At 42.9% G+C, this 72,089-nt stretch overlaps 1 protein-coding gene across 2 annotated transcripts; it reads right to left on the reverse strand.

Moving 5' to 3' along the window:
• Positions 1 to 2,393: 2,393 nt before the first annotated feature.
• LOC145406306 (uncharacterized) lies at positions 2,394 to 56,267 on the reverse strand. 2 transcript variants are annotated; one of them, XM_080277467.1, is made up of 6 exons: positions 56,190 to 56,267; positions 54,077 to 54,203; positions 30,356 to 31,063; positions 23,720 to 23,865; positions 21,747 to 21,872; positions 2,394 to 3,118 (listed from the first exon to the last, which is right to left on the reverse strand). In XM_080277467.1, the coding sequence occupies exons 2-6, from the start codon at positions 54,201 to 54,203 to the stop codon at positions 2,759 to 2,761; spliced, it is 1,467 nt and encodes a 488-aa protein (XP_080133593.1). In that variant the 5' UTR covers positions 56,190 to 56,267; the 3' UTR covers positions 2,394 to 2,758. The 2 variants fall into 2 exon arrangements, with proteins under 2 accessions (XP_080133593.1, XP_080133595.1); XM_080277469.1 differs by lacking the exons at positions 54,077 to 54,203; positions 56,190 to 56,267 and adding an exon at positions 35,419 to 35,466.
• Between the last annotated feature and the right edge of the window lie 15,822 nt (positions 56,268 to 72,089).

The following is a 72,089-nucleotide window of genomic DNA, read 5'->3' on the forward strand; positions in this document are numbered from 1 at the left end:
AGATGTGGGAATTAGTAATCGTGAAAGTAATGGTGACTACGGTGGTAGTTGTACTAGTGGGTGATGTTATGACAGTAGCGGCTGTGACAGATATGTAGTAATTTGGTTGTGATAGTCATATGACCGTTTAGGTTTTGGTATATATGATAGTAACTATGACTGTGGCTTACGTCATGGTAACTGTGGGTGTGGTTGATGTGGTGGTAATTCTGGAAAGTGCCTTGGTATCTAAGAGTTTGGTGATGACGATGGAAGGTGCAACAGTAATTGTGGTTGGCTTAAGTGCGGCAGTGCAGATAGATCTGTTGGGTGTGTCGCTGGTTGTGACCGAAATATGTATGATAGTAACTGTGGATGAAGTAGATGTGGCGGTATATTCGATTCTGTCTTGGGCTTTGTTTTTGGCTGATGTTGTTGTATAAGTACGGCGGACGTTGTGGCTGAGGTATGTGTTGGTGTATCTGCGGATTGTCAATGAGTGGAACTTAATTCCTTCGGTCAGAAGTATATTAATTTTACTTTACAGTCACCAAGCGATTTTACTATGCTCATGAGAGAGTTTTTTTTGTTTCATAACCGGAGGAAATATTTAAAACCTTCATTATTTACTGCTAGGCGGCTGTACTAACCTGAAGAAAAGTTTGGCAGTGGCTGGAATAAAAAAAAAGTACTGAATAGATAATATGGCTGCTAGTTTTCCTAAACATGTATTTGGTAACTTTATTTGCATAAATTTCTTGAATATATAAGTTTGGCCACTTACATTTCTTGCTCCCAAACCTGCTAAACATGTCCTGAGTACATAATCAGGTTGCATAAATTTCAGAATTCAGCTGAACTCCGAAAAGACAGGTAGATATGAAATTTATTAACTGTTACACATGATTTTGCTGATGGATTTCACAGGTGGCAGTTATGTTGGGATGCCTAATGATTCTACTTGCGGGCCACAGTGAGAAACATACTTGCTGTGCGCTATTGGTATTAACTCAGTTTGGTAATAAGACTGTAATGCTTATTAGGTAGCACTGACGTGGACTCGATCATAAAAAACATTTAATTTTTCTGTATCAGAATGAAGATCAAGAGGCCACTAAACTGTGTGACTCATAGGTTATAATGTGTAAATCCATTAATTATGAAACTGATTATATTACTCAAACTGTGAAGAATATATCAAATCAGTGTTAAACCTCGCATTACTAAAAGAAAAAAAAAGCAACCTGGCCTAGGAGGGTGCTTTCGGTAAAGAGGACTGAATAAAAGGGACAAGACACAAGATTTTGAGGCAAAAGAAATACAGAGAAAAACAGTACAAAGGAAAGTGCCTTCCCTGTGTTCATCTATAACCACCAGACAGACACGGCCAGAGAAGGGGAACAGAGGCACATTGAACCAGGACTGTGGGAAGAAGCTCGGTGGGAGGAAGGGAAAACGGGTGGGAGGAGGGAAAAGTAGGAGAGAGGCAGTAAAAACAAGGGACGAAAAGTGTGGAAGATGGAAGAGGGAAGAATAAATAGGGAGGTTGGGGGGAGGAGGAAAAAAGAAGGAAGGAGGAAAAGTGGGAAGGAGAGAAAGTAGGTGAGAGGGAGGAAATTAAATAAAGGAAAGAATGAAATTTGTTTATAAGTCATCATGAGAAGGGAAGATGAATAGAAATTGGGGTGAGAAACTGTGCCAGAGTTCGATGGAGTCTGTAGTACAAGCGATGTGGGCAAAAAAGTGAGGAAAGAAAAGAGAAATATGTGGCGTGAGAACTGGGGGTCAGGAAAAGTAATAAAAGAAATTCTGGTAACTGAGAAAGTATTTTGCACGGTAATGTAGCCGGACGGAAAGTATTTAAAAAAATCCTTGAGAGAGAAAAGAATAGAAAAAAGACCATTGTAAAAGACCGAGTAAGATGTAAAGAACTGAGACTGGAAAAGGGAAACTTTATTTGGATAATAGAAGTAAGAGGGCTGAGAATTATATGTAAAAGATTAATTACCTGTAGTGTTAACCCCTTCAATCACATGACGTATATTTCATTTGTCTTGTTATCTCAAAGCGATTCTATGTATCTTAGGAGAGATTTTTTGCACTGAAGAGGTTAAATGTTGGCTTCATTTATCCCTTCCGTACGAAAGGTCTCGTCTAAGCTGAATAAAATCGTTTGGAGACAGCATGAACAAAACACGTCATCGGAAACTAGACTCTAATGGCCAAATTAGGGGAAAGAAAAGGAAAGTTTTGTGAGGACAGTGGGTAATAAAGACATGCAAGTATGGAATACGTGACTAAAGTCTATAAATATTACAGTGAATGGGCACAACATGGAGAAGAATCTACTGTTGGAGGTAAGGTCCTGCTGTGTGATGATCCTTGGCCAACACGGTATAAGAGCCATACTAACATTGAAAGGTTCTCTTTATTTGTATCACATAATTACATTTACCAATATTACAATATGCAATATGAGGCTCAGCTTAACACTAAGACAAGAAAGTGGTGATGCATTAAATAGTCTCTATGTGTCTATGGTACATTATATACAGTGGTCTCGCCATCATGGCATCATGTGCTACAGCCTTTGCTGTATCGTCGCTACACCTCCGCCGTGTGACGTGGCTGTACCTGCCGCATTACTGCTGCTGCAGGTACTCCGTTTGTACAATAATTGGGCGTGACGCGACGCCCTGGTGTGGCCCGGGCTGGGGGCTACATGTGGGATACAGGCCAGTAGTCCTGATTTTTCTCAGTGGCGTTCTGGTGGCGTGACCTACGCGGCCACGGTGCAGAAGCCAGAGGAGAGGCCAAGGGAAGCAGCGGAGGCTGCCGCGGCCGAGGAAAGTCCAAGGCTTCCAAGGCCACCTGACATGGCCGACATGCCATGCATGGGTGGCGCCGACATGAAGCCGCTGGCCATGGAGGAGCCGTGCATCTGGCCTCCGTACATGTAGTGCGACATGGATCCGAATCCAGACCCGCCAGTCCCGAAGCCTCCCAGTCCACCCTTGTCAAGTGGTTTAAGCATATCTGGGAATCCCAGCATCCCCTGCTTCTTCTTCTTGGACTTGGAGCTCAACTTGCGGTTGCGGGTCTGGATACCTTCCTTCTTCATGGACAGCGGTCGCGCCACCTGTCGGGGAAGACCAGAGAAAGTTAGTGGTGCATGAATTTACTGTGCAACGTAGGTGTAAAGCTAAAAGAAAAGTGTAAGTATAGGAATATTATAAGCTGTTGCTATCAGTATATTGTTAGTGTTACTCTACACATATAATTTATCCTTTACGGCATCACCGATCGACAGTGCCGAAGCCGCTACTGACTGACTTGAGTCTGTTTGGAAGCACTGGCGGTGTGGGCGCGCACGGGCGTGCCAGGTCAAGGCAAGATGCTCCATCAGTGTCAGGTTAGCAGCCATGGGGCGCCGCACTTGTCCCTGCTGCCCACCCCACCACGCATCCTACTCCCTCCCCCACCATCACCCCCAGATCCTACAATCCCTCCCTCATTCCCCTACACTCCCGTCTCCTCCCTTACCCCCACACTCCACACTCTTCCCTCACCCCCAACTCCTCCCACCCTCCTCTTGGCCACATCTTACGTCAAGATTAACTTTCAGTCAGCAGCAACGGCCGGAGCCACATCGACCCTCCCGCCCTGTGCACAAGGCCCATATCTGCCTGGCACAAAGCGCGGCGGGGGACCATACAGGCGTCAGGTAGAAGTGGGCATCATTTGAGAGTATTGTGGTGGTGTGTGTCAGGGTGGACCCCCTACTGTGGGGTCGCAGCCCCCCTGCTGTGCAACCATTGTGGCGTGCTAGACCCCCCTCCAGTTACCCCCCCGTCCCCACGCCCACACGCACCTGAGCAGCTACCTGTGCCCCGCCCGCCAGCCCACGCCCGCGTCCCACCCACGAACCGCAAGGTTTAAATTGCCCACACAAAAGCAGCGCGTCATTTCTCACACCGAGTTAGCACAGTCCGGCCGAGGAAGACATCAGGCCCGAGGCTCACGGCGGTGGGGTGGGAGGGAGGTGGAGCGGCAGTGTGGAGTGACTAACAGTGGGGAGACAAAGAAACGGAAGGGAAATGGAGTAACAGTGTACAGAGAGACTGACAGGAAAAGCCGGCGTGATTAGGCAGAAGGGTGGGAGGCAAGTGGTGAGAAAAAACGGGGAAAAACATTAGTAAGCGGACAGTTGGGAGGGAGTGGAGTAGCAGTTTGGGGAGAGGGATGGGAAGAACTGAATATAAGTATGCAGGACAAGATAGGAAAAGAAAAACAGAGATGGAACAAGGATTCCGAAGGTTTGACTATAATGGTGAATGAATGACTGTACTGTACCGCCTATTTCAGTGGGCGTGCTGTTGCTGCTTCCCCCACTTTCATACTTTTCTTTCCTTGGTTCTAGGTCATACTTTACGCCATCTTTGGGTGCAAGGGTCGGGTCGATGATGAGAATACTCATGATGGTGGAGAAATGAAGAAGATCAAAGAGAATGTTGGAGTATGGATTATGAAAGATCTCTCCTTAGTTGCATAAAATCGTCTGGTAGCAGCAAGAATGAAATATACAAGAGACCTCCTGGTGCTGAAGTGGTCTACCGACATTGTTTCTAGTCTCTTCAGTACGAAGTCAGAGGTCTCTCCCAGGGTGGATTATATCGTCTGGCGGCAGCAAGATATACACAAAACGGCTCCGCACTTAACAGATTGATAGGGTTTCCTTTCAATCCTTTCACTGCCACAGGTCTCCCTTAGCTGAATCAGGTCGTGTAACAGCACAACAAACAGACAATGCGTTTTGGTAGCCTAATGAAAGGGGTTTGAAAAGGGTAAAAAAAAAAAAGATTAAAGGATAAGGGACACAGAACAATAGTGACTGTCCATTAACTGTTTATAAGATAAATGCATCAGCTGAGAAACCGCCAGTGGATTTGAAAAGATGTGCAGGTGGAAAGGCAAAAGAAAAGCCAGGTAAAAAAAGAGACTCGAGTAATAATGTGAAGGACCACACTAATCCTCCCATTAACATCCCTGCGACCACTGGGCCATTTCAAGTTTTTTTTTCTCCTTCTAAAACCAAGACCCGTCCTTTCCATTCGACACTTTGGCTTGTATTCTCGTGGACTAAGAAGGCTCCCTATCACCTCTTCCTTAACAGTGCGCTTTCCTTATATTGATGTTCTCGCGTATATTTATAAACATACACTGACGAGGGACGGTTTAATGCGTTGGCAAAAATACAGCCAATCGGCTCTGCTCCCCTGTTAAATAAACGTTCGTCCTTCAACTCCCTTCCTATCTTCCGAAAGGGGGATGGTGGACTGCCGGAGAAGGGAAATTCAGCCTGTACTCTACTGGGTTCATGTACAGATGAATCTGGGACTCTAACTACTTCTACTACGACTACTACTACTACTACTATCAATAGTATCGTTTCTATAAGTAGTTTGAAGATTAATAACATCATATCCAGAAATAAACTGACATGGAAATAGTATTATCTAGTTCATTAAACCCACTAGGATACTGCACCATCACTTACATTTCCTTATCACTTTATAAGAAAACCCTTTAACCTTATCCTAATGTTTTCCTGAGCTTCTTCACTTTTCCGGTGCCTTTTCAACTTGTTGATCCCTATATAGCTCTTCCTTTATTTCCTCTTTGCTACACACTCATCTCTTGCATCCCCAGCCTCTTTCTTCCATTATTTATCGACCCTTCATTCATCTTCTCTCTCTCTCTCTCTCTCTCTCTCTCTCTGCTCTCCTTGATTGCATTTTGTTTCTTCATGTTTTATGCGTATCCTATCCTCTCCCCTCCCACAGTCCGTCTCTCTCTCTCTCTCTCTGCACTCCTTCCTCATCTGGCAATATTTTTATCTCTCCGTTTTACTTTTCTGCTCCACTCTTAACTCCCCTTTATCAGTTTTAATATACCACCCCCCACCATCTTCCCTCTCTCTTCTCTACTGCTATCGTCTCCTTCCCTACCCTCCCTATGCCACTTCTCATCATTTCCCTACCTTTCCTGGACCACTCTCCATCCGCTGTCAACCTTCTCTCTGCTGCCATCCACTTCCTTCACAACTTCCCTCTGCCACTGCCAAAATCCCTCCCTATCCTCATTTCCCTCCCTACTTTCCTTTTTCCCACCTCTCCCTACCCTTCTGCTTGTCACTCCCCCACTTCCCCTTTACCTCACCCCTTTTGACTTTCCCCTCCATCTTTCCTCACAATCCACCCTACTGTGCCCTCTCCTCACCAATTCTTTCCCCTTCCTTTGCCACTCCAAATCTCTTTCTCCGACCTTTCTTCCTCCCTTCTCTCTACCTCCTTTCCCCCCCAGTCTTTCTCTCCCCACTTCCCCTCATGCCTCCTTCCTGCTCCTTCCAATCTCCCCCCCACCTTTCCCCTCTTTAAAAATCACTTTCTCTACCTCTCCTCTTCTCATATCTCCTATTTCTCTTTTGCCATTCCCAATCTCCTCCCCTACTTTTCCACCTTCCTTACCTTACCTCTCCCCATCTCACTCCTATACTCCTCTCTCCCCACCATCCTTCATTCCTGCCCTATTTCCATTTTTCTTCCTATCTTCTCTTTCCCCATCTCTCTTTGCATTCCCCCTCCCAGTCTCTTTCCCTGGTTCCCCTCTAACACCTAATACTGAATCACCTTCCCTCTGCCACTCCGCACTTCCCACCCTGCCTTTCCTCTGCCACTCCGCACTTGCCACCCTCCCTTTCCTCTGCCATTCCGCACTTCCCACCCTGCCTTTTTTCTGCCACTCTCCACTTCCCACCCTGTCTGGCTCCTCATCCCCTTCGCCACCGCCACCCAGCCAATGCCTTGCTTGAGTCATCGAACAGGTACGCTAATTAGCTCGGTAGCCGCAACGGGGGCATTGAGTCGAGGGGGATGGGACGAAGGGGGGGTTCCTTTTCTCGTGGGTAGATGGACGGCATTGTACGGGCGTGAGGCGGTGGACGGGGATTGTATTGACCTGTCTACGTCTGTCTGTCAGGTTTACGAGCCACCACACCCCAGTTTTGTCACCCGCCATTCTCGCGTCCTCCCGCCTCTCTTCCGCGCGGCTGAGTTCCTTTTGTTGGTCGCGGCCCGAGTCAAAATGAGTCGTTACCCGGGCGCTAATCTCCGGTCGGGGCGGGGCGGGGCGGAACAGGGGAAAGAGGGGAGAGAGAAAGGAGTGAGGGATAGGGAGATGGGGAGAGAGAAAGGAGTGAGGGGGGAGGAGAGAATGAAGGAGAGAGGGAGAGAGAGTGAAGGCGTGAAGCAGTAGAAGAGTGAAAGTGAAAGAGAGAAAAAGAAATGAGTGACGGAGAAACTCAGGAAAGAAAAGATGGGAAGAGACACACACAAAAAAAGAAAAAGAAAAATGAGAGAAGTAAAAAGAGAAGGAGAGAGAAATGAGCAGGGGCAGTAAGGCGCGAGAGAGGGACGAAGGGAAGGAGAGTGCATGAGAAAATCTTGCTGAGTATGAAAGGTATGCAAACATGGAGAATGCCAAAGGAATGAGAGAAGTTCAAGAAATGGGAAAGCAGGAAGCATGAAGGTGGAAAGGTATAAGGAAGGGGAAAGTTTAAGGAAAGAAAGAATGGGAAGGGAATGAGGGAAGAGGACAGATGGAGAGAGACAAATATTGGATAAGGGTGCTAAGGAGGAAAAAAATGAAAATGATGCAATAAGAAATAAAAGGAAAAACGATGTGTGCAAAGATGGGAAGACTAGGACGGGAAGAAACAGGTATGGAGATGAAAAATGAAACAAAAATTGACGGAAAAACTGATGGTTACAGAATGGCAGAACAAAAGAGGATAAAATCTGGGCTAAGCAGCAACAGATATATATGTACAAGGGTGGGAAGACTCATGTGCAAATTCTCCCAAGATTACTTTTTCTTAAGTATCCAGTGTATTTACCAGAGAGGGAAAACAATCCAGCGAAACAAGAAGAAACACAATGGCTCACACACACACACACACACACACACACACACACACACACACACACACACACACACACACACACACGATCACCTGCAACCTTAATCCATCTCTGCAGTGAATGTAAAAATTTATTCTTGCCACCTGCAAATGATACCATTAAACACATAAAAGATCTCGTAGGTATGAGGCAAGAGAAGACTTTTTCTAACCCCTCCATATCGACATCGATCCCTAAAGCTGAATAATAATAATTAATAATAATAATAATAATAATAATAATAATAAAAACAGTAATAATGAAACGATATTGAAACTACTAACCTATTTTTACAATAACGTCATTTTCATTGTAATCAGTCTACCCAAGGCAAAATTATTAAACTTAAGAAGAGCCTTTAGTAGTGTAGGTGACAATGAAGTCTACAAACCTAACCCTTCCACAACAAAAAGTCTCTCAATAAGCTGAATAATTTTGTCTGGGTTGAACCGGAGAGGATGCTACTGTCATCAGGGAAGGTGGAGGTGAGGATGAGAGGTTTAAGGGGTTGGGGGGTCTGTGTCTAAAAATTTCACAACTTCAAATGAATTCTTAAGGTCCAATAAAAAATGTGGCGTCATGGGCAAGTTGTCACATGAAAGGGAAGAGACGAGAGAGGAAAAAATGTGGAAAGTGAGTGGCAGAATGGCAGTGTGTATGCTTAATGAGGCACGTTGTTGAGGCCTTATGTGCATATGGGGAGGGGGACAAATGATTCTTTCTACACTAATGTGGATGTTATGTATATTGTGATGAATGAAATCGTCTTGCGGAACAATAAAACAACAAAGTACGGTAGTGTTAAACAGGAAAGGAGGCAACTCTTATGAAAAGGAAAGCGGGAGAGGGGAAAAAATCTGGAAAATGAGTGGAAAAAAGGAAAGTGCGTATATTAAATGACCTACGTCGTAGAAGGTTTTTGGATCTGTGTGTGCGTGGGGGAAAAAGTTAAGTAGCTTTACTGAATTTATTATTAGGCAAACTGTAATGATGATGGCGACTATAATAGATGTGACGATGTTGACGACGATAACTAAAAGGACATGAAAATTATTTAGAAATAATAATGACACTATGACAAAAAGATACAACTTGATATAAAAAAAAATGCTTATATAGATTATCACAGCGATACATAATAATAATAATAATAATAATAATAATAATAATAATAATAATAATAATAATCCATCCATCATCCAATCTTACGTTGCCCCATGAGGAGCGTAGGAGCCCGGGGCTAGGCAGTTGGTCCTGACATTGAATAATAATAATAGTAGTAGTAGTAATAATAATAATTAGATATAATAATAATAATAAATAATAATAATGATAATTATAAAATAATAATAATGATAATTATAATAAAATAATAATTATGACAATAATAATAATAAAAATAATATGCATGCTTCCCTCCATGCTCCCCTCCCCCCCCCTCTCTCTCTCTCTCTCTCTCTCTCTCTCTCTCTCCTCCCCCTTCATCTTTGATCAGTCCTCTGGCTAATTAGAAGTGGAGGGTGAAAGGCCAGAGAAGAATGCAGGTAGGAGATGCCTCGATCCAAAGGAGAGATAAGCGAGGGGCAGAGCGAGGGTGCGGGAGGGAGCGAGACAGGGAGAGAAGAAGAGAGAAAAAGGAGTGAGGGCGACAGAGAGAGAGAGAGAGAGAGAGAGAGAGAGAGAGAGAGATTTTTTTTATAAACTCAAAAATAACCAAAAACAAACTCTCATGACAAATCTCTCACAATTATCTGATTTTTTTTTTTCTGTCTGTATAATTTCATGGCCACTCTTGTTTTTTTATTATCTAAAACCTCAGCTCACAGAAAAATAACACGAATCGTTTCTCCTCATATGTAAACCTCTGAATGCCTGTCACGAGATCCAAGCTTCTGAAGTCCAGAGAACGATAATAATCAGGCAATGTTAATTCACTGTAAAAATTGATACGTCTTCTAGATAAACTCTGGAACTGTCTCCCTCTGTCTGTATTTCCTGCTTCCTATGATCTCCAGTCTTTCAAATGCAGTGTGTCCAGGCATCTCGAAATGATCGGATCTTGAATTCGGCTCTCTCTTGTATTTTGTTTTTCTCTTGGAAGGCACAGTTTCGCGGGCTCGTTGCCTTTGGTTCCTTCTTCCTCACATAGAAAAATAAAACAACAATATTATCAGATGCAGGCATAATTCTTCCATCTGAACAATCCGAGGTGCCGTGAAATCAAGGCACAGGGTTATTTCAAGTGGATGATTACAAACCATTTAACTCATTATTCCAACCTAACAAAACCCAGAAGTATAGTTTTAATATATAACTCGGGTATTCTATACAATGTGACAGTCTAGTTGTGAATACCAAACCGCAACAGAAAAAAAAAAAATCTTTTAGTAAATGAGTCTGACCGCTCTTTTTTTTTTTTTTTTTTTTTTTTTTTTTTTTTTTTAGTGGAGGTGAGGAGTGTTCTGTGTGCAATCAAGGATGGGTTAGGGAAGGGACAGGAGAAATGTAGGGGAAAATTTGGGACGTTGGAGAGAGCTTGAAGAAAGGAAGAGGGAAAGAGCAGAAGGACTGGAGGAAAGAGGGAAGAAAGACTAGGGAAGAACATGGAAAGAATTGGGAGGAATGGACTGGCGAGAGATAGAAGATATTTGGAGATCAAGAAGGGAAATTAAACGATTAATATAATAGGAATATTCTAATGGCAGAAATGATGAAGGAATAACTAAAGGAGTTGTTCAATCACAGAAGAAAAAATGCAGAAAGACGGGGAGGAACAGACGTGAAAGGTCAAGGGGAAAGAAAATAGGCTAAATAACAAAATGAAAATTGTACCCGCTAAGTTATCGGAAGAAAAATAAGAAAGAAGATAATAAAGGAAGGAATAAACTATGCAGGTTAGGGAGGAAGGAAGAAAGGAGGAGAGGCACAGAAAAAAAAAAAGTTTCGGGAGGAAAAGGGTATCAAATCATCCGTACCTAATGTTCTCTCTCTCTCTCTCTCTCTTACTACTGGCCCCATTATGTTCATAAAATAGTCTGTCGCTCTTTAAACCAAAGAAAATCGTCTAGCGGCAGTGACAGTAAAAAAAAAAAAAGTACTGAAGGAGTTTACAGGAATCAAGCAGCTTTTCCTACATCCACCACCAACATCACCACATCGTCTCCATCTCCGAACTTGCACCACTATCACCATCAACTCCCCACGAACACTACTGCCATCACCACCACCTCCCCACGAACACCACAATTACCACCATCAACTCCCAACTAGCACCACCACAACCACCACAGCACCACTACAACCACCAGCACCACACCACTAGCACCATTACCACCACCCCAGCTGCTTCTTCCTCAGGGCTGGTCCGGAAGAACAGGCGCCGGGACAGGAAATAAGAGGATAAACAAGATACAGAGATAAAAGGCAAGACGCAACCCTTTCCCAGACTTCAACCGGGCCGACGTCAGGAAGAAACATGCTTCGTCCGGATCCACGCCTCGTTCTCGGAAGATGCACCCTCTCCTTCCCACTCCACAACGTTAGGGGATAATACAAGATGCTTTTACCGTAGGAATATGTTCAACTGTACTGATTTTCCTACATTATTAAGGGCTTATATGGCTGGATTTGAGTGGATTGTTGATATACTGTTTCGGAATAGCCGAAGTCTAAACCGTCAATGTGGGTTTGGATGTAGTAGCGCGGCGCCAGGGAAGGTGTGTCGTCGCCAGACCCTGTACAGGCATGACGGGGAAAGGGGAGGGGAAGGTAAAGAACGGACAATAATTCCTTTACACTTAAGTTGGGGGTCCCTACTTAGCCTCTTTACTACGACGGGTCTCCCCCAAAATGAATCCAATTCTCCGGTGGTAGCAAGAACAAAGATGTAGACCAGTATTTCCCTTACACTTTTGGGTTTCCGAATTAGCTTCTTCACTACAGAAGGTCACTCTCAAGCTGAAAATATCATGTGGCGGTTGCGAGAATGAAGTACAAATATTGCCATCGAAGTGACAAGATCGTGTTCAAGGATATTATTTTTAATAACGGGAGAGTCCAGCCTATCTCTGATTATTGCTGAGTAGTTTAGCAAGATCACACTAGGTTCTGACACGACTTTGAGACAGTGTAAAGGAATTACTGACCTCATCTGTACAGTAGGAGCATCACCCTTCCCCGCCAACCATGTCACACACTCCACTGCGCTGCCTTCACGCTGTCCTTCTGCCCTTCACCCTTCCCCGTCATCCTAGTTCCCTTTTTCAACCTTCTTCTCGCTGCTGTTTCCTCCTCGTCTCAGTCCCACCTCTCCAACTGTACTATTCCCCGTCACCAAAGTACCTCTCCCTACTACTTCCTTCCCTAATAGTCATGCTACTCTATCATTATTACTCCCCGTTCTCCTACTGAAGACCATTTTCCTTCTGGGGACGTACTGGTGAATGAAGAAGAACTACAGCATACTAATTACAGGTATTATCAAAACCCGATTCAGTGAGCATAAAATGCCGTCTCTGAGTCGTTTGATCATTAGCTTACTTTACTATTCGCATGTAAAAGGAGGCTTCCTACTTGTGGCTTGGTGTGTGGACCTGAGGGGCGTGGGGTCACGTGTCACCAGCTCCAGACGCGTGCCGGATTAGAGATACACATGACCCCATCTTTGTCCATTTCCTTAGTTACACCTATTAGTCCATGTCATCACACGTGTATTCAGAGCTAGCCTACACTCTCACGTTATCAAATACAGCGTTGAAGGTAAACATATAGTTCTATGGGGCCTATTTCCAAATGGCAGGGGAGATTTTGTAATTCCTCTTCCTCTTTTACAAACCCATATTAATAATCTTCTTGTAGGTTACTGATACAGACTATGTCGATATCAAACAGATATACAATAGAAATGAGAAAGTAAGGTGCAAGATGGAAAATATAATCATTAAGAAAGAGGCACTATGAGAAAACGGACATGCCACAGCTATATGCAACCACGAGGTAAACAAGGTAGCCTTCGCATAAGGCAGTCTCCACGACAACCTTTCATCAATGCCCCTTCCAACTATAGTTCATTCACTTTAACTAGGCAGAGATTTTCGTCCTTTTGCAGCTTCCTCCCTATACAGTTGCTTAATGGCAGAATGCGGCAATACTACGGCTCTGCATCTAGACCACAGCACTTCCCCGTGAGTGGCATCATATTCTAATGTTAATCTCGTGCAATAGCTCAGCATTCAGAGACGAAGAGATGGCACTTTTACGCCAGGTTAAAGTGAACGGAGTAAACACACTGAGGCCAGCAGGTGAGAATCAATTAGTGGCTCAAGATAGGTTCCTCCTCTCTGGCCACCCGGACGAGTTGGGGGGAAACCTAAGAAGTAAACAAAAGATCGGACGCGGTAGGGGGGCCTCGTCCGGACAAGCGTTTTCGAGGTGTTTTTGTGAACTGGGCAAACATTTACGTACCCGGCGGTAAGGGCTACTTGAGTTTTTCAGAGGGCCTATACAGAGATGAGAGTGGTTGGGGTAGACTTGGAGGGGGGGACTATGGGTAGATGTGGAAGTAGGGGAAAAAGGTTAAAGATATAGGGAAGGGATGAAAATGGGGGTAGTAAAGGGGACGGGAAAGTCGGAAATATATGGAAAGAATGCTGCGGAAGGGAGCAAGAAAGCAAGAACAAAAGCAGAGTACGGAAAGGGAAAGGGGGAGGGATGAAGAGAGTGGGACGAAGGGTTGAGAACTGTGGGCATAATGAACGGAACACAGGTAAATACTCGTATGTGAGAAGGATGGCGGCTAGCAAGTAGAACTCCAGGGATGTGGGAAAAGGAAAAGGTGGAACGAGAGGAGGGAGTTGAAAGGAAGAGTGTGAAGCGGGGAGGAGACAAATAGTATGTGAAAAGAGAGAAATGGGAGGGGGCAAGGAAAGGTGGGGGAATAGGAACGAGACAGAGGAAAAAAAAGGGGAAGGGAGAGTACTAGAGAGAGAAAACGGGGAGGAAATGGTAGTAAAGAAAGGAATGGGGGTAAGGGAGGGTACAGGGAGAGAGGGAAGGGAAGGTATGTGTGTGCGTGTGTAAGAGAGGGTCTTGGAGGAGTAGGGGACATGCGGGATTGGGAGTAAATTGCGCACGTCGAGGTAGAGAAGGGTGAGAGGGAGGAAGTGGGAGAAAGGCATGAAGAGGGAGAGAGAGCGGATAAGGAAGATCATGAATGAAAGGTTAAAAAGAAAACAATTTTGACAGAATATGACTAAAGTAAGAAAGGAGGAGGGAGGAACCGGAAATATTTTAAGAAGAAGAGGAGAACGAAAGTGGGGTAAACACATAACTGATAACATAGATGATGATAATACAGAAAAAGAGGAAGGTAAGGAGAAAACACAAACAGAAAAGAAAATAGAATAATAAAAGACAGGAAGGAGAGAGTGGATGACGGGGATAAATAAGGTACGAAATATCGCGAACACGAAAGAGAAAAAAATCACTAGAAAAAAAATAAATAAAATGGTCAAAAACATAGAAACAGGAAGGAAAGGAGCTGTGAGATCAAGAAGCGATAGAGATAAAGCAAGCAACGAGGAAAATATGAAAGGAAAAGAGGAAAAAATGGCAGAAAAATGGTATAGAGCGAGAAAAGTAAAGGGTAGAGCCGATGGAGAGAGTGGAGAAGAACTGAAAAGCTAGAAAGGAAAAGAGGAACGAAGAAATAAGAAGAAGGAAGGAACGACGAACAGCAAATACGGAGAACGAATAAGAGAGAGACAACGAAGACAAAAGAACATTATAGTTAAAAATGATTCAGCGAAGGGAAAAGGGAAGAAAACAAAGGTGTCAAGAGTAAAGAGAAGGGGAGAAAGAACGAAGGAACTAAAGAGCGAGAAGGAAGGAGAAAAGCAGAGGGACTGATAGACAAAAACAGGGGAAAACAAAGAAAAAAAAAAGACTAGAAAAAGAGAAGCTATCACTGAAAAAAAAGAAAAGAAGGGGTATGAAGGAAGAGCAACAGGGGAGAAGGAAAAGATGAGAATCGAGAAACAAGAGAAACTATTAATGAGAAGGAAAAATTAAGGGTACAAAGGAACATAAAAAAAAAAGGAAAGGTGAAAGGCTCAGAATAAAACAGAGGGGAAACTAAAAATGAAAGAAGAAAAGAAAGGGAATAAGGGAAGAGAAAAAGGGTAGAAAAAGAGGAAGGCCCACACAGTACACTATATCGTGTTTCCCCTCTCGGCGCCACCAGTACCCTCACTCCCCTCACTCCCTCCCCTGATCCACTCACTCCCCTCATTCCTACCCTGACCCACCTCCCTCCTTTACCCCCTGATCCACTGCCGACCAACTTTTTTTTTTTTTTTAACCCTCTCTCACTCTCGAACTCCCTCCCTCTCTCCCTCTCTCACTCCCCTCACTTCTTCCCTGTCCCTCCATCGACCAGTCCCCCTTTTGAACTAAACCTCCACTCCCTTCCTTACTCTCACACCACTTTACTCACTCTATTCCTCCCTCACTTCCTTCATTCCTTCATTCACACCCTTTCTGACTGGCCATCGGCCAATCCTATTTTCTACCCTCCTTCCCTCTTGCTCCTTCTTCATTACCTTCATTTCTTCTCTCACCCTCTCCCTGATCCTCCACCAACCAACCCCCTCATCTTTTTCACTCTCGCTCCCTCTCTTCTTCCCTCTCATATACTCCCTCCCTCCCCTCACTCCACTCCTTCCTTTCACACCCTGTCACTCCCTCCCTTTCTCCCTCACTTCTTCTCACACAGTCTCTCACCCTCACATACTTACACTCATTAACTCCCCCTCCTTCATACACCCTCACTCCCTCTCTCATAGCAGACTCCCCCTCATTCCCCTCCCTCCCTTCCCTCTCACACTCCCTCCCTCCCTCCCTTGCTCCCTGACCCGGCACCGACCAACACCATTTTTTCACCCTGGCTCCCGGCATTTTAGTTTCCCCTTTGAAGTCTTAGTCGCTTGTTTTTGTCCCGTCACTCTTCTCTGCTTCTTTCTCTTTCTTTCGCTCTCTCTTTCTTTCTTTCTTTTTTTTCTTGCCCCTCTCGGTCGCTCACTCACTCACTTGCACTCAATAACAATTTTACGAAGAGTTTGGGTGATTCTCTCTCTCTCTCTCTCTCTCTCTCTCTCTCTCTCAGTAACAATTCTGCAAAGAATCTAGAAAGAAATGTTAAAAAATGTAGTGGATTTCATCATCATGATCATTATCGTCACCATCGCCGTCATCATCATCATCATCATCCCAGCTTCCATCACCTCATATGGGAGGGGTAAGATCCTGATAAAAGAAATCAGTAAGCTTAAGAGACTATCAGTAGTGTCCAGTGAAACGAATCTTCCGTCTATTTACTCCCAATTTAATCTTTCCATAACAACACCTCAGTATGAATTGAACTCTGACCCGCCAAGTGACAGGTTAGGCATCTTCTAACGTCACCTCATGAGCCTGGGTTCAGTTTACGAGAGATATGACTACGATTTTTTACATGGAGTTGTATTACGTCCATGTGCACACTGTGTCCCCTCTATAACACCTAGAGAATAGCGCCTTTCCGTTTATTATTAACTTGCAAAAAGGGTACATCCTCTTGTACGGGGTCTTCATATCAGAAGACAAAGGAATGCTCGAGCAGCCTATGAGGGTATAGTTCTCATTTTCCTTGTAAGCTTCAAATATTCCTTTTTGTCAGTTTTTTTTTTTTTTTATTCTTTTGCCTGCTCAGTGCCAGTTCCTCGATTTTTCCTACATTCATTCACCTTATCAATACACCTTCTCGATAAGCGGCACGCCATTCTGTACGTTTATAAATACCAAACCAAAGTAAATTAACTACCCCTGATAAATCTGATGTCGACATGACTGTATAACATCTAAACACACATTCTCTGACCATCTAATCTGATGGATCTCTGACTTTCTTGCTCAATACGTTTCCGTATTTTGAATTTATTTCCGTCTATTCCACGTAGCCCACATATTTTCCTAACATATCACACCAAATCTCTTCCTGAAAACATCTAAAGCAGAGTGGAAAAAAAAAAAATACAGAGAAATGCGAGAAACTGGGAGAGGTTGAATGTAAAAAAAAAAAAAAAAATGCGGGAAACAGGGAGAAGGCGAGAGAAAAAAAGAGATGTGGTATGTAAAAACAGTTTCTACAATTCCAGGTCTCCTCACACCCGTGACTCCGGCTGGGATGAAACCCGAGGCCGAAAATGAAGGGGTTTGACGACGATAATTACAGGAGAGGAGGGTGGAAACGGAGGAACATTAGGAGAAAGGGGGAGGTGCAGGGGATGTTTTAGGAGGAGCTGAGGGGAAGAGAGGAGGAGAAGAGGAAGAGTAGAGGAGGAGGAAGAGGGACGGGTGAATAAGGAAGAGGGATAAGGGGTAGCTTGAAAGAAGAGGAGAGGATATATAAGGAAAAAAATCGAGAAGGGGTTGGGTTGGGAAATGTAGAGTATGGGAGAGGGGAGAAGGGGGGGAAATGGAAAGATAGGGACGAGGAGAGAAAAAGGATGAAAGTGAAGTAGGGAGGGGGAGGAAAGGGATGAAAGTGAAATAGGGTGGGGGAGGAAAGGGATGGAAGTGAAGTAGGGAGGCGAGAGGAAGGGGAGGGTAGATAAGGGGACAGGGACGTGAGGAGGAAAGGAAGGATATAGAGAAAAGAGGGGAATGGTACGGTGTGAGTCGACGGTGGGGTCTTGTGGTGTGTATTTGAAGAATGGGTAAAAAAGAAAGGAAATTTAAAGGCAAAATGAGAATGAGTAATAAAAACATGCAAGAAATTTAGCGAGAGAGAGAGAGAGAGAGAGAGAGAGAGAGAGAGAGAGAGAGAGAGAGAGAGAGAGAGAATGTTTTAAACTTATGCACATGTACCTATTCTTGCCAGACAAAGGGGAGTCTTTGAATACCAACAGAAATTACTCACTTAACAAAACGTCTACGAGCTGGTGTACTTTTAACAACACAGCCTCTTTGTGCAAGCTATTTTTTATCTACCGGTATATTTTTTTAGGAGAATGGGAGAGAGAATGCATGGTACACACACACGTACACACAAAAAGGGCTTATTTACAGCAGCACACAGGCCTACCACGAAGTCTGAGTGACGTGTGAGGGGAAAGGCAGCATCCAATATATACAGAGGGAACGTGGATGGCCTGTCAGTCAGCTAGGAGGTCACCGCAAACACGTGAGCCTCCCCATCCTGACACCAACCCGACCCTAACCACTCCAGAACACCAAACCGGCCCTCACTTCTCGCCTGCACCAGCCCTACCCTCACCTTCACCCACTTCAAACTGATCCTTACACCTCACCCACAGTACACCATCCATCTACCCTCTCCTATACCACCACGACCCTCGCCCCTTACCCACACTACAACGACCGTCACCCGTCGCACATACACTAGTTCAGCCCTTGCCTTTTTTCTATACCAGTTTAGCCTTTACCCATTGCAACCACCTAAAAACGTCTGACCATCACCCACTCTACTCTCACACCAAGTCTCACAGTCTGTTCTCCAGTTCACCCACATCTGGCCATATCCACATTATATATATACCGCTACACTGTTACTGAGTTCGTCTCATTCCTCTCCCACCTCAGTTACAATCCAACGCCCATTCTCTACCCACACCAAGATCCCAATCCATCTCTCCTTTCACTCACACCTGAACTCTTTCACTTACATCCTTCAGTCCACCTCCTCTGTATCTAACACTCCATTTACCTCTCCCCCTCAACCTGATTTGTCCATCAAAGACTGGTACTCCAACAACTTACCTACAACTGAGCGGGAACAATCATCCAAATAACACGTCGACTTTATACAGCACTATCTTGGTTCACCTGACTCACTAGATTATGAATAGGACTGAAAGAAAGACGCAAAAGTACTTAAGGATGTTAACATTATTCGCACCACTAATAAGAAGTAAATGAGCTCCAAACGGAAGATGTTAGATCTTCAAAATGCCAATGATGGAACCATGACCATCGGAACGACGCTTCATCCACACGAAGCGACCCTAAACACCCGAGGATGCGCGGGTGTGTAAACTGAGGTGCTGAGTGTGGACTAGGAAGGGTCGAGTCTACCCGCCGACAGATGTTTGACGGCAGACGCTATATTTTACATCGCTTTGGAATAATTATGCCTCACGCGACACCCGACCTAGTCCCGGGAAACTGAGCCTTAAGACGTGACACAAGAGAGACTGAAATAAAAGCGAGGGGTTAACGGGAGGCTTCTGGTTTTCAAGGAACATGTGTTTGAAGGGCGGTGATATATTTTCCTTTCCCGCTGAGAAATTGTGTACCAAGTGTCGCACCCCTCGGCTGCAGGATATTTTACCTAATGACAGGAGGCAGTTGTGACCAAAATGCACCAACCAAGGAGAATGATCTTACTACCTAGTGGAGGCGAGCACGCATAATTTTGCAGGGTCGGGAGGAAGAGAATCGTAACCCACAGTGCGCGGAAGGCTTAATCCGGCACCGAGGAGCAACAGCATAGCCGTACTAAGGAGCCAGAGGCAGACGGGAGCGTGGGGGCGTGGCAAGCAATCGTGACTCACTCCCTCGCACTGTGGGAGTCCGAGGCAAGATGGTGGACTGCACTGTTTTGTAACCTAGCCAGGTAGCCATTTGCTCGCCCTCTAGGCGGGTTAAACTATCACTGTGCAGGGCGTAGCCGTCTTGTTTCTAAGTATGCTTACTCGTACACGAAAATTAATGATTATCTCGACCCAGTAACTGTTACATTCGCTGACTTCCGTTGTTTATCTCATCCGTTACCCACAGGAATTATAAGTTCTACGGTGACTAGCATGTTCTCTTTGCTCTGTTTCGATTCTTACTCTTTATACTGCTTGGGAGGACAATGCCGATCACTTTCCCACACCTACACCCATACTTCAGCCCCGGGTGAGAGACGGTACCTCGTTATAACCCGCCAAGATCACCGTAATTTGTCGGTGGAGGTAAATAAACACAGTCTCACGCATGATTTAGTAGCTGGGCATCATAATCAGCCACGGGTCAATAAAGACATATTCAGATGGTGTCGATAAAGATGAACTTCCCGTGATAATGTAATGTAATTTGGGCACTTAAGCTCGTGAAGATAAAGTGAAATGATGAATGGGACGGAGAGGTGAAACACTCCATAAATCAGAGTCATGATGATGTTGGTATTCTGACGAGACTGATGGACATTTGTGTGGTTTAACTTAATGATATAATAAATTTTCCCGTTTCTTTGGTTTGGGTTAACCACGAGATTTACGACAACCGTTTTATAATAGCCACATAACACTTTTTTTTTTAATTCGGAGAACAGTTTACACTAGATCGGGATAGTTTTTCTAGAATGTATTCATACTGAAGGAAATTAATTTGTACTTATTCCTGATGTTAGAAAAATCAGTATGCAACAGAAGACACTCTCACACGTAAAATGCACCTTACATTAACACCTCACACGACCACATCTCACATTCACTGCACGCTGCCACATTACCACTACCACGACACACCTCACGTACAACGCACACTGTCACACCGCACGCTGCCCTATCTCGCAAGCTCACATCTCTTCTTCTTCTGCCGCAGCGAGATTATGTTACTGTACAGTTCCACAAGACATATTATTCATCTTATACGTATATTATATTACCATTCTGATAGCAAGAGATTTCCGCACGAATACAAGAAACAAAAAAGTTGAAAGGGAGCTGTTGAATGGGAATAAGGCAGTGCGTTTGCCAGATATATTTGGAATGCATTGAAGGAGCTGAAATCCAAGAATAAAACTGAGGTCTGGGAAACTCTCAGGTGGGGACGAGTGAACAAGGGACCGGACACAAAGAGATGGGCCGATAAAACCAACAGCTGCTTTTATTCCAGCCCTGACTAGGTTTTCAGTTTTGCACAGGCGGTTTCCTGTTATCTCTGATGTGTATTTTCCATTCACTTTACTTTTTGTGCTTCTCTACCTACGAACCCTCAATATACTCACACGGACGCACGCACACACATATACATACATACATAAATACACACATACACACACATACATACGCACACATACATAAACACACATTCATACACACACATACATACACAAAAAAAAAAAACACATACACAGCTGACTATACAACCTATAAAAAATATGTAAAGACTTCCATTCACTGTACGTCATCCACAGTTCTAGTTTTTTTGCTTCCTTCTTCTTCTCTCTGGATTCCCCACATCTAATGTATAAATGCAAATTAAGAATTATAGTGCTAATTCTGTGAAGGCAAAAGCAATGATTGGCATCTCCTCAGCACACAAATCACGAAACAGTGATATCTATTCCATTCCGCTGTCTTTCCCATCATCTCATTTTGAAGCCACCTCCATTTTTTATTTTCGTTTCTTCCTTCTTAACCCCTCCAGCCACAGGATGTCCTACATAATTCATTTTTGCTGCTCTTAAACGATATTTCTGAGTTTAGGAAAGCCCCTTAGTGGTGAAGGGCTCAGTGACGTTATATCTAACAGCTCCATTCGAAGTCTCTCCAACGTTAAATGAAACCGTCTGGGGAAAATAAAAATAAGCTTTGGAATACGTTCTCGCACTCAAGAGGTTAATTGTTCTTTCACTGGTCCTGACTTTATATGCTTTCTAATGTATGTAATAACATATAAAAAAGGGGTAGCAAAAATACTTACATTGTGCAGTTTGAAGTAAAGACCGCAGGCGTTGCAGACTGACTCTCCGTTCTGGTTGCGTCGCCACAGGGTCGTCGTCTGGGTCTTGCAGTTGACACAGGACGTACCCTCGCGGCGGTTGGCGGACTGTGAGGGGAAGATGAAGGGGGTTTTGAGCAACGCCTTTTGACTACACGAAAGACTCATTAAGGTAGACATTCAATTCCTGCCAATTTCCAATCTTCCTCCAGGCTACAAGAAAACTATTAAAGGCCAATGAAGACAAATTTCAATCTAGTGAGGCAATAATCTTTTTAATGCAATACGTCCTTACAAAATATTTACATAATTTTGCTACCTCTTCCCGACTTAGTGGGCAGTGACTGAAGCAAAAAAATAATCATTATTTTCCTTATGAGAAATTTGTCAGTGTTAAAGAGAAGCGAAATCATATTAAGAGGAAACCGAGCTCCATGGATAGGAAGACAATAAACAAAAAATAATTAACTGAGTAGAGTAAGATGCCTTTGACAGAGCAAAAATTTGGGGTTATGGAACAGTGACAATATGCTACGGGATGAACAATACATGAGTTGTGATTTTACGATATACTAGTAGCGACAGTCATAATAATAATAATAATAATAATAATAAAAAAATGAATTAATAAACAGGTATCCTACACTAAGTTCAATTCTTCAGCAGCCATGCACACTTATATGGAAAAGCATCTGGCATTTTGAGTCTCTCCCCTCCCCATTTGCTGTCTTCCCCTATCTCTTACTTGATCTTTCCCTATGTATACCGGACCCTATGTGTTTTGTGAGGGAATATAACACATGGACACCGCCAGCGCACCCCCCCACTTTCTCCTCCAAGCCAGTGGACAACGTGTGCACTTAACAAGGGTCGAGCCCCCTCCCATCCCCCATTCTCCCTCATCCTCCGTCTCTCTTTTTTTGTATACACTGTAATATACATCTCTCTCTCTCTCCCTCTCTCTCTCTCTCTCTCTCTCTCTTACTCCCCCCCCCCCACCGCGTCGCCAAGAGGTAAATCAATGGGCGACGGTGGTGGTGGTTGGTGATGGACTGATAGTAATGGTGGTCCACATGATTTGGGGAGATAAGGCATGATTGGGGACGATAGTGTAGGATTCAGGGGAGATTAGGCAGGGTGGTATTGATCGTATGTAGAGTTGCATTGATCGTGAACTACCGTCAGGACTGGGGAAGATGAAGTAGAACTGTACTGACTGCAACTCATTTTACAGAGGAAACGCTGGGTAGAGTTTCTGAGGTTTGAGAGTTGTTCTGATAGTGAGTCATTAAATATTATGAAGTGTTGTATTCATTGCGTTTCACTGTGTAAGACTGGAATATGAATCACTATAAACATGCCTTCTGGGTCATAGCTGTACTGATCGTGACTCTTAGTTGTGGGGAGAAAAAAGTAGTGCCTATTGGAGGAACAGGAGTATACTGTGCTTTCATTTGGAAAAGCGTTTGTTGTGACGATATACCAGTTTCGGTTAGACTGTGATTGTCTTCTAGTACTTGGGTATTATTCATTCCACTGAACAGTTTCACGGCACTGTGATATCAACGCGGGCAGTGTTGTACTAATTATGACTCACCATGCAGGACCGAGGAGATTAGGTAAAGTGTGAATTCAAGACTGAGAGAGATGGTGTATGTTTCAGGTAGAGTGCAGAGGGCTGGAAAAGAATAGACAGGACTACAGTTCATTGAGTTTAACTTAGCCTGGCGTATATTTTCGGCCCTCTGTAGCTTATTTCCTGTTGGTCATTGGTAGAATAAGAAAATATTATGGTCAGGCGGCCTTTCACAGCACTTTAGCGTGACTAGCACCATATTCTAGCGTTAATCTCTTGTTAGAGCTCAGTACTTAAAACTGAGAGATGGCAATTTTACGTAGTCAAAGTGAACAGAACATGGATGAAATATGAAAGAGGTATGCTGTTGGAGACTCACCGTGCGTTGCTTGGGTTTGATGAGGGGTCGGTTCTGTCCGTTCATCTTGTAGTAGAGGCCGCATGCGTTACACAGGTAGTGGCCGTTGCCGTCGCGTCGCCACAGCGGCGTTGACGTGGCGCCGCAGTTCACGCACTCACGACCCTCTGGAGGTAAACAGAGAGGAGAATATGTAAGGCTCACTGTTATCGTCATAACTGTAACCATTATTATCATCCTCATCTTTGCACACTCTGGGGACTAGACAAAAAGAATGTTGCTCATCACTATCATCATCATCATCATTAATATGCTCATCATCACCATAGCTCTCGCCTAAGTGATAGGGTCTTGCAAGATCCAGAAAAAAAAGTGGGAGAGTTATTATAAAGCATGCCCAGTGAAATGGACCACAGTCATCTACGCATCAATCAAATCTCATGGAAGTCTTGATTTGACCTAACAAGGAAAATCACCTGCACATATTTAGGCTCGTTGAAAGAAAAATATATTCTGTCTGTCTGTCTGTCTGTCTGTCTCTCTCTCTCTCTCTCTCTCTCTCTCTCTCTCTAATTATGTAGTTACGAGTTCCAGGTAGATCATACTTTCTGCTCAAGGTATCAGCAGTTTCTCCACCATCAAAAATAACTGGAACTGGAATATATGAAGGACTAACCCCTTCAGCATCATATGAAGCTTCCTCTTCATAAAATTAACAAACTAATCGCCATCATAAAGCACCAACAGTTTACAATACGAGGGAGGAGCTCACGTCATAAAAATCTGTTCCTCCTTCTTCAACAATGCTTAACAAGCTCAAGCCGTTGCCAATCAATTAAGAGTCAACAGCCTGTGAACCACTCAATCGACGAGGGGTGTGTGGGTGAGAGTGAGCGTGCCTGGCTGGCGTCCCGCGCCTCCCAGTAGGGTAGCTGTCCTGGGAATAGCGTGTGCCCAGATTCATGAACAGACTTACGATGAACTCTGACCAGTTCACATGTAGGTAATTTGGTTCGAAGGGAGACACAATTTAGACACTGAATTCTTTATTTTCTATATCGTTTCGAGCTACGCAGTCCCTCTGAAGATGGGTTCTGCATAGCCCAGAACGTTAGAAAAAAATAAGGAATTCAACCTCCATCCTGTGTCTCCCTCCCACCTACCTGACTATCAAGTTCCTCATTCAAGTCAGATTTGTGTTTGCAAGAAGAAAGAGACATGGGGAGTTTCTGTACTCTCCGCTACATGTCCTTCCTACAAAACCAAGATATTGGTTGCAATGTTTTTTTCCATACTAAGATTCATTTATTTATTTATTTATTTAACTTATTCATTCATTTACATACTGGCAGAATACAGAAGTTACGGGAAGGTTCGACTTTCCTTGATCTTTCTGCAGAAACAAACTTAGTTACGAGAGGAAGTTAATCGTAAATCTGTTCGCGAATCCCGGCCCTGGAAGGGAATCTCAGCACAGCCTCCCTCCCAGCAGTTTTGGCGGCAATAACCTAGGAGGGAGTCACACACGCCGCGGCCGTCCACCACAAACAAACACACACGCGAACAAATTGGTGGTAACAGCGGCGGCACGTGACCACAGGTGTCCCACCGACCACCACTGTCACCACTACCACCGCCAGTGTTTGCTCCACAATAACTCTTAACCCTTCCACAGGGAGTAGTTTCACTCTGCTGGATAATGTCACTCTGCGTTGGCTGAATAAACTGTCTGAATTTAACGAAACCAAAGAATGTGGTATCATGACTGGTTTTAATACTTTCTCTTGGAGAAAAAATTATTCAGTCGAGTCAGAATAAGGTTTATAAAGATGATGAATATCCATAGAGTAGCTCTGTCGATAATGAAATTAAATATTTAACTTATAGGAGATTTTTACAGAAGGTGTAATATGCCAGATATGTCGTAAAAAAAAAAAAAAAAAAAGTGGTCACGAAAATATGGCCGGACAAAGACGGATAACACCTGGGTGAGTTACGGTGAACACGGTGTTATTAATGCCATTCCCCCAGCGAGGCAACTGAAGGTAATAACGGGTGATCACGGGTGGGTTTGAGTGGTGAAGGGTGATGCACGGCTTTGTGGTTGAGTGGCTTTGGACTGCAGCGTTCTCATTTGCACTCGTATATTCCTTTTTACTAATTAAAAAAATACCATTTAAGCACAGAGTGATACGGTCGTTCTAGTGAGGCAAAGATTCGTTTCTTTAAGTTCTTTACGTTATTACTGTTTTGTAATAAAATTCGTAAATCTAATTTCAGCTGAAACTAAGTTACACGAAAAACTTTCACCCCATCGGCACACGACATGTACACCCAAGCATAATACACTTGAATGTCCAAATAGCTAACTGGTATCTGAAAAAACAACTTGGAAAAATTTCTCATAGGAATAGAGAACACAAAACATTAAAAAGATGTAAAGTATACGAAGCGCATACAAAAAGAGGGAAGAGAAAGGCTGAAAAAGCACTATTTAAATGTAAAGTCCTCTCTCCTACGATGCTCGTTAATATCATGTACAGTCCTCATCTCTTCCAGACTCAAATATAAATGGGAAACATAAAAGCTGAATCCCTGAGACATATACAAAATCGAAAAAAAGAATAATCCTCACGACACTCGCACACAAAGAGGATGCAGAGAAAAGCAGGAAAAAAAAAACACTAATAAGACAAAAGGATTTCATCCCTACGACACTCGCACTCACAAAAAGAGGAAAAGAAATTCCAGGAAAAAATTAATAACACGCAAGGTTTTCGTCCTTACAACACACAATTTTGGGAAAGGAAATTCGAAAAAAAAAAAAACTACGATGATACATAGGTGTAAAAAGTATGTTAAAAAAGGGGAGGCTAATAGGATGTTAAGATTCTCATCCCTACGACACACACACACACACACACACACACACACACACACACACACACACACACACACACACACACACAAGAGGAAAAGTGAGAGAGTGAAAAAAAACACCAATAAGACGTACTGCTCTCCCTTCTACGACATTCCCACACACACACAAAAAGGACAGTTCCAGTAGCCCATTACGTCCCCACGGCGCAGGTGTCGGGTCTATTTACATTACCCGAAGCCACCCTGTCATTACAACCCCCTAATAACACGGTCCTGCGCTCATTACGGCTTAAGCACCCCGTTTTTGTTATGCGGTAATGATAGCCTACTGTAACTCGGCCGCCAATTAAGAGTATATTGAGGTTAATGGCCACTTAAGGTGCTCTCATCCTCGCCACTTAGCCTAACCTACGCGGCGTTGGTAAATCATTGTCTCACTTTGTTGTGTCGGGGATTGCTTATCAGGTTAATTAGACTGTTGTTGCACCGCGACACTGTGTCTGTGGTGTTGTGGGTTGCATGCCTCTCTCTCTCTCTCTCTCTCTCTCTGCATTTCGATTTGTCTGTCTGCCTGTCTGTCTATCTGTTTGTGTGTCTGTCTTTGTGTCTGTCTGCCTGTCTGTCTCCCTCTCTGCATTTCGATTTGTCTGTCTGTGTGTCTCTGTCTGTCTGTCTGTCTGTCTATCTATGTCTCTGTCTCTGTCTGTCTGTCTGTCTGTCTGTCTCTCTCTCTCTCTCTCTCTCTCTCTCTCTCTCTCTCTCTCTCTCTCTCTCTCTCTCTCTCTCAACTACGAATAGCCGGAGATAAATGAGGTCCCGAGGTCCGGTGAGATTGTAGCTAATTAACCAAAATCTTTGCTGAAATAACAGAGTAAATTTTCATGACAGGAATAATCACAGAGCACAGGGGGTCAAGGGATCAACTGAGAGTCTTAACCCATGCATCTCAGCGAATTATTTTCACCTATATTTCGGACAATTCAAGACAATTTTAGCGAAGAAAAGACGGAAGCAATATTGGAAACGGTACGAGTTTTACACCTTTCTCTGGCCTCTGTCAAGACTTTTTCATTCAGCGTAGGAAAGATTTATGACACAGAAGGGGTTAAAGAGAAATGTTAATCTCTGCTGCATGAAGGTTACGCAGATTTATTAAGGGAAAACAACAGAAGTATCAAAAAAATTATTCTGGGAGACCTTCGTTGCAAATGATCGAAATAACAAAACTGAACATCACAGTGGCCACAGAGTTATAAAAGGAGAGTGAATTTCGTTGTTCATGATCTTTAAAACAGAGTGAATTTCTTTGTTCATGGCCTGTACAAAAAGTGAATTTGGTTGCTCATGACCTTTACAAGAAAATGAAGGTGGCTGTACACTGAGAGTGAATTTTTTTTGTTCATTGTCAGTACGAGAGAGTAAATTTCCTTACTCATGACCTCTACGAGGGAGGGAAATTCTTTGCTCATGACCTGCACGAGGGAGAAATTTCGTCGCCCATGACCTAATGAAGCTAAACATCACAGTGGCGGCAGAGAGTGACGTTGTTGGTGATGAAGTGTATTAACGGAGCTAAAGTCGCTCTATCCTCCATCAAGGCTAGATGACATGACTGACGACCCTTCTGAATTGATGTCACATTTGTTGACGCTAATGGCTCGAAGTTCCACGGGTGAAGCAGGATCGCGTGCCAAGTGAGACGGATGGGTGAGAAACAGGGGAGGGGAGGGAGAGAGAGTGGAAGAGAGAGAGAGGAGTGGGAAGGAGGGTGGTGGAGTAGGAGGGGGGAAGGGAGAGTAGGAGGAGGAGTGGACGGGAGAAGGGAGAGGGAGTGAACGAGAGAGGGGAGTACAAAGGAAAGTAAATAGTAACGGAGAGAGGGAGAGTGTAGGGACAGACGGAGAAAGGGAGAGTGGGAAGAGACGAGGGAGGAAAGAATGAAGAGAGAGGGAGAAAAGAATGGAAAGGGAAACAAGAAATGAAGAGAGCGCGCTCACGGAAAGAGAAAAAGATTGAAGAGAAGGAGAAAGTCGAGAAAAGAGTGCAGAAAACAGAGGAAAACATGGAAAGAGGGAGAAGGAGTGGAACAAGGGATAAGGAGAGAGAAGAGAGGGAGAATGAAAGAGGAGGATATGCCTGAGGGAGAATGATTTGTCACGGCGAGACTGTATGTGGGCCGGTGATGAAGTTGACGTATGCCTAAGCTTACACGGCGACTAACTAGAAAAACGCCAAATGAATGAACGAGGTGAGAGGAGAGCAAAGGAGGAGGCATAAAGATGACAGCAAAGAAAGAATTCAGGAGCATCAATCTTTTTACTACGATGTCCTATTAGCTTAAGTTATACTTTCTCCCTCTTAAAGAAGGACCAAAGTGAGAGGGTTAGTGAGGGCTTTATATAACTAACTCCTGAAGTTCGAAAGTCTCTCATAAGCCGGATAATACCAATAAAAATATCAATGACGTGTTCCAGTTGAAGGGGCTGAAATGATGGTGTAAGTAAGCACATGCCACAAAATACAATCTATTTCATAAGAATAAATTATATTATATCCTTAGGGCTTACTAATATCTCAACACAGTAATAGACCTCCTGCATCACACGTCTGTTGGAAGTAGTTAAGTACTATTAATAAAGTAGCCTACGTGGAAAAAGAAAATGAGAGAGGGTGGCGTGTCTTGGAGGGAGGGACCAGCGGAAAGTAGATGAAGTACATGACGCCAGGTGAAAAAGGCTGAACCATGTAATTACTACCTTCTAATGTTTTTGCACCAAGTATGTATGTAAGAATGTATTTACTTACTGAATGTATGTACGTATGTATTGTAAGCATGTATGTTTGGGGACAATAGTTCACCTAATTTTTCACGTCTTCAGCTCTTCAGTTTTCTCTGTGGCTAACATTTTTAAGTTTAGAATGCTTAGTATGCTTTTCAGCACGTAGACGATTCCCTTTGCTGCGCCAGTGAAGAGAGTGATTTTGTGTGTGTGTGTGTGTGTGTGTGTGTGTGTGTGTGTGTGTGTGTGTGTGTGTGTGTGTGTGTGTGTGTGTGTGTGTGTGTGTGTGTGTGTGTGTGTGTGTGTGTGTGTGTGTGTGTGTGTGTGTGTGTGTGTGTGTGTGTGTGTGTGTGTGTGTGTGTGTGTGTGTGTGTGTGTGTGTGTGTGTGTGTGTGTGTGTGTGTGTGTGTGTGTGTGTGTGTGTGTGTGTGTGTGTGTGTGTGTGTGTGTGTGTGTGTGTGTGTGTGTGTGTGTGTGTGTGTGTGTGTGTGTGTGTGTGTGTGTGTGTGTGTGTGTGTGTGTGTGTGTGTGTGTGTGTGTGTGTGTGTGTGTGTGTGTGTGTGTGTGTGTGTGTGTGTGTGTGTGTGTGTGTGTGTGTGTGTGTGTGTGTGTGTGTGTGTGTGTGTGTGTGTGTGTGTGTGTGTGTGTGTGTGTGTGTGTGTGTGTGTGTGTGTGTGTGTGTGTGTGTGTGTGTGTGTGTGTGTGTGTGTGTGTGTGTGTGTGTGTGTGTGTGTGTGTGTGTGTGTGTGTGTGTGTGTGTGTGTGTGTGTGTGTGTGTGTGTGTGTGTGTGTGTGTGTGTGTGTGTGTGTGTGTGTGTGTGTGTGTGTGTGTGTGTGTGTGTGTGTGTGTGTGTGTGTGTGTGTGTGTGCCACCTATCACAGAAAGCAATACCAGGCAAGAGAGAGACATAATTCAGAGAATATTTAGAGAAAGTAGGCTATATATAACATTAAATATTGAGCAGGTGGAGTGGTGCTAATGGAACAGAAATTTTACCTGTACTGGAGCGCTTTGAAGTCTTGGACTTCTCTTGCGACGGGGACATGGGGGTGGACGGCACGGAGGGGAAGGGCTTGCTGAACATGGAGGACATTCCCGACGAAGGGTAGAAGCCGGAGTAGCCTGTGTGTGCGAAGTCCATGGAGGAGTGGGTGGGGTAGCCTGTGTAGCCCGTGGGGTGGGCGGTGGAATGTGCTGGGGATAGGGAAAGGGAGGGCTTGGAGGCGAAGGAAGAACTGAAGACTGGGGTGTAGGAGGCGTCTGGTTTGATCTCGCTTACACCCGCGACTGGAGATGCTGTTAATCGATCAGGAGTCATGCGGGCGGCGGAGGTTGTGTCTTGCTGTTGCTGCTGCTGCGGCGGCTGCTGTGGTGGCTGCTGCTGCTGTGGCATGGGACTGGTGCTCATGGGCTGCTCCTGTGGCTGTGGCTGCTGTGGCTGGGGCGGACCTTGCTGTGTGGGTGTCTCTTCAGGAGGCGTGGGTGGGTAACCATAAGCTGCATATCCCTGTGCAGCTTGATGTGTCTGGTGTGCAGGTGTTGGGGTGGGCTGGTACGTCTTGGCGAAGGGTGTGTGCCATGAAGACGCTGGGGTGTTGTAGGCGGTGGGTGCTGCGGCGGCCATCTTGTCAGTGCCCAGCCAGGAGTGTAGGGGGGTGGGGAAGTGGGGGTGGGCGCGGTACATTCCCCCCTGGGCAAAGCGACCTGCACAGGCACAAGGACGGAATTAGCAACACTGCATGATAGAGGAGCAGATTAGTCACTGTAAACAAGCCTCGCTCTTGAGACTTCCTTCTTCTACTAGAGATGAGCTTGATTTTTATAGGGTTGGAAAAGATCAAGGCTGGAATTAACACTGTAACATCGCTAGGTTCCTTCTCATAATTAGGATTTTTTTTTTCTTTCAAGGAAGGGCACGGAAAGGAGAATGAAGAATTTTTTTCATGATCCTTCCTCCGCAAAAACAAATCTTAGTTGCGGGAGGAAAATCATTGTAAGATATTATACAAAAATAAACCCATGTAAACTACATGCTACAGGAGAATATAAATCTGGAGCAGGTATATTGCCCTCCCTTCTCTCACAAGCTCCAGTGATGTCGACGTACGCTATGTAGATTGCCAAAATTCTATACTGAAGATATAAATTACAGGAAGAAAACAAAAATGTTTTGCATTCTGGTTTGTGCTATAGTAGATCCAAAACATATACAGTTCTTTTCGTGAATATTATGGTATCCCTTCTAGCCCCTTCCCTCAAGAAAAAAAATAATAGAAAGAGAGAAAAACACATTTCCTTCCTACCACCCAAGTCCTGATAAACATCCACAACTCCAAAAGAACAACAGGGTCTGGATTAACGCAAACACCTCACCCTGACTCCTGAGCAATTCCACAAAGAATGGTGCTCGACAGTCGATCGACGGGATGAGTGGCATGGGGGTAAGGGAGGCTGGGTAGGTGCTACGGGGAGGGTAGGGGCAAGAGGAAAGTGACTGTGTGTGGGGGGTAGAAGGGGAGAAAAGAATTAACGTGAGACGGGAGGCAGGCAAGAAAATGTGGGGGATGGGAGGCGAAAAAATAAAAGTTGTGTGGAAATGGAGGACGGTAGGAAGAAAGTAAAAGTGCTTGTTTGTGTGTGTGTGTGTGTGTGTGTGTGTCTAACCGGGGGGGTGAGGAGGTTAAAGGAAGGAGTAATGTAGGGTGAGGGTATGAGGAAAGGGAAACATTATGTATGTGTCACCAGAAAAGTAGAACTGGGAGGTACCGAAAGGGGTAAAGAAGAAACGAACACTGAATGGTGAGGGGAAGAGGAGATTTGTAAAGGAAAAGAGCAATGTAGGAGTGGATGGTAAAGGAGAGGAAAAGAACAATTTGCATGTGTGGAGGGGGTAGGAGGTTGAAGGAAAGGAACTATGTATGTGGAGTAAGCCCAAAAAGATTATGTGGGAGTGTAGGAGGGAGGAAAGAGGAACACTGAAAGCATAAGTGATGGAATGGGAGGGAAAGTAAAGAGGATAGGGAGGAACGCAACAGTGTGAGAACTGGGGTAGAGAAAGACAGAAGGAGTGTGAGGAGTGGGGCAGGAAAGGAAGGAAGGAAGGAAGGAAGGAAGGAAGGAAGGAAGGAAGAAAGGAAGGAAGGGAAGGGAAGGGACAGGAAGGGAAGGGACGGAAGGAAAGGGAACGGAAGGGAAAAGAAGGGAAGGGAAGGGAAGGGAAGGAAAGGGAAGGAAGGGACGGAAAGAAGGAGGGATGGGTACAAGGAAAGGAACAGTGTGAGGATCGGTGGGAGGGGGGGAAGGGGGAGGCCGTGAGGCGGACGCTGCTTGGGTGGTTTAAAGAAGGTCGTATTGTTTGGCGTTGTTTGGGTAACGTGTGGTTGGTTCGGTGGCGATTATGGCTTGGGTGTTCCCCAGTGTTCTAATATTCCCTTTCTTCTGCTCGTTTTCTTTGAAGCACTTTATAGGTATTAGATTTTTTTTTTCACAGTTTCCTTGCTTATAGTTTTGCTTTTCTATGGCAATGGACTGTCCTAATTTTGCGTTACAGAATTCCAGTCTTTCTTTCATCTCTATATTGTTTTGTTCAAAGATTAAGTTTTCTTTTGTTCACTTTCGAACTTTTTAAAAAGTAGCTGTGTTCTTTTTAAATTCCTTTCCTTGAAGTCATATTGTATTCATGTATTTACTTATTTATGGTGGAATCGAACCACTCCGGTTGTCTATACATATTTATCTGCCCTTTTTCCCTTTATCTTATTGTGCTGTCCATCTGTTAGAATTTTACCCACGATTTTTATAGTAAATATCAGAACTAAGATTGTGCTTAGTACGAGCACTGTGTGTATAGGATAAAATGTGGGAAATGTGCATAGTATTAGATGACATGGATGGGAAAAACGACTTGGAGAATGAAAACAATAGGTAAGGATTATAACAGGACATACGAAAGAATTTGAGAAAAGTTCATAGGGTACGGAGGTAGAATATGTGGAAAATGATAAGTCAGAGAAAAAAAGAAAAGTGAAAAAGGGCTAAAGGGAATAGGGTTGGGTAGGGTAAACGGGTGACGAGGCACACAAAGAATTTACGTTGGGGGAAGGAGGACGAGGCAAGGCATGGGTAAGAGGCTGGTGGTGATTGGTTGAAAAGTCAGAAGAGATGGTCAGAGATAAGCCGAGTTCGTTGAGGGGAAAGATGGAAGCTGGAGGAGGGAAATATGGAGGCCGGAGGAGGGGAAAAGGAAGAAGGGAGAGAAAACAAGGGGTGAGTCAAGCTGAAACTGGGGGTACAAAGGACGCAGGAAATGGATGGAAGTTTGGGCACACTGTAACATCAGCAGTACGCAAATGATGCAACATTCCGGTTTTTGGTGTTTGAAAGGTCTCTGTACAGTAGGAAACGGGAGATGTTAGTCTGAAGTGTGACAGTGTAAAATGTGGAGGTGTGAATTACAGGAGTGTGAGGTGAGGAAGTGTGAAGTGTGGTGGCGAGAGGTACCGCTGCATGAAGTGTGGCGGTGTGAGGTGTGACTGAGTGAGGTGTGGCGGTGCGAGGTGTGACAGTATGAAGTCTGGCAATGTGAGATGCGGTAGTATGAAGTGTGGCGGTGTGAAGTGTGGCTACATGAGATGTGACGGTGCAAGTGAAGTGTGGCAACGTGAGGTGTGACGATGTACGTGAAATGTGGCAGCGTGAAGTGTGGCGATGTGAGGGGCGGCCATGTCGTTTCTTGTGTATAAATATTCAAACTGATAAGGAAATATGGGAAACAGAAGCTGAAATTGAGGGAGGGAAAAAAAAAAACGACAAGCGAAGAAAGCCTCACGCCAGAAATCCACAAGAGAATGGAAGCAGGGAGGGATGAGGTTTGTCTTTTTTAAGGTGTTGTTCTCCATTGTGTGTAGGTGAAAGGGAGGCAGAAGCCACGGGCCCTCCTCGTCACCGCCAGTCAATACCCCGACAATGGAAGGTGTTAGCCGCGGATATGTTGTGTGGACGCCAGATATGAACGGATGGGAAAATAATAAGTTTGACAGGCACTGGGAAAGGATAAAACATACACACAGAGTCTCTCTCTCTCTCTCTCTCTCTCTCTCTCTCTCTCCATACCTCCTCCTCGGTCCATCTGTCTGTCTGTCTTAGAGCTCACGTGCCTGGCCGCGACCAAACGAGGGTGTTAATGCGTGGGCACTGATGGCAGCCCATTATAGTGGGGGCAGGATGGATGGGCAGGCGGCGTGGTGGTAAGGGGCATGTGGGTGGAGGTTAGGTGGAAAAGGATGGATGGTGAGGATGGAGACGGGGGTTGTATAGAAGAGGTAAGGGGATGACGCAAGTTGATGGGAAAGATTAGAAAATGGCTGGGGTGATGGTGGATTTTGAGTGAATGGGAAGAGTGCGTAAAGGATGTGAGTGCAGGTTGTGTGGAAAGGGATGGATAATAAAGGTGGAGGTGGGGGTTATATGGAAGAGGTTCTTTAGTAAGGGTGGAGGAATGCTGAAGGGAGGGATTACAAAATGACTACACTGATGGAGGATGTTGAATGAATGAGTAGGTGACGTGGTGATAAGGGGGATGTGGGTGGAGGCTGTGTGGAGGAGGATAAGGGCAAGGATGACTACGTAAAGACAAAAGGGGTGTTGTGGGAGGTGATGGAGAGTGCATATGCAGAAATAAGAGGGCCGACAAGGGGATGTGCAAGGGTGAGAGAGAGTGCGCAGGGGAGAGGAAGAGGTGGTAAGGGAGAGAAGGGATGTGTAAGAAAAAGTGAGTATGTGTAAGGGAGAGGAGACGTGAGAGCCTAGAAAGGGAGAGAAGTTATGTGTATGCGTGAAGAAGAGTGTATAAAGTTAAGAGAAGACGTGTAGGGGTGGGGAAGGAGGAATAGGGATGAGGAGACAAACTGAATGAGGCTACGTAAGGGAGAGAAATGGTGGGGAAGTTAAGGACGGGATGACGGAGGGGTATGAGGCCACGGCTGAGTGCCCCCTGCCAGTGATTGGTGCCCTCTACCCACGTGACCCCAACACCGACCCAGGTATTAGCACAGTCTTACCGAGGACAGCTTTGGTGAATTTGATCCTCTCGCTACCACGCTTAGCTCAGCAACCTGTTCTTCCTCACCCCTCGGCTTTGGAAGTAGGTAGTCAGTAATTTAAGGGGATACTGATTGTACAGTTTGGCTGAATATTTCAAGTAGCTAACATGCATAAAGAAAGCTTCCTCTCTCCTTGTCTTTGAAAGTAGTTAGTTATTAATTAACGAGGATAATGATAACAGGAGTTGATTGATATTCTATTAGAAGCTAATCGGTACATAGTAATCCCAATGTATTTTGCCTAAAAGGCCACGGGGCAGCCAATAGATATGCACTGTGTTGTAATTTTTTTCATATAATCTGATTTTCTTTTTAAGGTATTTTAAAAAAATTCCTTTGTCTTCTAAGTCTCAGTACTCCCCTTTTCTACCTCCTCCTTCCTTTCGTTCGCTGTTTTCTCCTACTCCCATTCAGAAGACTCCTGGGTTGGCAGCCACAAAAACCACACTCCCTTGGGATGGTCCGGCCGCCTCCCGACTACCCGAAGGAATGAATGACCGCCGCCGACCCAAAACATCCGCCAAACATCCATTTTCCCCCTCAGACACATTTACTTTTTCCACGAGGGGAGAGCGAGAGAGAGAAGAGTCCGAGGGAGGTAATGGGGAATGACAGTTAACATCTGTATTTGGCAATCAGTGTGGTGGGAAGCTTTCAGGGGTAATAGGTCTAAGGTGGAGTTATGGGGCACAGACTCCAGCCAGACGTCAGAGTTTGGTGGGGAGAAGGAAGGGGGGGAAGAAGAGGGTGTTGGAAGGGAGGGAGAGAGGGTGTATGTGGGAGGAAAGAGGAGAGACGAGAGGGTGTGAGTGTAAAGGATGTTGTAGGAAGGGGTGGAGAGGGAAGGGTGAGAGAGAGAAGGGTGTGTGAAGGAAGGGTGAGGTGAGGAAGGGGGAGAGGGTGCGAAAGTTTGCATAAAAGTGATAGGGTTATAGCGAGAAGAGAGAAAGAAAATGGAGAAATAAATGAAATATACAGAGAGGAGGGAACGATGAGAGAAAAAGAGGAGTTGATAGAGGAAAGGGAAGGGAGAATGAACCGGGGAGGAGAGAGGAGTGAGGAAATAGGAGAGGAGGGCAGGGTGAGAAAGGGGGAAGAGAGTGAAGGGTGAGTGTAAAGAGAAGAAAAAATAAACCAGGCGAGAGACTGTGTGAGGTACAAAGGGGAGGAAAAGGTGGGGAAGGGGCAGAAAAAAAGGGAAGACATGATGGAGAGAAGAGGAGAGGTGCGAGGAGAGTAAAAGTTAGGGAAAAAGAAAGTGAAGGGAGAAGAAGAACAGAAGGAGAGAAGCAAATGACACGGAGAAGGGTCAGAGTGTAGGAAGGATGGGTAAGAGAGAGAGAGAAAAGAACGAAAGAAGGGAAAAGATGTGATACGTGGAAGAGATGAAGGGAAGGAGGGAATGGGGCAGAAGAGGGGAAAAAGGAGGGAGAGAAGGAAGGGGTGTGATAAGAAGTGAGGGGTGAGTGAAAGAGGGAAGACAAGGAGGAGGAAGTAAGGAGCGAAAAAGAGAAAGTGTACAAGATGGTGACGGAACGAGAAGGAAGGAAAAATAAAGAGGAAGTGAGAAGGATAGGGAAAGGAGGTATATAGAAAGGGGGGGGGTGGAAGAGGGAATCGTAAGGGAGAGGCAGAAGGGGAAAGGAAAGATGGAACAGAATGAGACAAGGGGTGAAAAAAAGAAGCGCGAGACAGGGAAAGATGGGGGAAAGGAGACAAGGAAGCGACGGGGAAAGAACACGGCACGGAAAGTAGAATGGAATGGAAAGGTTGAGGCTCAGAGTATATAGAGGGAGGAGGGGTGTGAGTGAGGAGAGGGAAATGAAAAGATTAAGAAAAGAAAAAGAAAATGAAGAAAAATGGAAGGAAAAGACGGCGAAAGATGGAAAAGGAGCAGTATGTCAGATTTAGTAGAGAGAGGATGATGCCGGAGGGAGAAAAATTAATGAAAAGAAGGAAGTGCAAATAATAATAGTAATAGTAATAATAATAATAATAATAATAATAATAATAATAATAATAATAATGAAAAGAAAAAAAATGTAAACAGCATGAGAAAAAGGAATAAGGAGGGGGTGTGGGTAGACTGAGGAAGTGGAATGCATAAAAATGAGAGAGAGAGAGAGAGAGAGAGAGAGAGAGAGAGAGAGAAGAGGAATGGGTAGTGGAGGGGAAAGAAGAGACGGAGGGGGAGAAAAAACAGAAAGCGAGAGTGGAGGGAAGGGGAGAGTCAGAGTGAGGGAGGGAGGAAGACAAGGACGAGGTGAGGCTAGGGATGGGGAGGGAGGGTGTGGCTGGGGAGAGAGGTAGGATAGGGGAGGGTGTGGCTTGGAGGGGAGGAGGAAGGGGAGGGTATGGCTAGGGGAGAGGGAATGGAGAAGAAAAAGGTATGACTTGTGGGAAAGAGATGGAAGGGTGTGGGTAGGGGAGAGATGGGTATGGCTTGGGGAGTGGGGGAGGGGAGGGAGGGTGTTGTTGTGGGGATAAGGGGTTGGAGGGGCTTGTCATGAGGGGTGGGGAAAGGGAAGGTATGGCTTGTGGGTAAGGGAGTGAGAGGTATGCATAGAAAAGGAAGGGAAAGGGAGGGAGGGTGTCGCTGAGGCAGGGAAAGGGATGGCAGTAGGGAGGAGAGCTGTGTGTTGTGGAGAAGGAGGGGGTGGATGAAGCTAAAATATCAGTGTCTAGCGAGCGTCAGTAACTTGAGTAATTAAATTATAATAAAAACTCACATTCTTATTATACTCCTGAAAATTAAATAAAATAAATATCCACACATTTTTCTCGTATCAAGGACTGTAAGAAAAAGAAGAAATATGAAAAATTACGGAGACGAATAGAATAATAATAATAATAATAATAATAATAATAATAATAATAATAATAATACCAACAATAACAAGAACAACAATAATAATAATAATAATGATAATAACAATAATAATACTATGCACGAACTACACGCATCACTTAGCGTCTAAGTTTAGTTGCATAATTCACGCATTACCCTCCTTCTGTTCCCTTCAGAGTGGTAAACGTATCTGAGGCGTGGTTTACGAGGACCTCCATTGCAAAAAGAAGTATGGAATAACAGCAGAGATTCAGAGTACAACTACATCGTGGCACTGTTGCCCTGCCCACACGAGGGTCACGTCACCGTAACAAACATGATAATCTTTTACTCTCTTGGCAATGATTTGTTTTTACATTAAGAGCTAGAGACATACGATTCTGTATTCTCCTTATTATTTCATTCGTTAGCACGTTAGGCCCCATTTTTAAATTTTTAATAAACTACCAAACAAATGATTAGATGCAGTTTCTTGGAAACCTCTTGTAGTGCAGGGTGACGGCTGCAGCCAACTCTTCCATTTCCAATCGGATCGTCTGATAGTAGCAAGAATAGAATATGAAAGTTGTTAGCATGAACTAACCCACCCAGTTCGAGGTGTGATCACAGTGGAAAAAGGTTGCCTGGAGGAAGAATAACATAAAACAAAAATGACGTCTTCCGGGTGAAGGGATTAAGGGAAGTACAATAAACACATAAATATTCTTAATTCTTTCCTTCCATGAAACAAATAAATCTTAGTTATGAAAGGGAAATCAACCTTCAGTTTATTCGTGAGCATGGTCCTGCCTGACCACCAATGACTCCGCTACGCCGATCACCGTAAACTCGGCAAGTACTCATAAAGGATGTAGGCTAACTCTTGCGATGCCCAAGTCTCCACAGCAAATAGCTATTCTCAGTGTCATTCCTCTCCCCCCCTCATACTACTCTGCTCAGTGACAGTGGGCAGAACAAGTCATTCATTCCTTCAGTCGCAGGAGGTTCTCAGAATAGGAGCTGTCAGAGCAACTGGACTTGTTAAAGAAGACGTCCTAATAATAACTATGGTATTATTCATTATTCCCACGCTTTTTTTCTCCTGCTGTGAAGTGAGGTTGCACATTTGTGTTGTGCTAGTTACTTCAATATTCACTCTAGTTTGACCCTGAAGTGTGTGGCTGCTGTATGAGGGAAGCTAGAAGAATAGGCAAGCAAACGGAAAAAGTATGCACGATTTTAGGGAACATTTTTAATTAAGAAGATGTAAGTTTCTCCCCGCTTCAGAGTCCACATTGGGTAGAAACTCCTGCATCTCCTCAATAAACAAATTTACCAAATGCGCGTGTAATTCTTCCGTTTGATAACACAGTGATATCAAAACACGTAAAAAAAATACTACGTAAATTAAAGCCCAAGAAAGTTAATGAAAAACTCCCCCAGAGGAGTCTCTGCGGCCGCCATAGCGAGGGAATTTCCTACAGTTCACTTTATTACCACCAACTTCTGCATTTAAGTCTGCTCGTAAAACACCTCGTTCCTTCACTTGATTGCCTCTTTTTCTCGCTCTCGCCTCCCACACGCTCCCCCGACCCTCCCCAACCCTCACCCCTGTCATCCCTTCCTCTGCCACACCATACATACCCTTGTCACTCCCTCTCCTGTTACCCACTTCTCTGTTGCTCTCTCCTCCGTCACTCTCCACCCCCCGTTTCTGCCTCAACCTTGTTATTCCTCTCCTGCTACTAACATTCTATCCCATGTTACTCTCTCCTGCTTCACTTCCCCGCCCCTGTCACTCCTTCCTATACTACTTTACTTCCCCGTCACCCCTTCCGGTCACTTCATACCAACCCATGTTACTTCTCCCTTGTCATTCCTCCATCCGCCATTTCCCCTCTCTGTCACTCTTTCCCCTGTCCCCCCTTCTTTTGCCACTCTCCGTAGTCTTGGTGGCAAGCTTCTCGGCGCTCCATATTTCTACGAGCTATTAAATACGCAAAAATGTGATAATCTTGACTAATGACAAAGATACAACGCAGAAGGAACACGAATAACACGACATTCATGATTGGATAAAACACTTCCTCTAGACTTTCTACACCTCTTGAGATTAGTTATGGGCAAGCTCGTGTTTATCACTTCGTGTACGGTGAGGCGAGTGTCCAAGTTTGTCAAATTAATCCTGTCAACTGATAACTAATGCAAGAATAAGTACAGATAACACGAAATTTAGCGAACGTGTAAAGCTTTTCCTTTCGACAATGTTCCCCAGTGCTCACTACATCGTTTAGACAGATATGACAGCATTTCGTGTTTACCATTTCGTGGAAAGTAAGGTGAGGTAGGAGTATGTCTAAGTCTACAGAACTAATCCTTACTGCTTACAAATAGAACGTAACAGAAGCTAGAACAAAACAAAATATCAGGATGTGTTTAGAGTGTTCCCTCTTGAAAACGCCCCGCTAAATCTACATCACTTTAGATGGGTATGCTCACAGCTCGTGTTTACCATTTCGCGCCGGTTGAGGTGAGGAGACGTGGGTGAGGGAGGGCCTGAGCCTACCCAACTACCTGGGCCCCTCAAGGCTTGGGCCTCTGTGGATAAAAGTCAGGGCAAATTGTGGCCAACACCCCCAATACATCAGTTCCCCCCCGGCAAACCTCCCTATACCGCAGTGTTTCGCCCAGTTTCGTCCCGGTGACAAATTGATGTTATAAGGAAAAGCGAAGACGAATGGTCATTTTGGTCGGGACAAAAGGGGCTGGGTGTGGCGCCTCGGGGATGGTGGCTATTACAGGTGACGGCGAAATTAATTTATTTGCTACTACAGCTGTTCCACCTGCTCCCTAACAGTGGTTTGCTCACCTGGACACACACACACACACACACACACACACCTGAGGACAGGCTCGTTAGTCCCGTCATTTGACCTTTGACATTGCGGGTTGGACTCTCGAAGGCTTTGGCGGCTCCCAATAACACATACGCCTTATCTACCCGCTTCTTCAACTGTCATTTTGCTATTCTTTTATATTCATATTCTGCTGCACGTTTCTCAGGCAGACTCAAAAAAATAAGACAGTTTAAGATTTTGTCTATAATACCGGTACCTTTTCCTTTACACTCGCATTTTTTTAATGCACATCTCACATTATACCCTTTTGTATTCATATTCTCATATATGCTATTCACGCCAGCTTTGTCGATATTAAAAAGATGCAAATATATATAATTTAATGTAAATGTGTGGTATCCAAAACAAACTGCCGAGTAGGAGGCACTATGCAAACTCCCAAGCCCAAAAGAACAGGGCCTGCAGGGATCTGGTCAACAAAATAAACTGCCGAGGGGAAGTTGCTAGGGAGTCTCCAAAGCTAGAGTTCGGCCTTTGTACACAGTGCGGACAGTCTGGTTAGCCGGGCCATTTTACCTGTGACATTGGTGATGGCTTGAGGGTGTGATTACCGCGCCTCTCTCCTCCGCCCCAACACACACACACACACACACACACACACACACACACACACACACACACACACACACACACATAACACTACGGACATCAGCCTCTCATATCTCATCCTATGGTCGTGCACAGTTCCTGCCCCCTCCCCCCGTTTAGTTTTCATTGCCTTCTTTAGTGTATCATCATCATCACCATCACCAACAACGTTTCCTATATAAACAGTGTTGATATGATCCAAAAATAGAAAAAGAAAGCCGAAGAGTAAGAATAGTATAGTGCTTAAAAAAAAAAAAAAAAAGGATACACGCACCTTTTTCATGACTATCAGCACGAGACTGTATATCATTACCGAGTAGAAGGGCTCTTAAATTAATATACATCACACTGCAGTTAAACATCGATACATCTAAGGAACATCATATAAAATCTCAGTGTTTTGGGGGTTGGCCAGCCTACACGTACACCCTCCCTTCTCTCTGTCTACCTGAAGCCCAGCCGGTCCTTCCCAGCCTCGCGCCCACCCGTAATCCATCAGCCCGACCCGCCCACGAGTTCGCTGGGGGCGGCGGTGTGGGAGGGGGAGGGTGCAAGGGGGAGGGGGTTTAGGAAATGTGGGACGGGGATGTGGGAGAAGAAGAAGGAGGGGGGTGGATTTCAGGGATCCCGGTTATCAAGGATGTAAACCTTTTCATGGTCATTACAACTCTAGTATTATCGCTATTCCACCTAAAGCCAGACCATTTTATTCAGCTGAGTGAATCACAGGAGCCTGGGAATATTAAACAATTTCCAGGATAAAGGAATCTCCATAGCAATGATTATTAACAGAAATCGCTTTTTTTCTTGTATTCCTCTACTCAGATATTAACCTCATCTTGGTTGTGATGTGCATAAATGTTCTATATATCAAGGCAAAGAAATAAATCAATAATCTTAAACACAAGCTAAACAAGATTTATAAATACGGATCCACGTGCTTCTTCCAACCTCCCTTCTCCCCTCCCCCCTTACCCAGCCTCATTTTCCCTATCAGACTCTCGTTCTCTTTGCCTCCCCACCTCTTTCCCTCTCAGGTTCCTCCGCGTCTTTTTATGTCGCTTTCAGACCCAAGTGCATCCTTCTGTTCAGGTATCTTCAGAAGCGAGCTCATCCTTCCAGCCACTTCTCTTTTCTTTCTCTCTTCTCCTCTTCCTTTTGCCACTCCCCTCCTCTTCCTCCCCCTCCTCCTCCCTCAACTGCTGCCTCCTCCTCCTCCTACATCCCTCCTCCCTTTTTCGTCTGTCGCTTCTCTCACTCCCCTCTCTTCCTGCTGTCACTTCCCTCCTCTTCCTCCTCCATTTCTCCTCCTACCACTTCCCTCTCTCCTTTCTCTCTCCTCTTCTCCACCCCCATCCCGACCGTTTTCCTCCCACCGCTGGCTCCCCTCACTCCCCTCGGGCCCACCCTTCAGCCTTCTGAACCCGCTACACGAGAAGACTTTTGAGGAGTCCTTTGTAGGGAGCTGATTCCCATAGAGATAAAGTTTTACATAAGTACCCTCCTTTCTTCCCACCGACCGCCGTCAGAGAAGTTTTGTCTTATTCTGTCTTATGCATTCTTTTCCATAATCTTAGACATGTGTTCCTTTTACAGTTTACAAAGATTTTACTAATATTATTATTATTATTCTTAAATACAGTGAACTGTTTGATTTGATTAATTCTCTCATGGTCGGGTCAACACTAGCACATTATAACGCCAGACGAAAATATGAAATTTAGTTCAAGCCTCAGTATGTTAATACTGCCAGCAATAAACCCTGTACTGTATATATCATGGCGGTGAAGTTAACGCGAGACAATTTTATTCAGTCAAGATTGAGTCCAAGGAGCCTGAGAGCTAAAGGGTCATGCAGGGTTGTTAAATCTGATGTAAGGTCTCGAGCGACATTGATATGATCTGACTGAAGCATACTATGAAATAAATAAAAGTTAACTGGAGGAGTCAGCGTCACCAGCTACTACGTATCCCTCCCTTGACACTTCGTGATTTATATATACAAAAATGGAACAGCAAATCGAGTCGCATTAGCGAAAAATGTGTTTAAATTCGATTCTTTAGTGTTCACCGCTGATCATAACGACCCGCTAACTCCCACTCCATCCCACATTATTCCACGTTTTAAAAAAGGGAAGCAAAATGTTATCACAGATGGAATCGCTTGTTGCCGAACCAAACCGCCTGATAAATAAAGAGTCGCCCTCGAAAATGCAGCAATTTAATATTCACATCACGTTCTGGTCTCATAACACCGCCAACATTTTGGCATTACTGTTAAAAATATAGTGTTCCGTCTGTTATAGAACAATTTCAGCGAAAAATATTATGAATCTGTGCCACGGCGAATATGGTTTTTCAATTATTGGCCACCGGTGGGGCAAAAGCTGGAGGTAGTGGGTGTATACTGAAATAAATGTCGAAGCTGTAACAACGCAGCCAATGAACCGGGATTTTACGTGCCTTAATCGCCCTGGCACTTAACAAAAACACACTGATAAATATTTTTCTCGACGGCCAAACCTAGGACGATTACCAGGCTGAGAAGTGAGACCATATTACAATAAAATCCAAATATTAATGTAGTTTCGAATATAGTACCAAAGGCATTAATTTACAACTCCAAAAGGACGAGGTGAGACACAACCATAAAAGAAGGAAAAGTATTATAATCTACACAGAGGTATTGCAAGGTTAGCAGTGCGGAAAATCGATACACCGGAGATGATCGTTTCGGGGATCTAACAAAATGGACACCGAATGAATTTTACGTGCAGCTGTAAACACAAAAGCAATGAAAAATTGGAGTAGAGAAGTAAATGTGCGCTTCAAAGATGATTTTTTTTTGGATCTAACAAAATGAATACAAACCGAGTATTACTAGAACGAGCCGTCATACCCACAAACAACATTAAAGGAAAATCATAGTAAACAGGAGTCAGGAAATACTGCGAACATACAATCTAAAGATGACCTTTCTAGGCATCTAACAAAATGGACAGAGACTGAGTATAACTAAACCACGTCGTCGGACAACCAGCACGGGAGATACTGAGAGCGAAATAGGAAAATAATTCCACCGCTCAGAGACGCTGCTTTCGACAATATGCAGTATAAAATGAAGAGAAGTCATATTACAACTACACCCTTCCAGCCACAAACAACAGCAGCAAAAAAGTAATCGAAAACGGGAGTCAAATAATTCTACGCTCCAGAGGTGATGATTTTGAGAATCTATCAAATGACTCGAGACTGATTATTGTTAGAACGTAACGCACAGCCGCAGACAAGACCGGCAGAGAAAGCAGTTAAAAAGAGGAAAGTTAAATAAATCTATACCCCGAACATGATTTTTTCGGAGTTCTAAGAAATGGATGGAGGCTGAATAATCCTGGAACGCAGCCACAGATAAGAACAACACAAGAGCCATCAAGAAAGCAAACTGAGAAATAAATTCCATCTCCAGGGCAACAGGGATTACTGGCAGGGGAGGGCGGGATTAACACCATCCAATGTTTACGGATTGACGTAACTTGTGGCCTCCTAGCGGGTTTATGGCGGTCGTGTTTGCCCACACTTGTACCGCAGGAGAGGAGGGCCACCGGATTAAATCCCAAGGGCGCTGTAAGCTTATTACGTGTACACTGCCGCGCGGAGGAGGCAAAAATTAACCACTTCACTACGATCACATCATGGACATTTTATTCTTGCTACCTTTAGGTGATATTTAATTTGTGGGAATTTCCGAACTGCAGAATTTATACATAACCTTTCCTAACCTCTTCAGTACAATGTCTTTCCTAAACTAAAAAAAGTAAATAAATCGTCTGGAGGTAGCACGAATAAACTATAATAATAATAATAATAATAATAATAATAATACAGCACATCTGTATGTATTTAGCTACTTCAGTACGAATGGTCTTCCTAAAGCTGAAAAAAAAGCTCTGACAATAAGAATAATATAGCAAGTAAATAATTCTGGCAATGATGGTGTCAGTGGAAGATGTTTTCAACCCCGTCAGCTGCACTAAGTTGGTTATAAAAGCTGTCATTCGAAGATCTGAGTCATGTCAAAAAGTAAATTATTTCACAACGGACGACCTTCCATTCTCGAAATGTTATTGTCTGGTACTACAGGAGGAGTAAATTACAAAATGTGTTGTATTTTCCTAAGCTGAAAATAATCATTTGGCTGTACTGAGAAAATAATATGAAGTCCGTCACTGTAGCCACAAAATTAAGCTCAGCACATGACGACATGGGTGAAGCTGGGTCAGCTTTGTAATGATAAAAAAAATAATTCTAAGTGGCCTTATGATCGATCTGCTATAAAATAAAGAAGAAAAAGAAAAGGAAGAGAAGGGAAAATACATGCAAGCGGTAAGTATGGCAGACTGCGGAAACTGTTATAAAAAGCACAAATTTCTAAGTTATATGGGTGACTTACTGGGGGATATTTTATATAAAAAATAAAGCGCCATTAATGACCTGCGGCCGTATGTGTCGTAAAAAAGAAAATCTAGAGCGCATATGCGACTTACAGATGGAACTGTTTATATATATATATATATATATATATATATATATATATATATATATATATATATATATAAATATATAATCATCAGCCGTTTGAGTATCCACTGAAGGACTGGCCTATCCCGACCGATGTCGGGACGATACGGCCAATGTATCTCTACCAAGTGGCATAGGCTGTCTGGTAGAGATTGTATGTAGGGTGAGAAGTGCTTGTAAGTGTAATTGTAGTGTTCGAGTGGCTTTGGATGTGTGTGTAGGCTGTGAACCAAGTGTAATCGGCCCGCGCAAGCAGACTGGGTGCAAGCATACTTTATAGTAAGTGACAATGGTTCAACCACAGCACCCCTTGTGTCCGCCAATGCAGTACGTGGCCGAGTGAACACTCCCAAAGTTTATTACCCTGGCGGGGCACGAACCCTGGTTCACCTGTGTACGAAACGCACACTGTACCACTGTACTACAGAGGTTATATATATATATATATATATATATATATATATATATATATATATATATATATATATATATATATATATATATATATATATATATATAGTATATAGATGTATATATTGCTTGTATGACTAAGATTATAATATATTTTAAAAAATCTAATCTGTGAGTTATGGAGACAGCTCTTATAACCCTCCCCCCCCAGAAAAAAAGCTCCCAAGCGACATATATGATATATGATCCGATCTGTTGTGTTGAAAAACGCGAGTAGAGCATTTTGTCAGTATTATGTAAATGTAACTGCAAGTGGTGATGTACCGGTCGCCACCTGATACATATCCGAGGTCGGCAATGTTTGATCTTGGAACTAATTCTGATCAGGGCAACATTTCGTTTTTATTTTTTTCTGGGAATATACAGGATATAATAATATGCAGGCAAAATACTTTTTAAATGTGTCCATAAATTTACACTTGTCTGAACTCACGTCTAAGCGTTATTTTAGGAAATATGTTTAATCTTATATAAATTATTTATCGGTTATCTGAATGTAAAACTTTACAGCAAACAGAGACAACCGCATGTTTTCATTGCGGCTAACAATGGAAAAAAAAATAACGTGAGTTATTTTACTTACTACATATTGTCCAATACAAATATATTAACGTCGTTGAAACAAATGTCTACAGAACATAGCGTACTGCTTTGTTTTTCTCTTAAAAAAATACTAGAACACCTTCCACGTGAAAATGCCTGCGGAATATCTACTGCGCTTCTTTTTCTTTAAACAGATACAAGAATAACGATTAAACTAATGAGACAGAAGGCTTACGTTTCTAGCCTATCGACCTCAAGAGGATCATTGAGAGAGAATCATATATATATATATATATATATATATATATATATATATATATATATATATATATATATATATATATAATGTCTGTTTCCCTCTCGTACGCGATCCACAAGTGAAAACGTGTAGAGATAAAGTCGGTGGTGGGTTGATATGAGAAGGAAGATAGTACAGGCAAACAGCGATACCGGTAGTACTGATGGTTGGTCGAGTTGTTGATGAAGTACTAGTGTGCACAGTGATAATTTTGGCTGGCTGATTGGTGAAGTAGTAATACGTACAGTTGTGATATTGGTGGTGGGCTGGTTGGTTAGTGACTGAAATATGTGTACAGTAATAACATTGGTGACTCGACACTGAGTGACAAGCCAAATGGTTTCCTGTACACCAGGAAACCATTTACTACGCTGGGCGGTAACCATATAGCTAAATTATGGCGCCTGGTAGTTTAGTGGGTAATTAAGGCGCTCCAGTCGGATTAGACCTGTGTAGGTTTATATCCAAAGGATGGTTGAGGTTTACTGCTCGCGTAATGCCACTTAGGGATAAGTGAGGCTGGTCAATCGCATGATAAATGTTAGGACTAACTTGCCTAGCCCCGGGCTCCTACGCTTCTCATGGGGCGGCATAGGATTGGATGATGGATGGATGGATGGATGGATGGTGAACGAAAAGGAATAATGTGCACAGTGGTACTGCTGGTGGTGGGTTGGTGAAGGAAGTAGTAATATTGTACACAATGGCAATGTCTGTGGTTGGCTGGTGAAGGAAGAAGTGATAATGTGCAGAGCGCAAATATTGGAGGTTGGTTGGTGAAGGAAGAGGTAAATGACCACAGGGGTAATATTGGTGGTGGGTTGGTGTTACACTATATATGTCCACAGAGGTATTTTTGGAGGTGGACTGGTGAAGCAAGTAGTTATAATATCCACAGAGGTATATTTGGTGGTGGGTTGGTGAAGGAAGTGATAATAGTAACCACAGGGGTATTATTGGCGGTAGGTTGGTGAAGGAAGAAGGAACAATGTTCACTGAGATAATACTGGTGATGGGTTGGTGAAGACGCGTGCGAGGCGTGGGGGGTGCAGGAGGGCGGGCGGGTCCATCCAGCCTGACAGACTTACACTTCCCCCTCACACTCGCTGGCGGGACCCTGGTGAGACGCCCAGCATGTGTCAGGCCTCGTTTATGGCCTGTGTGTGTAGAGGCATAGATGGGTGTAACACTGTCAATACTTCAGACGGATAGATATGCAGGTAAAGAAAGGGAGCGAAATCGCCTGGTCGTTCTACCGATATGAATGAATGTTTAGAGAATAAAAAATCTCCAAGTTGTGTGTGTCCTCACGCCATCCCTAGGAGGAAAAATAGGTCAGAATGATGATTCTTTGTGCACAGAGGCATAGGTCAGTGTAACTGTCAATACCGCCCCTCAGACCGATACGTATGAAGATTAAGAGAAATAGAAATGTTGAGGACTTGTATGTGTTGTGACACAGATGGGTATGAGAGTACCGGTACTTCAGAGAGTTACACTGTATATGCACATACATCCCCCTGGCTCTATTGAGTAACTGCTGTCAACTCCAGGAAAGCAGGGATTTCTCCCAGCTCAGCCAAATAATGTGGTATTTTCTCCAAATAAAGTACGTAAGTAAGTCGGGAACGGCAAAAGGGATAATCGAGATAATTTTTAATCCTCTTATATAGCAAGCATTTCTCTCAAATAATCGTCGAGACGGAACCTACTTCATCTTCACTTCGTATTTCCTCCGCCTCTTCCCAAGCATCCTTCCTTCTCTTATGGCGATGTAAAAATTCGACTTAAGTAACCTTCGCGCTGGTCGCTCTTTCATATTTTATTGGAGTTACAACCAGATGACATTTAGGTTAATGAATCGCAGGATGCTGGGAATGTTAATAATGCTCATGGTCAGGAAAACTCTAGTATTGTATTTCGGCTCTCATATGGGATACTAATTTACGAGTCGTAGAGCCTGATAATATTAATCTCTATCTTGCCCCCCCAGACCTCCAACCCCCTCTCTCTCCTACGTCTGCATGAAAGGTGGGGGGGGTGCAACAATCCGAGGCGGCCTGGGGTGGGGGTGACGTATTGTGGGTGGCGTCGGTGGTGACGTTTCGGAGGCCGCGACACGTCACACGCTGGGCTGCCTTACAATTTACTGAGGTCCTCGTCGCCCTTGGTCCGCCTGTGTACGCCGCTCGGGTTACACGGCTTTTTGCCCGCATCGCCTCATCGTCCTCCGCCGCCGAACCCAGGGAGCTCTAGTCTGCCTGCCCTCTCTCCGCAACACCCACCAGCTCAACCCCAACCCTCCCTGCACACATGGCCTACGCACACTCATTCAGTCTAAGCACACACACACACACACACACACAAACACACACACAACCATTAAACTTTAGACGAACACATATCACACGACCACATTTCATGCTGACACACACACACACACACACACACACACACACACACACACACACACACACACACACACACACACACACACACACCGTCCCTGGTGTTTCTTAATTAAGATGCCTTCTGTTCTCTGCGAAACATCCTAATCACGGTCATCATCATCATCATCATCTCCCTAACCTTATTTCCCACTGGCAACGGCAACGATAAATCTTTCCTCTCCTCGATGGCTGTTCTGTGCTTATATGTAAAAGGAGATTTTGAGATCATTCTACTGGACCCACTCAGTACGGTACAATGGGGCCATTTTAATATTCGTACTACCACCAGACGTTTCTATTCACCTTAAAGTAACCGAGCTAGTGTCCAGTTCATCTTCGCCACGCATACTGACTCCATCTGTGTCACACTCGCTTAACTCAACATCTGAAATATCATCAGAATTATAAAACGATCACCATCGAAGACTGTTACTTCACGTTCCCCAAGACTAATGCCCACGAATATTTCCACTGCAACGATGGTTCTGTGCTGGTATATACTGAAAGATTCCGTCATATTTTAATTCTGTTCTGCTATACCCTTTCCGCAGATACTACACCTTCTTCACACTCATGATCGGGAACCCAACCGGAATAATAATCTTGGTACCCTGAAAATTTTCTTTGCGACGGCTCTCCTGTGGCCGTACAAAGCAAAATATTTTGGGCATTTCTCCTAAACGTCTGGTCGGCTCTGCCCTCGCCGCGAACACTGCATCTTCTTCACACTCTCTTAACTCATCATGGGGAACCTCACCAGAATTATGACCCCGACGCCAGCGAACACTAGCTTCACGACCCCGAGGGCTAACTTCCACGGAACCTCACGCCCGGCTGGGTCTCGCTCGCACCCCGGAATCATCACACCTCACGCATCACCCACTGTCCCGGCTTGACCAAGTACCGGAAAAATTAAAAAGCTGGGTTTGAGCGGCGAGGTGCGTGACAGAGCTCGTGTTGCCGATCCACTAAATCGCTGTTGAGAGGAGTAATCATAGGAGTCACGACGCGTCATTACGATACCTCCCCACCCCACCCGTCCGGCGCTGAATTCCCGCCGAGAGAGAGATGGACGTCCGCGAGGGTGTGAGAGCCAAGCACGATTGTTATGCTTTAAGTGGCGCTGAAACCTGAAGCTGACTGTAATCCCGGTAATTTTCTCTCGCTGTTGCCGGGAACCGAACGGATGCACGCGCATATTCGACCCCCACCGACAATTACGATAACCACAACAGCGAACAACATGGCGCCGGCCTGAGGTTAAAAAGATCCGGGCGTTAAACCCAGCAACTTTTCCTCAGAAAAGGTGAGAAGTGTAATCCCCGGTCTCGCCTTAACTACAACAATCGGCAATTACAGGAAAGTTACCCGGCGCCTGATAACTACGGTGGGGCTGACCTTAAATAAAGGAGAAAGCTACCCCCTCTTGCTCACCATGGCATCCTCGGGTCAATAATTACAATGATTTCGCCGCGTAACTATTATATTCCATGCACGTAAAGTTGCGATGAGCGGCCGATGGGTGACGAGGGTGGTGGGCAAACCCTTAAGAGAACGAGAGGGCACACACACTTGAGGTAAATAAATAAATCATATTTCAAAACGCAGGTTAAAAGACCAAACGCGTATTGGTATTGCAAAAAGGGCTGTGGAAACCATTTTAAGATGGCGTAGGTTAGTTGAACCGGAAGGATGACTGGAGTAATGGAAAAGCAATTAATTTTTTCAGATATACGGGAAGGTGCGGGGATGGCGATTTGAAAATTTATGAATGGTGACTCTGTACACTGGGGTAAAAATACAGTGAAACAGGTAACAAAACTGATATATGGTTATAGATAGTAAGAGATTCTGTGTTGGCTGGTCGGAGCGCTCGGCGGAGATGCAGGGCGGCAGGCTAAAGTGTGTGCACCCGCTGCCGCCGCTGTCTCATTTAATTCATTCTTCGCACCTTTAGGCGACTTAATTCGATTTGGGAATGCTCTCTCGCATTAAAGAGGTTAATGAGGTCTATATCTAAGAATTCTCGTTCGGAAGAAAAGTATCTCCGACGTGAAAAAAATCACCTTGGATGCAAGAATAAAATATGTGGGGCGTTTTTCGAGATCAACTCATGGTTAAGAGACCGTGTGTGTGTGTGTGTGGAAACCATTAACTTTTTTTTTTTTTCGTGACGGGGATAACTCCCTGCATTAATTTCCTTCCGTAATTATACGTCTGAATTAAGGGGCCAACTGTCTAACCTTGAGGGACGACCATGCAGGGTGTAGGAACCAGTGTGTAGGGAGCAGGGTGTAGGGTGTAGAGGATGATAAAGAGTAGGGTGGCAGTTGAAGAAGTGAGGGAAGGGGGTTACGTGTAGGGTGGGTGTACAGAGTAGAATGTAGGAGGAAGGAATGGTGGAGTGTAAGATGAGTATATATGGGAACTATTTGGGTGTAGGAGGTAGGAGGAGGCGGACTGTAGGATGGGGTGTATCAGAAAGGGTGTGATTCAAGAGGGGAGATGGTGAAGTTCAATGAAACTAAGGTGAGATAAGGGAAGGAGAGGATAACATGCGGATACAATTATAGGTGTGAGCATACGGAATGACCCATTTGTTTTTAGTCTTACAAACGTCATACGATGTTGTCCAGCTTAGGGGAAAAATTTCGTGGTCAAGTGATTAGGAAAAAAAATATCCATTATCGTTTTTGGTATTATAAGATCTTTTAACTTTGATAATTACTACCACCAGATGTTTTTGTCCAGTTTATGGGGGATTTCTTGTAGCGAAAGGGTTAAGACACTGAATATGATCAGTAGCAAGGGAGTGATTCAGTAAGTTTGAATAATTGTCCTGGATTAATTAGACAAAAAAAAAAAAAAATCGTGGACGGATACTGAATTATAGGACAGGTAAGCGTGGTTGTGTCCGGTTGTAGATAAAATTATCCTTCGCTGTAAAGTTCATAAGGGTTTTTCAGCTCTCTCCTCCTACAACAGTACTAATTTCTGTTTGGCCATTCGCATATCAAAGTACTATAGCAGTGGCATTGTTTACTGGTGTCTTCGCTAAAGGCAGAATTTTAATGAGGATTAATCTAGCTTTCCGTACTGCGTTATATAGTAAGTATTAGAAAGGAAAGTGTAATATCGCCACCACAAAATTAAATAAAACGAAGGAAAGAAGCCCTTAAAATGCTAACATGATCTAAGACACAACAACAACAACTACAAACTAATACATTAATCACAAGCGTACTCAAGCACAATGTAAAACACACGCGAAGATTAACACTGCGGAAGCGATAAACATTAATTTAGCACTGATATAGACCAGACGAAATATTACCGATAATTTTAATGATGGGCAGTAGCACTGTAACTAGCACTAATAATGGTCACTTGAAAAAAAATAAATAAATAACACCTATAACCCTAGCCTTTGAACCATCCAAACTGCACTACTAGAATGCAAGCACTTTGAAATTATAACGCCAGCTCTGATTTTTCGTTGCCGTTTACTCTGACTATTTTAGTTAAAAAGTCGAATTCAGTGCATGCTAAGAATAGGCTATGAAAAATTTACACCTAGGGTTGCAAAATACTGAAAGGCATACTTCAGCATCATCGAAGACTTTGCAATAACCGACCAAAATAAAAGTAATGTTGAAAACTAACACCTTATTTTGCATATTTGTAACTGTGCATCAGAACTAACGAAACAAAAAAAAAAAAAAATCAATGGTCACCGCTCAAAAAATATTTTGGATGAAAAAGAAGCCATAGACATGAAGCACTGATAAAAGCGACGGAGAAGAAAAGAGTGAAAAGAGATGCAGAGACAAGGAACAAGTTAACGCAGCAAAACGGAGAAGCAGAAGCAAGAAGCAGAAATAAAATCTGCACAGAGAAATGAGGCAGAAACAAGAGCACCACAGAAACACGAGGGGCGACTCACCGGCGTTGGAGTAGGAGCAATGCTGTGAGTTGGAGTAGAAATCCTGGAGTGAGGACATGGGAGCGTAGCCGGTGGGATACTGTCCCGCCTGACCCCCGTCCACTCCGCCACTCCCGACCTCCATCATCTGTGCGGGGGAGGAGAGCACAGGTTAGCACGCCAACTAGGTATATATATTGAAGCGGCAGGCTTACACAAGCTTGGCATGGGCAGGTAGTTCGGTTATACACGTTCAAGAAAGACTGGTAAAAAAGCGGTACCAACAAGTACCATATTATTCCGAGGATTATCTACCAAGACTTATCTGGCAGATGTTCAGCCTGCTTTCTTCAGTGACACTGTTAAAAAAAAAAAAAATCTCCCATTCACCTCCTTGGAATCGAATCTATTTATGTTGGTAGGCCGTCACTCCGACGTTAAAATAACTAGACCATTAACAAGAGATAAGCACGGAGACAGTGGTAGTTTCAATTTAATTCAGTCCATTTTAAAAATTCATTTATTGTTTGGGAGCGATACAAGACTAAAATCTAGCTTTTAAAAAATTAATGTAGCACTATATACTGATGAGAAAACGAATTAGCAAGGGATAAAGCAATGTAACATCAACGGAAGGACGAGGAACACTATGTTAATATAATATTGTTCAGTACATTATTTTACTGACATAATGTACAGTATGCTGAAGTAGTTTCCTGGTCACTGATTTACCTCGAACACATTTTCAGTGATTTTTCAGTTATCATTAGAGAACAAAATACATATCGTGATTCAAAGGCGTACTGGCAAACCAACAATATTATTTTTTAGCAGCATGAAATTCAGAGCGATAAAGCACCTTTCTTTAGCCGCCGGTATCTTATTTTACATTTATTGCACGGGCATAGTGAACTATAATGTGGTTATAACATTCTGAAATACTGTATTTACTATGTGAGTTAATGAAACTGAAATCAGCTTCTTCGTAGCAAATGCTTAGTACAAGTATATATATATATATATATATATATATATATATATATATATATATATATATATATATATATATATATATATATTTCTAGTATTTAGTGTGAATTATTGTGTTAACAGAACGAATGTGCTGATTTTGTCGCCTGCAGTAGTTGGGAGAATACGGCATAAATGAAATCTAGATAAGTTACATTCGTCATCCACGCACATACTTATCTAAACAACAGCGAGCTAACACTAGCGAGTACTTAAGCCTTATCAGTAGGCAACGAGGGGAATGGTATTGCAATGATGATAACTAACACTACATCTCAGTCACATATGTTATCTTGCATGATAAGGCCAATGATTCTCATGTTTCAAAAAAGAAAAAAAAAATAGATATACGTTTATACGAACAGGCTGAGCCACAACAAACCATTTTAGAGCATTAGTCCAAAGATCAAGTCACATCACCATGAGACGAGAAGCATAAAATTATACTCGAAAAATCTCAACTGAGCAATATTGTTTTCTGAAAGAACTAGCTGGGCTACACGAATTTCTGCGATATCACCATTACATCATCATACCCTCCAGCTGCCCCTCGTCAGCTGACAGTGGTTGCGGTAATGGTTGTCATCTGGTGGTGGTGGTGGTGTGACAGCCTGGGTGCCGCACTCATCTTCGCCGCTATACAGTGCCACTCCGACCCGCACCCTCGCACTACACCACACAAACACACATACATAAATGAGTACCGCATTACCCCAAGCTATTCTTGACCTGTGTTTGTTGCGTGCTTGTACTATAGGCCTTATTGATACATGGGGATATATATCAACATCTTGAAGCCCTAGCCCTAAATGTTGTTGATGTACATACCACACACAGAAAAAAAAAAAAAAATGTAGTTATATGCAATTTTGCCCATCTACATACCAATCTCACCTAAACAGCCACTGAATAATACTGTTCTCTCCTATCTAACACTTTACGTTACTTACGGTACCCTGGACTTTGATGCACCAGCGTCTCCTTACGTCCGACACTGCCTCCACCAACCAACCAGCACTATGACTCACTATAATATCGCTTGCTCTTAAACAGTTCCAAACCCTAAGGGGGAAAGGCGCGTTATTCACGCGAAGGAGCTTATTACCTTGTCGTTTTCCTGGTAAGCGCAAAGGAATACAAGCTCAGGCAAGGAAACGCACTCTCCAATGTGCTCTACCCACTCGCAGATATTCAACTAACGTGGTCAGGGCATGGCGTGTGTGTCTTTGTAGTGCTGAGGACACGCCCCCCAAGTCGATTCACCCAACCGTCGATACACTGGGTAAACAAGGCGTGGTGCTAGGTCGGTTTTCATAGTACATTAACCAATCAATAAGTACAAATATGTCAGTTGCCTTAACACTACTGTCAATACAGCAAACATCTCAGCACATTACACCTTGCATATTTTGGATAAACAGTTTCAAAAGGAACAAAAAAAAGACAGATACAGCCAAAGCGGCAAGATGGCAGTCCTCTACAGCCCCCCTCCAGTCCCGCCTACAGTCCGCTAACTCCTCCCAGGTCGACGCTCAGTGCTGCCCCCACACGGCCGCTCCAACACCACTACACACTGATCAGTCACTTCAGAGGCCCAGCCGTGGGAAGGAGAGGAGACCAAGGGATAGCTAGCTGGTCGAGATGCAAGCTGAGTCTCATGATGGTCATGCTTTTGCTGACGTTTCATGCATGGCTCTGATATTCCTGATAACAAAGAATCTGTTTCCAGTCGTAAGACTGGAATTGGTGTATGTACTACTAAACGAGGGAATGAACTGATGTAGATGTTATAGCCTATAGCTTGCACAGAGAGGGAGACTGTGTCTTTATTGTGCCACCTAGTAGTGAAGATTTTCGCGAGATGACTTATAGTAATATTAATAAATCAAATTGACAAAAGTATACTTACAGTAACGTCACTATCTGCTGGCATCAGGGAGTGCAGTGGACTGCTGTGGCCGACGTGCGCTGGTGGGTGTCCAGCTGACCCGAGTGGGGAGGAGCAGATGCAGGGTGAGGGCGCATAGGGGTACGGCAATCATATACAAATAAAGACTGGAAGGAAAACCCATATGAAATGCAATTATTAGAGTGTGGTGACTGCTTATAACAAATATATCCAAAATAGTTTAAATGTATATGCAAGAACTTAGGGATAAAATTGCACACCTCCAGCTTCTCCCAGAAACCTGCAGAGGATTAGTTTTGCCTTTTCTTGACTGACTCTCAGTATATGGAGCACCGACAGTAGAGATGTTTGTTCTGATCTGTGTTGACTACTTTCCGAAATTTGTAATGTCGAGGGTAGAAATTATTACACTTTAACCAAAGAAAAATCGCTCGCCAGTAATTCCTAGATTTCGTGGAAGTCAGATATACATACATATATATATCCATCTCTCTCTCTGCCTGTCTAAATATAGATTTGTATATATATAGATAGACATTATGCTTATACGTACATATAGATAGATACATGTAGATATCTCGATGTATGTATATAAAGAGAGATGGATATATAGACATGTATTATTGACAGATACTCGTGTATATATATATATATATATATATATATATATATATATATATATATATATATATATATATATATATATATATATATATATATATACCCATCTATAGCCAGACGTCATAATCCCGTAAGGGGTGGCCGTTTGTATTTGAGTTAGCTTTTTTTATGGGGGGGACTCTAACCCTCCACCAACCCACTTGTTGACACGTAAGGAACACGTATGGTTAGTTATATCGCTGCCACCCAGTGTTGTAAATGGTTTCCTGGCTTACAGGAAACCGTTAGGTTTGTCACTGTATGTAAAGCCACCTGAGAAGGAAAGAAGAGCAAAACAGCGACAGGAAAGATGGGAATAATTGGAAGAGAAGAGAGCAGACACAGAAAAAGTATGATAAAAGTGAAAGAAGTAGGCAGCATCGCCACCACCTACCACTATATAATATATATATATATATATATATATATATATATATATATATATATATATATATATATATGGTCACATTATATTTTTAGAATAGCTCTAACGCTGAAGTAACAGATATATTATGAAAGAAATATGTGGTAGTCAATACATACATTTGTGTGCTTGTTCCTACATCCAGAGTATGAGTACTCTTACTGTATATCTTACTGAAATCTGCTTTCAATGAATACATAAATTTTTCACAGAAGCAGCTCATTCAGAGTGGAACGGAGGAAAAAATGCTACGAAGACATACAATATTTCAGCCTATATATAATACATGACACTACCAGAAAGAAAAAAATCAGGTTATGAAAGATTTCTCCTATTGAAGAGGTTGATGGAGTTGTATTTAATCCATCCTGGTCGAGAAGTCTCTGCTGAGCTGAATGAATCCGTCTCAAGGCAGTGAAAATAAAATTCGCTGGTGAAATGAAGTGGGTAATTCTTCACTGTCCCCTCTACAGCGCTCATACTCTGACAAAGACCCCTAACACCTTCCAGCTCAGCTCAGGACCAACTGTTGTCTGACTGGAAGGTTGATTTGACTAGTGACCAAGAAGACTCAATTCTACCACGTAACTAGTTTTCAGGCTATGGTAATGGCTCAGTTCCCTCCAATAAAAACAAAGCGACTGTAGTACTGTCGTGGTTGGCTTCACGACTACTGCTCTGTTAATTATAAAGTACATTCATTGCTTGGAACGTTAAGACACTTTAATTGGACTTCATACTTTACTTGATAGTACAGCACTTACTTGCACTTGGTGGTACAACTCTCACTTGTGCTTGGTGATACAACGCTGATTCTCACTCGGGGCCGGGAAGAGACGCTTGGGCCCTGAAGCTGTTGAATTTTACGGGCTCCTACCCTTCAGGCATATTGTCACGCTACCCCCTACTCACCCACTTTAAATTAAATAATTTATTTTGATAAAGAAATCATCCCTTTTATTAATCATACCTTGATATACAGTAATCTCTTCACCATGCAAGAAAATATATATAAATCTCATTATATCTGATTTTTGTACAGCTTTAATGAAAAATATCTGTTCAATAGTAAGCCCATACTTGGAATTCCGGGATCCTTTGGACGCCGGCCTTGGTGTTTGGTACCCCACTTGACGGTACAGTACTTGTTTTCACTCTCCCACTTTCTTGATGGTACACCTCTCACTCACACCTCATGATACATAGCTCACTCTATCTTTTCCTCGGTGATTTAACTCTTACTCTCACTTCATGGTTGAAAACCCATTTTAATTTGATGGTATTACAATCAACTATCGGTCGATGATATAACACTCACTCTCACCTGATGGTTCATTCTCACTGGATGGTAAAACACTCTCTCTCAAGCTCACATGACGGTACAAATCCCACTAACTTGAAGGAACAGTACTTCATGGAACGACCCTCACCCCCTCTTGATGGTACAACTTTCACCTTCACTTAATGGTACTGTTCAACTTTCACTCTCTCATGATGGTACAACTCTCACTCTCAAGTGATGGCACAACTCCCACCCTCACATGAAGGTACAACACTCTCTCACCTGATGGTACAAATTTACTTGATGGTTGAACTCTCACTGGATGGTAAAACCCTCACATTCACTAGATGGTACAGTTCTCACCCTCACTTGATGGTTTAGTTCTCACTCACTTGATGGGACAATGCCAACCAACTCTTACTTAATGGTACAACAGCCATTCTTACTTGATGGTACAACCCACACTTACTCAAGATGATATAACTAACTTCACACAACGGTACAACTCTCACTATCACTTTCACCTGATGGTGCAATTCTCACTCTCACTTCTTGGTACAACTCTCACCTTCACTTAATGGTACAACTTTCACTCAGTGGTTAAAAACATGTAAATCCTTGTTTGACTCTCTTTACCACCCGGTTTCACCTGCATCAGAAGGTGGCGGTGGTGTAATCAGAAGCACACTAGGCCAGCTACCGAGAAGTTCTGGTTCCGATTCTCTGGCCGACCAAGAGATCTTGGCGCAAAGCCTCTTCTAACCCAGCCTCCTCGTACCTAAAATGAAAGAGGAACCTGGATAGTAAATTCAACGGTTGCGTGTTGAAGTCTGGAGGAAGATTGGAACTTGGCAGAAACTGCAGATTTGCCTGAATGACAATCATGCAATCGTTAAGCATTAATTTAAGTTTTCCTTTGGATATATTATTTCAGTGTGACGACACTTTTTTACTATCTTAATACTGTCATGATCTTTCTATTTTAAAAGACTTAGGAGAGACCTCTCACAGTTAAGAGGAGTGTGCAGGGTGTATATAGCCCCTCCAGTTAGAATTGCTTCTCCGAAGCTGAACAATACAGTCGGGAGATAAGATTAATATATGAAAGACGTCGCCGTATTGCGGGGTTGAACAGAAAGGAACTCAAGATAATACGTAAATAAATATTGAAATGGGAACATTATTTCTATACTATAACACAAAGCGATCATTTTGTACAAAACTCTTCATGATGTGTAAAAAAACGTGTTACCTTACAGCAGAACCTTTCGTTATGCTAGTGATGAAGTCACATACTATTGTAATAATAAAAAAATAATGATGAAAGTTTTTTATTAGAATAATAAACATCGCCCTATAGAAATTAATTTCATCAGGTAGATAACCAAACCCAGCTGAGGCGTCTGATGTAGGCCTACACATTGCAAATTATCGTGCCAAATTCTCTTATCGTCATAATTATAATATATTCTTTTGCAGATCATTTTAATGTCGACGAGTGACACCAGTAATGGAAGACGAACAGAATGAAGACACATAAACAAATCCATCAAAATACACCATGGACACTATGCAGCCAAAATCCTAGCATACACTTTTTGCGTAAAAACTCAGATCGATGTAAATCGTTGTTGATGTCAGTGAGTGACACCTTAATATGTAGGACAATAATTTGTACCCACGGAAACAGAAAGCTAAAACTATAGCTAAATTCCTCAGGTACACAGGTTTAACAGTTACCGGTACCAAAATGTAAAGTTATATAGACTAATAACAAAAAAAAAAAAAAAAAAAAAAAAAAAAGGTGCAGGCAAGCAAGCACAATAGTTGCTGCAATACGAATGTTAATACTTGTACAGTACGACTTACTCAGGTCCATCTTTGACCTTACCTGTGACCTTGGCCTTTGACTTATTCTCAAAACAGAATACCTTCATTCTTGGCTGACTCTTCACCAGGTTTGAACTAAATGGGATAAAAATTGTTTAAATTAACCTTGCTATGTGACTTTGACCTTTTACTTGTTCTTTAAAACAACAATATGTCAGCCCATGACCTGACCCTAAAAATTTCCACCAAATTTGTACTAAGCCACGTCAAACTCCTTATATTATTTATTTCGCGCTCAGACAGACACAGGCTGAATTTTGACCTTGACCCGTGGCCTTGCCTATTGAATAACAGTTCTCAAAATCGACTCCCTTTCGTCATTCTTACCTTCAAACCTTTCACCAAGTTCCGTCTAAATCGAATCAGAAGTGCTAAAGTCGATCTTACACTGTCGTGGCGACCATTGGTCTATTGTTCTCGAGAAAAATAGGTCAGCCCCATGGCTTACCCTTAATACTTTCACTAAGTCTGAATCTGAGACAATCTGTTTGAGAATACTAGTACCCTACAACTCGGTCCCTTACTTACTTATTTGCGTGGCCAGTGACGGACTACAATGCTGGGAAGCTTGTTAGCATTCAGAAAGAAAAAGCTATTGACCTAGCACTCAGTTTCATCAACACAACAAACATCAAAAACATCGCAAAACTTCGTCGATGATTGCCCTTTTAAATCCTTGCAAAAACACAGCAGAACTAAACTACTTATGATTCATTACAGCCAGCAAAGCCTTTCACTTAACAGGCAATTTAAGGGGCCCATGCAGACAAAATCAACAAAGCAAAACAAACCCACGCCCAGCATCTGTTTCGTCAACAAAAAACAACAGAACTTAACGCAACTCAAATCTTCAGTCAAACGAATCAAACAAGTCTCTCTCTCTCTCTCTCTCTCTCTCTCTCTCCGATCAATACATTACCAGGGCTTAAACAACTCAGCACAGCATCCTGTTTAACGAAGATAGGATTTCGGTATGGTATTGGCTATACAACGTAGGAAAAAATGCAGTACCATCGATAAAGCAGCACCATCACAGACTCAGTCAACTCGATCTCAAAAACTATTAAAAAAAAGATACAGAAGCTTTCAAACAACGTCAAAAAGCTATTCTGTCAACACTACAGGCATGATGAATTCCAAACCAACCCACGGTCCCCTCCAAACAAATGCAACTGACGAACACAACGCAAACTGTAAAATAAATCTGCACACACCCAGAAAAACGCAGAGCTTTCAAGCTCTCTCAGTACATGTCGAATAAACTAATATCCACAACACATATAGACTGCGCGCGCGCACGCGCGCGCGCGCACACACACACACACACACACACACACACACACACACACACACACACACACACACACACACACACACACACACACACACACACACACACACACACACACACACACACACACACACACACACACACACACACTCATTAATGTACACAGCAACCTGACATAGTTTCCACACACACACACACACACACACACACACACACACACACACTGCCACAATTAACATACACATCAACCTGTCATAGTAAGCACACACACACACAGACACACTGCCATAGTTAACATACATATCAACCTGTCATAGTTAACACACACACACACACACACACACACACACACACACTGCCACAGTTAACATACACATCAACTTATCATAGTTAACACACACACACACACACACACACACACTAAAAACCACCTGAAGGTTGCAAAAGTATCATGTAAAAGGGCAGCATGGTAAGTGTTGTTATTGTTGTTGTTGTCCAAGTCTCATCCGAAACGTGAACTCAGTGGACTGTAGGCCTAAGGTGCCCTTCTCCATCAGTCCTTGAAGGATAGAGCAGTTTAGGGGCATTTCTATAATCATGCAGTTGAAGCAATGGCTATATCGATAACACAACATGAAGGTATCCCTGTCCAGCACCCCAGTGTGGTAAAGCAAAAACACAGCAAAAACTACAGGCATTAGCAACACAAACGATGCAAACATCCCTTATCAAGCGCTAAACAGCCATCTTTCAAATGACGGAAATCACTCAGTCACTACGATGACATTTACTTTTACTACTAATTTTCTGTCACCAAACGATTTTATTCAGCACGGGCGAGGCCCTGGTAGAGGCGGGATTAATGAAGGCTGTGCGTAACCCTTCCAGTTATAAAAATATAAACTGAACTAAACAACATTGTCAAGGGACAGTAAAAATAACGTAAAAATGGCGTCTTCGAGCTGAGTGGGTCAGCCCGTTTGCTATGAGAGATCCTATCTTAAATACAGGCTAAATTGACTCCTGAATCACGAGGATGTCTTGTTTTACTTTATTCTTGCATTCTCATGACACTTTGCTTTAGTTTAGGATACATCATTCGAAATGAAGAGGTTAAATACAACCCTAATTCACTCAGTCAACAACAGAGGCCTATTCAAATAAAATCGTGTGGTAGCATCTAAAATAAACCACAAAGAACGTCACTGGCATTCAAGGATTCATCTGGTGGTGGCGAGAACAGGCTGAGAATCAGGTTAGGTTAACCCCTCCACTCCGATAACATGTTTTCACTCTGTTAGCGCTACCTTCAGCCGAAGAGGGATTGTCCAAACTGAAGGGGTTAGACAAAGCCATCGTTCACCCAGTCAGTGAGTGTAATCTTCCTTAACTTTAATATAATTGTCTGGAGGCGGCAAGGATATAATGAAAACATCGTCTTTTGCTTGAACTTGTTAAACTCTACAGGAGCCAGTCTACCCGAAACACTTGTACTCTCTTATAAACCCATTCAATCCAGTGCCGTATTTTCTATTAACTGCTGCCTATAAATCATTTTATCCAGCTTGAGGGAGATGGTCTTGCAGTGAAGGGGTTAATGAATGCTATATCTAATCTATCCATTTAGAAAAGTCCCTTCTGAACTGAATATAAGTGTCAAGATAAAAGTACGTCATCGGGCTGAAGGAAATAACACAAGTACTGTCAGTCAACACAAGATCTGTATGTCAACAAAAATCGTGAGTCAACACAAAATCAGTCAATTAACTCATGATCTACCTGTCAACACAAGTTTCCTTAACACATGAGTCTACCGAGGAACCTTTAGTTAACACAAGAGTCGACGCAGGATTCGTTAGACAACATAAGACCTGTCACTCAGTACAGCAGAATCCATTAATGAACAGCACAGTCCGTCAATGAACACAGCACAATCCACCAGCCAACACAGCACAATTCATTTAGCAACACAGCGCAGTCCATCAATAAACGCAGCACAGACCTTTAACCAACACAGCTAAGTCAATCATTCAACAGCACAATTCATCAGTCAACACAGCACAATCCATTAATCAACACAACACAATCCATCAATAAACACAACACAAGGCACCAATCAACAACGCACCAGCCATCAGTCAATAGCCTACCAATTAACTCAGCAAAATCCGTCAGTCAACAGAGCAAAACCCATCAATCAACGCAACACAGTCCATCAATCAGCACAGTACAGTCCACGATCACCACAACACACAACACAGTCCATCAATCAACACGGCACTAATCCATCAGTCAATATGGCACAATCTGAATACGAGATCGATCAGTCAACAAAGCATTTCTTGGCCATCATAGCACATCACTACATCCACTTTAAGTCAGCCTACAACTACTACTTTCCAACTTGAATACTGGGCTGTAACAAGAGATTATCGATAGTTCATAGTGGGAAGGAATGCTACGGAAAGAAGGCAGAACCGCAACATTGTCATATTCTTTCAATGAGCTACATGGCACGATGCAAAAGAACAAAACCATCTAGTTGTTTCGAAAGGACTACAGTCACGAAGTATTGCCATGGAAAGCCTGTTGGGCCATAGTATTATTATATTCTGTATATGAGCTACGAAGAATGAGCTGGAAAATTACGAAAATCTCAGCCAAGTTAGGGTGAGTGAAATACAGTAACGAGGAAGTGTATGGGAGAGAGTCAGAGCAGCAGTACTGTGTTATTCTGCCACTGAGCGTTGGAAGTAAACTGCAAACTGGCGAACATCTTTGCCATGTTAAGATAAACTAACTACAGACACCAGTAGGCGCTATGCAACTGATGAAGAGCCGTAGCATTGTTATATTTTGCCCTCGTGGTACTTACGGTAAATGACGAAAGAACGAAAATCTCCGTCAAGTTCAGTTGGACGAACTACACCGGATCAACGTATAGTCTTTTTACTTTAACTTGGTCAAAATTGGAATCTCTCCATCTTAAGTGCTGAGTAGTACTGTTAACAGTATTTCAACACCAAGATACGATCCTATGGAAAAGATATACAACCATAATGTCATTTTCTGCTACTGAACTACGTGAAGCAAGTTACAGAAAGACAAAAATCAGGATCAGGTTAAGGTGAAGGAAGTATAGTGCAGTCCCCAATTAACAGAACACAACCTTCTGATCAACCCAAAACCTCGATCAAGAAGCATGATGGCCTCTCCCAAGTCGATAAAACCTTTGGCTGCCGGATAATTGGCGACTCTAAAATATCATGCACATTTACTCTGTCATAAATCACCGAAATTAAGTAGTTCGCAAAGCTCATTGCCTTTTTGTCCTCAGTTATAAAGAAATAAATGATGACAACCCCCTATTTGTAAGCTGGATATGCTCAATTATTTTTGATATTATTTGGCATATTTTCCTTTATCTATCTGGATACTGAGCTCTAATTTAATCACATTATAACTGTGTAAAATCGCAGAGGCGTTCTAACAGATTCGTACAGACTAATCTACCTGGCTGGAACTCGTATATTTGATTTTATCTCTCGCCACATGATGGTGATGATGATGACGGCGATTATGATAAAGGGAGTCAAATAATCAGTAGCATTATATATATGATAAAGAGAGTCAGATCATCAGTAGCATTACAGATATCTATAATTTCCTGTCGAAGATAAAAGAAGAAGGGTCCAATGTTGAGACTATGGCCCACGCAACAGGTCTGCTTCAGTGCTCAACATTTTATATATGACCCGGCAAACCAACAATCATCAACGAAAAGTGACATGTATTACCTTGTGGACCGCATGAAACTAATAATAATATAGAAAGTACAATCAGGAGTGTAACCAGACGGTCCAGGCAGCTCAAAAATGGGAGGTGTTAACTCACCGGCCTCCGTGACTGACATGCAACTGAATTAAATCGTCTGGAGGAAACTGTAATAAGACTGTAGAGTATTACTTGTAGGATAGTGGTAATGGTGACTGTTAATACTCTAGGGCTTCTATGACTAATTCTTAGCCGAATATAATCGTCTGGCGTTAATTATAACAGGTAACAGACTACTAGAGTTGTCCTGATCATGAATAGTTTCATGTTGACTGGATTTCTCTTTCAGGCCCTGCGATTCATTCTCAGCTGAAGAAAACGGTATGGAGTTAGCTGTAATATGGCAGGGTTCATGGTGCCTGCATTGACACCCAGGCTCCTGTGACTCACTTCTAAATCAGTAAAATCGTCTGGCGTTATCTGGAAGAAAATATTACTAGGGAAGGCGCATCCATGAGAAGGTTAAGAGAATTAATCTGAGGTGGTCTGATTGCCTTGAGTGAACGGAGGAGGTTGAGAACTGGCCAGTGGAGAGTGTATGAGGGTGGTGGGAAGCAAAAAGACGAAGAGCAAGAAAAAGGGTGAAAAGATTAACTAAACGAGATTATGCTTATGAGACGGAGAGATTGATTATACCATTTTTACTCCAGGTTGGCCTAGAATTCCTATCTCTTCATCTTCTCTACCGAGTTGAACCAAAGGATTAACATTGGAATATGGATCTCCTCACGAAGGAGTGCAAGGATAAGACTGCAGAGTTGTCTTTTTCTGCCATTCGGCTACTTCAAACAAGCTACAAAAAAATGAAAAATTGGACCAAGTTAAGGTGAAAGATCTATACTTGTGTGCTGGTTTATAAGTGAAAGACAATTGTGGAAGAGGCAGGCTGCAGAGAAGAGTTAAAGGACGTAATATGAGGGGATAAAACGTTGTATTTGGAGTGAATAAAGCAAAGCAATACTGGTTTCCCCCATTCAAATATAAATGACCGATAGGACTGGTTACTGATACCAGAGGGAGAGAGAGAGAGAGAGAGAGAGAGAGAGAGAGAGAGAGAGAGAGAAGGAGAAAATGACCTATTCCAAGTCATTTAGGAAAGGTATACGGTATTCAGACATGTCAACATTCCATCATGAGACAGTAGTAGGGGTTGAATAAATGGCTTGTCTTTGCACTGTCGCTTATCTCTGCCTTCTGTTGTCATTACTACTGGCAAATGAAAGAACAATAAAGTGAACTTCCCTTTAATCTGAGCTAATTCGTAGACACAAAACAACAACGTCGAATGACCTTGCAGTCTGTGAATTAATGGCTGGGACGAGTCTTATAATCAACTCCTTCCCAAAGAAGAATAAGAAGGTGTAGTTGTTAAGTATTCAACAACGCGGGGGCACCTGAAACAGTCCAATTTTGCTATGTTTCTGCCTTCCCTAGAACACGATCCTCAGTAGGAAGTTAACATGCAAGTCCCCAACAGGAACAAGAGGGAAACCAAGTTGACAAACCCAAGAACTGAACTCGGGCTCTTCTATTTGTGAGCTAGATGTACTGACCAATGTACCACCGGCTTCTGCTCCGTTTTATGCAGTCACATACATATTTAGCGTATTTTTAGAACTCTTAATAGAAGGAACACCAAATACATTACTGCATATCATTTTCCACATATCCATGGCACTATTTTCAAACGAGTTCCTTCCTACCTCCTCAATATCATTATTTTTGTTTTTAAAGTCTGGAACTGGTTGTTCGAGTTTTGTCTTGCCTGTTTATCTTTACTAATTTATTCTTTGCTTTATCCTTTCAAACACTTAAGCACCTCAGTTGAATCACCCCTTCCTTTACGTCTTTTTAGTGAGAGGAAATATACCGTAACGTTTTCAGCCTACCTTCAGGTGAAGCGTTAATGATGTTATTTTTTTCTCTGAACATTTTTCCAAGGAAGTCATATCCATCACAGAGTACACCAAAACAGCACTGCAGTGTAAAAGTGTGGCTTTACTGTAATAAGATAAATTAATAATATTACTCCTGACGTTCTGTATCACACACTTTTAAAAATAAATAGAAAGGCCATATGTGCTTTGTACATCTTGAACTAATACGCTAGATTCTGTTTATTCCGTAAGGGGTTGCCATTTGACTTTGAGTTATTTGTTTTACGGGGAGGGGCACTAACCCTCCACCAACCCACTTGTTGACACGTAGGGAGCACGTGATTCTGTTTTTGCCAGCGATAATTGCTAGATTCCTCTAACATTCATATCTATCATTTTCCATACATTTTAATCCGCGTTTAGTTTTCCGGACTAGCTTGATCACATAACTAAGAAAAAAAAATCGTCAAAGAAAAGCAAGGATAAAACAAGGACAATATTGTACTGAAGCATTAAGGCAGAATCTATGCAACCTTTTACTACGACGTGTTTCCATCTGGAGAAAATTAGTGAGAGTAAGAATGACTCAAAGGACGCCCTCTTAACTGATGAGTAAAAAATCTATCATGTTCTGAACCCTTTGCTACGAGTGGTCTTTCTTAAGCTGAAAAAAGGTTGTTTGACAGAAAAGACGTCCTAAAACATAAGGAGTTAAATCATCCAGAATTATATATAAGCCTTTTTATTTTCTTAATTATCTTCCTTACATCAGACGATTTTTGTTCAGTTTAAGACCTTCGCACCAAACGGTTGAAAAATCTAGAATAACTGCAGCCTTTTGACGTCTTTTTTATTACATTCTTGTTACTGACAAACTACATGGTAACCCCCTTTCACCTCCGAAAAAAAAAAAAGGCGCAGAGTTTGTTTCTGAGCCACACAGTTAGTACCACATACCGAGGGGTCAATTTGTTTATTACTTCAGATGAAGGGGTGACACTGGGAACTGAAGGGGTGAACTTTTCCTCTATCATTCACATTCGTTGGCACAAAGTTTTGAATTATAATAACGATTAATAACAACAACAACAATAATAATAATAATGATAATAATAATAATAATAATAATAATAATAATAACAACAACAATAAACAATGACGATTTTTTGTCGCAACAGTGATCTGCAGGATAAGCAAAGGATGTAAGATTTTGTTCTCTCCCTTTTCTTCCTACATACAGAAAATGATTCTTACAAGAGGGAATTGATGTTAAGGTTGTGTGTGAATTGACATTATGGTTGTTATGGTCCAGCTATTATACTTACTTCGTACAGTCTACAAAAAATAAATCACAGTTATGATATGAAAAATCGGGTAAATCAAGTCTAGGCGACTGCATCTCATTATTATTATTATTATTATTATTATTATTATTATTATTATTATTATCATCATCATCATTATATTCTACAAATCACGTTACGATTTCTCTGTTCATTTAAAAAAATATACGTTCCAGCAGCTCTCGCTACATCTTTCACTTGTGTCATTGAGTACTACCTAAAATTTTTGCGGTAGCAGTTCAGCATAATACATCATTTGCAAACACCGTCATTCAACAGGGACCCCAACACCTGTTCACACAATACAGGTGAGGTACAGCTATATACACACTCGTAATGTGTATTCCCCGCCCTGAACAGATCCCATGACGTACTGGCTGAAAAACAATGCAACACAAGTCATCTTAAACACACACACACACACACACACACACACACACACACACACACACACACACACACACACACACACACACACACACACACACACTAGTAACATTTCTGAGCCTGAATCAGCCTTGTCCCCGGCTTTTTCATACGAGGCGACACACATAGTGCACCTGCTTTTTTATCATCAAACTTTTACTTAATATCAGCGCAGAACATCTAAGTAATTTGTATTTTCTAATGGGAAGAACCTGTTGGTAATTACAAGTAACATTACGCACACTACCACCGGAAGCAAGCCACGGTCAAGCCACCACTAAGTGTACTGTTGAATGTTTCTTGAAGCTGGCGGATATTTTTTTCCTTTTGCAGGTTATTTCTCGCAATTCAATACAGAATATGACAATACTACGGCTTTACCTCCTTTACATAACATATTATCCTAATTGGTACCGTATCCTAGTGCTAATCTATTACTTTAGCTTATTGCTGATGAAAGACAGACATCAATTTTACAACTAGTTAAAGTGAAGTCATATACCACACACTAATAAAACATTATACAAGTGATTTTTTGTCATCTCACAGCACCTTTTATTACTCTCTCATGTTCGTATGACTCACACTTAAATAAAATTGTCTGAGGTTAGCCGGAAAAGAATAATAGAAATGTTTCCAGCATGACAGGCGATTTAGTCATAGTCTTCATCAACTCTGGTACTAATAAATGTTCCTCTTAAGCTGAATGAAATCATCAGCTAGGAGTAAGAAAATAAATTAAAAAATACATTACCAGACTGAAGAAACTGACGCAGCTCATTATAATTAACCCATATTCAAATGCGAGTCAAAGCAACTGCACAGCCACCGTGAAGGAGAGGTTGGGTGGGAAGGATACCCACGATAAATTTGAATTCTTTGGTTTCTTTAAAGTTTCTGGCAATGCTGAACACATCTGGGTTCTGCGTGCCCCAAAACGTTGAAGAAGGTAAAGGTTTCAAGCTCTACCCTGTGTATGCCTCTCACCCAGCTTCTCCGCTTGGATCAGCGAAAATACTCTATTATACTTTACTCAAAGTTGTCCAACATACCATAACAATTAACAGTAACATTAAGTGCCATTTCATAGTAACACGTTCAAAGTTCTGAACAACCGCAGGCTTCTGTTGCTCATTATCAGCAAAATAAAATCGACTGACATTAGTAGGAAGACAATACTATAATTTTCCTCACCATCAGAGGGCTATTAATCCTATACACAGTTAAGTATTGCTACCCGAAACAAATGGCAATATCATCAGTTAACTTTTTTTTACTATAAGTCTCACTGCAACGAAACGTTATTTATTTATTTATTTTTTTTCACGTACTGTATAGAGACCTTATGGGTAATGAGGTGAATAATGAAGGCTGTCTTTAACTTCTTCATTTCGGAAAGTCAGTACTGAGCATAATAAAATCAAGAGAAAGTAGACATATAATACTTGTAAAAAATACCTACGGTTGCTGAGGTTAAAATAAATATACAAGACTAACACTAAAAGCCTCTTAGAAAATCACAACATATTTCTGCTCACGAATTTTAACCCGCTGTATATACGGCACTACTTTCAGTGAACTGTGGAAAGTAGTTTGGTGATACCCTGAATAAGGTTAAGAATCCAGCTTAACATTACACCGCACCATTAATCATCCAATTTTGGTTTGCTATTAAACTTCCTAATACCTTCAAACACAACAATAACAGAGTAGTTTCAGCACAGCAACACACCTAGCACAAGGACGACTTACTAGCCAGCACCATAGTCCAACGCTGACCACACAATGAGACAATAAACTCTCATTCAGTATAATTAACAGTAGCACGCGCCAGCCCCATAACTCCTGCCCCACCCACCTCACCACCTGTATGTCTCTCTTCTCTTCTCTTCTCTTCTCTTCTCTCTTTCTCTCTCTCTCTCTCTCTCTCTCACACACACACACACACACACACACACACACACACACACACACACACACTACGGTCTGTACATTACTTCACGAACTTTACCATTGATTTCCCTACTTTTTTTTTTTTTACGAATTAAACACAAAGATTGCAGGGTAAA

Source organism: Coenobita brevimanus, chromosome 70 (genome assembly GCF_032717465.1).
Source record: "Coenobita brevimanus isolate Jiangsu-jjx chromosome 70, ASM3271746v2, whole genome shotgun sequence".
NCBI classification, from domain to species: Eukaryota; Metazoa; Arthropoda; class Malacostraca; order Decapoda; family Coenobitidae; genus Coenobita; species Coenobita brevimanus.

Excerpts from the sequence above, each read along its gene's own strand:
- LOC145406306 (XM_080277467.1), bottom strand. The coding sequence starts at position 54,203 with ATGATGGAGGTCGGGAGTGGCGGAGTGGACGGGGGTCAGGCGGGACAG. Across the intron at positions 23,866-30,355 it reads TTCAAAGCGCTCCAGTACAG|AGGGTCGTGAGTGCGTGAAC; the intron begins GTAAAATTTCTG and ends GTTTACCTCCAG. Across the intron at positions 3,119-21,746 it reads TTTACTTCAAACTGCACAAT|GTGGCGCGACCGCTGTCCAT; the intron begins GTAAGTATTTTT and ends CTTCCCCGACAG.